This window comes from Quercus lobata, chromosome 9 (genome assembly GCF_001633185.2).
Source record: "Quercus lobata isolate SW786 chromosome 9, ValleyOak3.0 Primary Assembly, whole genome shotgun sequence".
In the NCBI taxonomy this organism is placed as follows: Eukaryota; Viridiplantae; Streptophyta; class Magnoliopsida; order Fagales; family Fagaceae; genus Quercus; species Quercus lobata.
In genome coordinates this window covers 41,491,762-41,556,299 of record NC_044912.1, presented here as the reverse complement: position 1 = coordinate 41,556,299, position 64,538 = coordinate 41,491,762, and the positions used below count along the sequence as shown (strand labels likewise).

At 35.5% G+C, this 64,538-nt stretch overlaps 3 protein-coding genes across 4 annotated transcripts; 2 read left to right on the top strand and 1 right to left on the bottom strand.

Annotated features, from left to right (window-relative positions):
• The first annotated feature begins 23,229 nt into the window (after positions 1-23,229).
• LOC115959738 (bifunctional TH2 protein, mitochondrial-like) lies at positions 23,230-28,417 on the top strand. The gene is made up of 6 exons (XM_031078269.1): positions 23,230-23,693; positions 23,837-23,945; positions 24,974-25,264; positions 25,402-25,816; positions 25,965-26,231; positions 27,639-28,417. The coding sequence occupies exons 1-6, from the start codon at positions 23,467-23,469 to the stop codon at positions 28,049-28,051; spliced, it is 1,722 nt and encodes a 573-aa protein (XP_030934129.1). The 5' UTR covers positions 23,230-23,466; the 3' UTR covers positions 28,052-28,417.
• A 6,800-nt stretch (positions 28,418-35,217) lies between these two features.
• LOC115960080 (MDIS1-interacting receptor like kinase 1) lies at positions 35,218-38,993 on the top strand. Its single transcript, XM_031078776.1, has 2 exons — positions 35,218-38,013; positions 38,277-38,993. The coding sequence occupies exons 1-2, from the start codon at positions 35,361-35,363 to the stop codon at positions 38,681-38,683; spliced, it is 3,060 nt and encodes a 1,019-aa protein (XP_030934636.1). The 5' UTR covers positions 35,218-35,360; the 3' UTR covers positions 38,684-38,993.
• A 1,071-nt stretch (positions 38,994-40,064) lies between these two features.
• Positions 40,065-44,939, bottom strand: LOC115960081 (auxin-responsive protein IAA11). Of its 2 annotated transcripts, none has more exons than XM_031078777.1 (5): positions 44,324-44,939; positions 42,234-42,571; positions 41,489-41,615; positions 40,588-40,649; positions 40,065-40,497 (listed from the first exon to the last, which is right to left on the bottom strand). In XM_031078777.1, the coding sequence occupies exons 1-5, from the start codon at positions 44,680-44,682 to the stop codon at positions 40,448-40,450; spliced, it is 936 nt and encodes a 311-aa protein (XP_030934637.1). In that variant the 5' UTR covers positions 44,683-44,939; the 3' UTR covers positions 40,065-40,447. The 2 variants fall into 2 exon arrangements, with proteins under 2 accessions (XP_030934637.1, XP_030934638.1); XM_031078778.1 differs by having other exon boundaries at positions 42,234-42,568.
• Positions 44,940-64,538: the final 19,599 nt, after the last annotated feature.

The following is a 64,538-nucleotide window of genomic DNA, read 5'->3' as shown; positions in this document are numbered from 1 at the left end:
TATAGTGACCATATAATTTTACAAAATTTTGTGTGATGGTAAATTTTGAACTTTTTTTTTTTTTAGAGAGTTCTAACTTATGGCGTCCGTTTCTAATGATAGCTTTTTATCATTAGACCAAGACACCAATTGGTTTTCGGTGTAGGTGGGGATTGAACCCCAGATCTCTTATTCAACCATCAGAGACTTTACTAGTTGAGCTAACTAAAACCCACAGTAAATGATTGGCTAAAATGAATTAGAGCATACATTAATTGGACCCTTATATAATGAGTTTTACTACTTTTTATGAGAAAATAAAAAAAATAATTAATTTTTTTGACAGTTTTTTCAATTTTTAATAAAAAAATTTTCTAAATGAGATGATTAATAAGCGGAAACTTATACAATAACTAGTATGAATGCTCAAAGACTAACACAGCAAATTCACAACATTTTTTAAATTGTTGAGATGATTTAGTTTACACGGATTCACATTTATAAGAATTTGCTGATTTATTTTATATGAATGTTAGTCCTCAAAGGCAGGCTATTAATGGCGTGGCAATTTATTCTTGACCATAACTAAAAAGAGATTAAATTTAATAAGGATGGGGTGTAAACCCTTTAATTTACACCAGCCAATAAGTAAATGCCACATCAAATTTTTACTTAAACTTATTGTAAAATCAATACATCCTAATGCACCTAATAACATCTCAACAAACAAATAATTAAAACCTATTTCACGTTTCCCTAGAATCTCATATCACTTTTCAGCTCATGCGTCTCCAGCCCATCCTCACCGGACTGACGTTTGCCGCCGCACTACCGCACCGAACCTCTGTTTGCCACTGCACTATCTTGCCAGACCTCCATCTACCGCCGCACTACCTCGCCAGACCTAGGTGATTTGTTCTTATTCTCAATTTTTTTTGGGTTTTGCTATATTTTGATTGATTTGGCCGTTGCTATATTTTGATATCTTTGTGGTTTGGGTATGTTGCTCTTTTGAAATAAGGACAGATATGGGTTTGATCCTAGTAAGGACGATTTTTTTTTTTTTTTTTTTTTTGCTGTTTTGGTTCATCCTATATTTGAGTTCTTCCATTCTTTGGCTGTGTTAAGGCATATATGGAAATTCAAATTGATAGACATAGGTTAAGGATTGACCTCTTGAGAAACTACTTACAAGCTATTTGTCAAAATGTTTGACAGAAATATTTTTGTGACACGAAGACTGTATTTTTGGGATTAAACCTGCAATATATTTTTTGGTTTAATATCAGTGAAAAAAAATAGGCTAGTAAAGAAGCCAAATTTCTTAAATTGTTGAGATGACAAGGAGCATGCCTCTTACCAAACTTGTCTAGCTAGTTGTGCAACTTATCCTATTGTGAGTCTTATATGGAGCTTAGATTTAGAGTATTTAAGACCATAGTTTTAAAAATCGGATCAGACCGGTCGGTCTGACCGGTTCAACCAAGAACCGGTCTCTAATCCGGTCCGGTTATGATATAAAACCGGAAATAACTTAAAAACCGACAAACAGTAAAAACCGTCCAATTCAACCTGAGAACCGGAAAAACCGGAAGTTGAACCGGTTAATGACCGGTTGGGATTTTTTTGACTTTTCTGGGAAAGCTACATCGTTTTGGTCTTTAGAATTTCCACTAAAGTCCTAAAAACTAACCCTAAGCCTAAAGTCCTCACCCTCAGACTCTCTCATCTCACTCACGATCACTCAGCCTCAGCCTCACGAATCACTATCCAAGCTCTCAAATCTCAACTCTCTCATCTCACAATCAGTCAAGCTCTCTCTGCGTCACGCACAGCGGCACTGGCACACTCTCTTTCAGATCAGTCAAGCTGAGGTTTTTTTTTTTTTTTTTCTTTTTTCCAAGCTCGCCCTCGCCCTCACTCTCTACTTCACGCACAACGGCACCGGCACCGACACCGGCACACTCTCCCTCAGATTGATCAAGCTAAGGTTTTTTTCTTCTTTTTTCCAACCCCGCCCTCGCCCTCACACTCACTCTTTGCACTCTCTACTTCACGCACAGCAGCACCAACACACTCTCCCTCAGATTGGTCAAGCTGAGTTTTTTTTTTCTTTTTTCCAACCCCGCCCTCGCCCTCACTCTCTACACTCTCTGCATCATGCACAGCGGCACCAGCACTAGCACCAGCACACTCTCCCTCAGATCGGTCAAGCTGAGTTTTTTTTTTCTTTTTTCCAACCCCACCCTCGCCCTCACTCTCTGCACTCTCTGCATCACGCACAGCGGCACCAGCACCAGCACCGGCACACTCTCTGAGTTTGTTTGGATGTCCTACATTTTTGTGGTTGGGGTTGGATGGTAACTTGGGTGGATTTGAAGCAAAGCTGGGAGAATGATAAGCCAAGTCACCTTTTTGTATAAATTGTTGAGTTTATTGAATAGAATATGTGTATTTGCTTTTCAAAGGCTTGACTGTTCTGGTGGGAGTTCTGTTATTTAACAATAAGGAACACTGTTGCTAACTTCCCATTGGATATTTGTTTTACTTGACTGTTTTAGTGTTTTTCCCTGTAATTGGAGGAGGATTTTATGATGGGCTTTCAGTGACCTGTTAATAAATGTTGTAAATGTGTGTGGCAATGAACTCTCTGTGATGGGCTAGTCATGAGCCTAATCATGTTTTTAGTAAATTAAAAAATTATTAATTATTTATATAATTTAAATAAATTAAATAAATATTAATTAAATTATTTATGACATCACCGGTTCGACCATCGGTCGGATCCCGTCCGACCATAAAACCGGTAATTAACTCATTTTCCGGTTCTTTGACCGTACCAATTTTTAAAACCATGTTTAGGACAAGGACTCCATGACATGGACCCATCCTTATTTTATTCTCTTTTTGTTATTTATCTCTTTAACTTAGAAAGTATCTGATGAAGTGACAAATGCTTCAACATCATTTAATTGTCCAACTTCATCAATATGAATTTCCAATGTGTAATTGAATAGGCTTAATGATGTAATTCAATTAGTATCAGTTTGTACCAAGAAATAGTATTAGCTACAACCATGTAAAATAACAAATTAATCAGAAACAAGTGTCCAATAGCATTAATCAGTTTGTAAGGGATTAAGTCAGTTTTGATATGTACATTAAATAAGAGTGCCTCCTGTAAGGGACCAAGTCAGCTTTGATAATTTTATTATGTTTTAGATTTTCATTTTGTAATTGAACAAATCTTGAATGTCTCTTCAACTATTCTTATGAATTTTTCTTATCTTTTATTTTTTCTAGGTTACATTGAAAATAAATATTTACTCAAATTGCAAATATGAGTGTGAGCAATGAAGAACCTGAAATAATCTCTCTTTGTGATGATTTGGTAGAAGACTTGGTGCATGTTGAGCCGGAAATAGTAGAAAATCAAAATGATGTAGACTTGTCTATGAATGATATGAATCAATCTTTTGCATCTAAATGGCCTTTGGAACCATGTCTTGATATGGTATTCAATGACTCAGAAGATGCTCATGCATGTTATAAAGCATATGCAAGGCGAAAGGGTTTTAGCATTCGAATAAATCATAAACGGTCATCCAAAGAAGATAAATCATTGGTTGGAGTGGAATAAGTTTGTTGGAGGGAAGGGTTTCGTCATAAAAATTATGAAAATAAAGAAAGAAAAGGTTCAAAACCTGCAAAAACTAGAGTGGGATGCAAAGCAATGATGAGTTTAAAGAAAAAAGAAGAAGCATGGATTGTAACTAAGTTTGTGGACAATCATAATCATGAACTTCTTACTCCTAAGAGTACAAGTTTGCTTCGAGGGCATAAAGTGATATCACGTGCCCAAAAAAATCTTATAGATACACTCAATGAGTCAGGTGTACCTACAAGGAAGATAATATCAGTGTTGAATAACGAATCTGGTGGTGACTATAATGTTGGTTGTGTTGCGGTTGATGTTCAAAATTATTTAGGTAGTAAAAGAAGAAAATTACTTCAAGATGGAGATGCACAAAGAATTTATAGCTATTTTACTGAGTGTCAATTAAAAAATCCAGGTTTTGTATATGCAATTCAAGTTGGTGAACAAGGGCGCATGGGAAATTGCTTTTGGGAAGATGCTAGGTCAAGAACTGCATACCAACATTTTGGAGATGTCATTACTTTTGACACTACTTACTTAACAAATTGCTATGGGATGCCTTTTGTTCCTTTTACTGAGGTTAACCACCATCACCAATCTGTCATGTTTGGATGTGCCCTTCTTGTGAATGAAACAGAAGAATCTTATACATGGTTGTTGAAGACTTGGCTTGAGGCAATGCTTGGACGTGCTCCTTCTACAATTATCACAGATGATGACAAGGCTATGGTAAGGCAATTGCAGAGATATTACCGAATACAATTCATAGATTATGTATGTGGCATATTTTACAGAAAGTTCCAAAAAAATTGGCTCATATCTATAATAAATATCCACTTTTTCAAGGAGAATTTCATCATTGCATTCATGATACAATCACTATTGAAGAGTTTGAGTTAGAATGGAGTGAGCTTGTAGAGAAGTATGGGTTGGGAGATAATGATTGGCTGATAAATCATTATATGCGACGTGAAAAATGGATTCCAGCTTATTTACGTAGGAGCTTTTGTGCTGGGATGTCTACAACTCAAAGGAGTGAAAGCATGAATAAATTCTTTAAAAGTTATGTTCGTTCAAGTACAATGATAAGTGACTTTGTGCATCAATATGAGAAAGCCTTAAATGCGCGTTATCTGAAAGAAAAACAGCAAGATGTAAAGACAAAAACTTCAGTGCCAATTTTGAAAACATGTTACAAGATGGAAGGAGAGGCGGCAAAAGTTTATACAAGAAAGATGTTTATAAAATTTCAAGAAGAGTTATTTTGTAGTAAAAAATACAAGGCATCCAAATATCGTGAAGAAGGAGTGAAGAAAATATATAAAGTGGCACCTCATGGGAAAGAAAGTCCAATTTATGAAGTGTTATTTGAAATTTCTGAGAAAAAAGCTATTTGTACATGCCATATGTTTGAATTTGTTGGAATTCTTTGTAGGCACATCCTAACCGTTTTTGTGAAAAAATCTCTTGCAAACTTTCTTCCTCCATATTATATTTTAGAAAGATGGACAATCAAGGCCAAGAATAATATTATACATGACATATCTGGTGATGTCATAAAGGTGGAGCCACAAATTTCTTCCACTTTGATGAGAAATAGTTTATTGCTTCATATTTTGGAAGTTGTAGAAGTAGGGTCACAGTCATTGAAGAAATATGAACATCTTGACCTAGCTCTACAAAAGGTTCATGTGGAGCTTCTAGCCATGCATGATGTTGATGATTTAGTAAGTTCTGATAATACTATACTAAACAGCCAAGTATTATCAAGTATTATTAAATTTAATCTCAACTAAAAATCAGTCAATGAATAACAATTAGGTGCGTTTCCCTCCAATTTATGACTTGGAATTTCTCATATACCAATGTAAGTTTTGAATTTCAGGTTCGGTGTACTCCGAATTCATGCATATATTTATACAAAATATTTTGGCTAAACTATACGGATCAGAATCAGGAGCGGCTCTACATGTATCTCAGGTGGTCAGATTTGCCACACAAAAATATATATATATATATATACACTTGCAAAAAATATATATATACACTAAACTAATTTATTTTGACTACCAGAATTGAAAATTACAAGAATTTTGATTTAATAAAAATAAAAATTATGCTACATTCACAATATTGACATCACTTTTTAAACTATTTCACAACATACTTTTATAACAAATCTTACATGATAAGCGAAAATCAGTTACTAATTTTAATTTAGGTCCAATATTGACATCACTTTTTAAACTATTAATAACAAATTGTTGTGTAAGATTTGTTTTAGAAATGTAGTAAATGTAACATTATTCCAAAAATAATTTTGGCCTGTTAAGAAAAATATTGTAGTCAAGAGTTCTCATTGACAATGCCAACAGTTATGCTCTTTTTGATTTTGCGGTGGTAATAATTTTGCTTTCCTTAGCTACTCAGCTCACAGTTATAGCAAACATCACCCGTTTTTCTTTCTATTCTTTATTATTATTTCAATTCTTTTACTTTATTATTCTCATCTCAGCATTCTCAATTCTAACTTTGTCTCTTATCAATCCTTTTTTTTTTTTTCTCTCTCTCTCTCTCTTTGTTAGTAGAAAAAAATGGTAACACTTCATGTATATTTATGTTTTTTTTTTTTTATATTTCTTTATTATTTTTGTATAATTTAAGATTCTTAGTGACACCCAAAAATAATTCCTAAAACCGCCATTTATCTGGATCGTCTTATCTCCCAAACAACCACACCAAAAAAAAAAAAAAAAAAAGACATATTCAACAGATATAATATGTGCTTAATAATTTTTTTTTTTTTTTTAACATCTCACATTTGATAGCATTCAGGGTCCGCTTATGGCCTAGGCCTAACTCCTAAGTTCCCTATGCCCCCAAAATTTTATAAAACGACTCTAACACCGCCCATTGAAGAAAAAAAAAAGTCTTAAAATAGTAGGGTGGAATTTAATTTTTTTTTAAGGAAAAAAAAAAAGAAGTGCAGCCGACTTTCCTCCACTTCCAAGTTCCAACAAGGCCCCAAAATATTGGGTAAATAAAAATTCAACCCAGAAACCCAAAATTATTTCATTAAAAGAAAATTGTTATGAGTGTGTTGCTTAAGTGGATAAGATTTTTTTTAAAAGGATTAAGTGGATAAGCTATTAGCAATTATAAAAGAAATGTTAATAGAACCTAAATACAAAAACTTATTTAGTAATTTTGAATCTCAAAAGGCAAGAAAATTATTATTTTTAAATGCATATATAATATAGAAAGTTAAATAAAAAATTATTTCATTTATATTAAATATTAAAAAAATTTCACTTAAAATTATTGCTTTAAGCCTAAAATTATATTAGGGTGAACCTCATAGCATTTATGTGCAATAGCAACTAGTGTGTGTACATAAGATAATTCCAAAACAATATATTTGTATTAATTGGTATCAAAATATTTCTTCGATTTACTTAACTGAAATGACTTTTGATATAATATTGAAAACTTTAGTTATATATAACCTAAAAGTTTGAAGTTTAAAAGAATGGCCAAAAATAAATATTAAAATACTAAATCCAATATCCTGTTGTTTATGGAGAAAATGAGTCTCAACTCTCAATCCTTTTTTTTTTTTTTTTTTTGGGAGAAACAAACTCTCAATCCATGTCTAATAATATTAGAGAAAGTCTAGGATACCTTTAATGTAATGGTTACTCTATAAGTTTAAATTCTTGTAGGGTGAAGGGTATGGACTGGGGTTCAAGTCTATAAAAAGGAGTTTCACACACATACATTTGGATTAAGGCTAAAGTGAGATTTTTATCTCAAGATTAAAAAAAAAATTAAGTTGTCGTGAGCCTCAACCTAATATTTTATTATTTTTTTAATTTTATTTTGACCTATGAGAGACTGACACTTTAATATTATGACAATTTGTTATGTCGTCCAAACAACTAATTATAAGATGGTCATAAACTTGAGGAGACCATAGAATAGCATACCGGAGGCAAACCTAAACCGGGTTCAACCTTATAGTTTTTTATTTTTATTAAGGGTTGACTTTATTTTTTTAAGAAGAAATTAAGGGTTGACCTATGTCCCAATTAAGTTTAATACGTGTAATCATAATCAAACAAGATTTCAATTTTTTTGATTACGTACATATTTCGTGTAAATTAAGAATATCTTGCTTGACAATGTAAACCATGCAATAATGAGGTGTCAATATTTTTTTTTTTCTTTCTTTTAAGAATCAAGATGTTAATATTCACTCTAATTGTTAGACTATGTTTTGTCTCATAAAGTAATTGTTATTTCCCTATAATTGTGTTACACCTCTGACTTAATTTTGGAAATATATATAGCAAGAATTAGGGTGAATAAAATCTAAGATTTTGTATTAATAATGCAATTATTATGGCAGATCTCTGAGAATAAAGATCAGTAATTTGAAAATTAGGTTGATCTCCTTCTCCTTTTTATATATAACAAGCCCGTGGAAAACTCCATCATTATTTGTGCGTACGTTACATCTTCAGAAAGAGCTCTGAGAAGCCATTAAAATTAGGTACGTTTTTCTTTTATTATACTCTTCTGTATTAGTAAAACCTATATGTAATTCATTGTTCTTTTTTTTTTTTGGTTATTAAATATTGAAAGTTGCACTTTGTGTTTGCCTTACTACATTTAGGTCTCCCTCTAAATTGGTAGAAACCGTTATATTTTCTCTTTCTAAAAGAGTTGATTTTTTTTCCGGTTTTAAGTTAAATAATTTGTTGAGTTCTTAGGCTTATGTATGCCAGAATAAGACTTTTATTTAACAATATATAATAAAACTGTGGCATGAAAAGAGTCTGGAAGGATTTGTGTGGTGTGGAAAGAGAGAGAGAAAACTAGCTGTGAGTTTGGTATTTGGGAGAGTTTTCCTTAGTTTATTCTTGGATTTTGACTTGGTTTTGGTTTTTATTTTTAATGTTATCTGTATTCTCAAAAAAATTGTCTGCTAAACTAATTAAGTTGAACTTGGACTTTCTTCTTAAATAGAAAAGATGTACCACTCAACCATAAAACTTTGTTTGATTTTTCTTGAATAAAATTTTATGCAAAGTTTTTTAAGTTCAAATTTGCAATTTATGACTATTGAAGTAAAATCAGCAAAAACCACCAATACATATTTGGACTAAAAACAAAAACACAGAGAAAATAAAACAAAATAAATTTCCCGGCTGCTAATTTGAATTGAATGCTTTAAGCCAATTATATAAATTTTATTCTTTCACTTAAATTTACAATTTTAAACTATTAATGCTTTAACTTGATCATTTTTAACTCTTTAATGTCCAAAATTAAGAACCGTACTAAATTCTAAATACACTAATCTTTGTTTGTTAGTTCAGAAAATGGGACGTGGAAAACTACCAATGGAACTCATTAAGAGTGAGAAATCTCGTAACATGACTTTTCAAAAGAGAAAGAAGGGTCTAATGAAGAAGGCTTATGAGTTCTCCACCCTTTGTGGAGTTCAAACTTGTATGATTATCTATGGTCCTAAATTTCAAGAACGGCCAATGGAGCTTGAGACTTGGCCCCAAAATCATGACGAAGTTGTCGAAAGGATCAAAAGGTACAATGAAAATTTAGTGCATAAACGTCCTAGGGGAAGCACTACTTTGTCCGATTTTTTCATAGAGAGGAACAAGAAGGTTGAAATTGAGATTTTAAGACTACGCAAGAACATTTTCAAGGCCAAGTACCCAACATGTGATGACCGCATTGAAACATTGCCTGAGGATCAACTAGCTGTTGCTCTTGATGTTTTGGATGCAAAGTTTGAAGCTGTGACAAGGGCGATGAAAATGTTGCAAGGAAAGCACCTTATGATTGAGAAATCATCAACATCAGGGAATATGTTAGGTGGTCATGTTCCTCATCACCCTGAATTAATGAGAAACCATTATGATAGTCTGCAAATGCAAGCTTTACAGTGTCAAGACTCTTCAATAAAGCCACTTGATATTCAGTTTCCAACTCAGTTCCAAAGTCCCCAAGGATCTCAAATGTTACCAATTAATACGAGTCATTATGGTGATCATATGGACAATTCTTTCATGAATCTTTTGTATGCTGCTGAATGGACTCAGTTCAATACAGTTTCTTCTAATAATATTGTTCCATATGCTCCACTGAATGATACGTCTAATTACAATATCATGCCTGGGATGTTGGAGAACACAGTCTTGAACAATCCTAGTGCCTCCATGAATTACTATGACCTAACCAAACGATTCAGTATTCCACAACATGTGCCATATCCGATGCTGCCAAGTATTTCATCTCAAACACCTAGCTTTCAAGTGAATGAGTTATATGATATCAGCCAGTTTGATATGAAGAACAAGAATGCCATGATTTAGATTTGCTAATCTCGAAGGTTAGGACTCTAGACTAGTTAGTTTAATATTGGCTTTTATGTACTTTGTTGTTAACCTTAGTTCTTATTTTAGTTCCTTGTTAAGGATTTGAATTTATCCTTGGTTTTTTTTTTTTTTTTTGAATTCTGGGGCTTGTCTCAAAAATTTATGACTCCATAATCCTATTGGATCTTCTACCTTTTATATATTATAGTTGTATGAATGAATGTTATTTATTCTAGTTGTATGATCACTTAAAACATATTCCGGATCCAGGTTCAATAACCTTCTTATTTATTTCTTGGTTTGGATATGATAAAAGTAAGAAGCAAAATTCATATATAAAATGGCTATTATATGATGGGAAACTATAATGCTGATTTATGGTAACAGAGGCAGTGATAACTGAAAAGTAATTTGCTCGTTACCTTCTTTCTTTTCTTTTCTTTTTTCCTTTTCAATTTCTGCTTTATACACCCAAAAAAGTAAACTTTTCTTTCTTTACATGAAGTTCTTTATATATATAAACAATTCTATAAAAGTAAAACCATTGCTATTTTCTTTACTGAAGTCTGTAGTTATTTATTTGACCATCCATTGTGACATCAATGCCCAACCTGACTTGAGATTGCCATGTGAATGAGTCTCTTTTGAGGTGGCAAGAGCTGGGTGAATACTACATTGATCATATGTATAGGTTAGGTGGCCAATGGGCATTTTTCTTTTGGAACCAGTGACACCACTTTTGGACTGCAAATTAATATGCATGGATTCTTATTCTTTGACTCTTAGTGATTAAGTTAAACCTAGTTTCATCTATGAATCTTCCAACCAACGGTCCATAAATTTTATGTTATCCAGAAACTTTTCCTACACCAAATTATTTTCACAACTATTTCCTATATAAACCAGTCCAATTCTTGACCTTAGGTCTTCACAACCTGACGTTATGCACACCATGTTACTAACATGCACACACTTCAGCTGGAACTCTGTTTTTGGACACAGTTTTCCTAGAAAGAAATTTTCCTCCAATTTATTATGTGGCAACTTAAACGTGTATCTACATATAATTTTAATTACATAAAATATTTTAATATTCATATAACTTATTTAAATAATTTAATGAATCATGTGATTTTATACAAGACTTTATGAAGTGTCTTGTTTTGAAAAAAAAAAACTTAATCGGTAAATGTTTGAATGAGAAGTGAGGTTGAACTCTTAATAGTAATGGAAAAGGAAAGAACAAATTTAGGTCATCTTTGGACTTCAATCATGAACCCATATCTTGAAAGTAACCGTGTGGTACCAAATCTATGTAAGTACGTAACTGGGGGTATAACCTTTCCACATTTCACTACCCCATACGATATATATTTGTTCATTGACGTATACAATTTTGTTGAGTAAGAAGAAGTATGTGATCTTGTTGCCAAATTTTGCTTATGGGTACCAAATCTATGTAAGTACGTAACTGGGGGCATAACCTTTCCACATTTCACTACCCCATACGATATATATTTGTTCATTGACGTATACAATTTTGTTGAGTAAGGAGAAGTATGTGATCTTGTTGCCAAATTTTGCTTATGGCTAAACCATAAGCAATAACTAAAATATATTTTATAATTATAAAAAGTAACTAAAATATAATAAAAATATGTCATTAATGAAAATTATAACCAAAAATATTTTAAAAAAAAACCTCAAATATATATATATATATATGTGGGGCCAATAATCTATGGGCCAGGCCCATTTGCTCGTGGAGAGTCCGAAGGCCCAAGCCGAGGAGAGCTATGGCCCAAGCCCGATAACATAGAGCACAAGACTGTTTTGGAATACAGCCGAGGACAGTTCAGTCCTCGGCAGATCCCAAAATCCCACCGGAATAGAGGGGTAAAACTGGTATTGGACTAAACTTGAAAAGAGACCCAAAATATCTTGGGAAAATTACCCTTATGACCCTTCCCAGATAAGACTCTGCACCTAGCAGAGCCGTATTCTTCAGCCTTACCAATCATCCCCAACAATTCTGGGATTAGACTGATGGGATAAATATCAGTCTTGTAAAGGTTGACTCTACACGTGGACGAAGGACAGTTAACGCAAACGAGTATAAAAGAAGAAAGCAAGTAAATCTATAGGAGGCCATTCCACCTCCAAAAAATAAAGACTCCATGAGGGAAAACATCAGGAGAACACCTGCACATCACAGAAAAACCCACTGTCGGGTAACCGGGGTAAGACCTTAATGACCCTCAGATCAAGTCCGAGGAGTCCAACCCCATAAGATGCGACCCTGCAGAGCTTAAATATTCAAACCCAACTCCTCTTGCTATATGAATTCCTCTAAAATCAAGACCGGAGCATCGCCCTGTGACCAACGGCTAGCTTTTCAAGCCCACTCTCTACAAATCATATTGTGAGGGATCTTTCATGCGCGAGCCCAACATCCTTATTGGGCCGCCAAAGAATCGTGTCCTTACAATATATATTAGTTCCTAAGACCTTATGATATTCATGAGATTCTGAGTTCGAAATCTCTTACCAAAATCTTGGGGCCACTCCCAAGAAATTTCTCTTTGTAATATATAACTTGAACTATATTTTTTTCTTCTCAAAAAATAAAATATATCAATCACAAAAAATTAAAAATAATTATGTTGAATAGTTTATTTTAATAATCCTAAAAGCGTATTAGTTTGTTGGATGCCTAAAAGCAATGTAATTATGCTTCTCACTCTCTAGCTAGATGATCTTTAAGTAGTAATTTTTTTTGGTTCCTAGCTTTAATGTCAATAGCCCCCTTGTTTTGTTTATGTTGTGAGGCGTGAGGCAGGCCGGTCTCTGTAGTTTGGTTTCTCTTAGCTTATTAATAAAATTTTATGTTTATCCAAAAAAATAAAAATAAAAAACTTGCACTTGAATAGGTAGTACGTACTACGTAGTGGTTGAATGGTTTGAATAGTGACAATATAAAATACTAGTTAAGAGAGATTTTTTCATGCGCGCAGCAACGAGTGAATGAATAAAGTGAATATGATTCTCTAATTTTGAAGTGATTGACTAATGGAGAAGGTAAGTGGGGCAGTAATTTCTGAATGGGTATTAGAACAAAAATAGTAATTTTTATTAAATAAAAAATGTTGTAATGAAATAATTAAATATATTTAATTTGGTTGTAAGCTGTAATATTAAAATAAAACTTAAATTTTATATTTATGAAATATCTTACTTAAACAATTATATTATTAATATATTTTTTTTAAATCAAGAGAGAGGTTATTTTTTTATGGTTTTTTATTTTTATAATTGTTATTTACATATGGAAATTTTGTATATTTGTAAGGGTTTTACTAATGAATACCCTTAGGACATCAATTAATACATCATTTTAAAAAACTTTTTATGAGAAAAAAAAATATCTAACTTTTTTTTAAAATTTTTTTTCAATTTTCCATATAAAGTTCTCTAAAATAAATTATTAACAAGGGTGGCGTTACTAATGCTTTAGGGGTTCAAATGAATCTCTTTACTTGATTAAAAAAATTTATATGTATAGAATATTATTTTATTATTTTAATTTACCTTTAAAAATATTTTTGGCACATCCTAACTTAAATCTTGCACACTTTGACATAGATTAGTTTAGCCCAAAACTAAACAACACAAATCAATCCATTCCAAAACCAAACAATAACATAAATCATAGATCTCTCTTTCTCATGAATCTCTTTCCTCTATCTAACTATTGATATAGTAAATAGTAAGTATTTGTGAGTTATAAGTGTGTCTCTTTTTATTATAAATTTATATATTATTTGTATGAGTGTATTTCTGATATTGATTGTGTGCATTATTTATTTATTTTTGTTATAATGTTATATATGTGAATGTGTGCGTGTATAGTATACATATAATATAACTTTATGTGGGGCCCAATAATTTATGGGTCAGGCCCATTCGCCCTTAGAGAGTCCGAAGGCCCGAGCCAAGGCAAACTACGGCCCAAGCTCTACAATACAGAGCACCTAACGGTTTTGTGATGTAGCCGAGGACAACTCAGTCCTCGGCAGATCCAAAACCCCACCAGAAGAAGAAGGGTAAAACTGGTATAGGGCCAGACTTAAAAGAGAATCTAAGAATATCCAGGACAGCTGCTCTCATTGCCATTCAATGCGCTGCCCCTGACAGAGCCGTACTCTGCAGCCTTATCAACCATCCCCAACAATTCTGGGATTAGACTGATGGGACAAATATCAGTCCTGAAAAGATTGACCCTACACGTGGACGAAGGACAGTTAACGCAGACGAGTATAAAAGAAGAAAGTAAGTAAATCGAGGGAGAGGCCCATTCCACCTCCAAAAAAGGGAGACGATCTGGGTGAGAACATCTCAACAACACCTGAGATTACAGAAAGAGCTCATCGTCAGGTAACCGGAGTAAGACCCTAATAGTCCTCGGATCAAGTCCGAGGAGGCCCATCCCATAGGATGCGATGCCGTAGGGCTTAAACGTTCAATCCCAAATCCTTTTTCTACACGAATTCCTCTAAAACCAGGACCGGGCACCGCCCCGTGACCAACGGCTAGCTTTTCAAGCCCACTCTCTACAAATCATATTGTGAGGGATCGTTCATGCGCGAGCCCAACATCCTTGTTGGGCCGCCAGAGAATTGTGGCCTTACAATTGGCGCCGTCTGTGGGAAAGTTTGCGCGTTGGCGCAGGTGGCGGTGGAGTCAGCTCTCTAGCAAGCAGAAATTCCTGGGGCTTCCTCCGACTCCGGCGACATACAGTTGTTGCTCCGGCATAAGCTTCTGCTAGGGGCTACGCCTTACAGTGCCAAGGGCGCGGGCATCTCTAGGGGCTTCCGGCCTCAAGCCAACTTTCCCCGCCCTGGTATAGGGGCTTATGGTCGAAAAGTAAACCGAATAAAAGAAATTTCACAAGTTTTGGACAGAACCAAGGCCTTGCATGGTCCTCGGACTCAAGCCTATGGGGAAACCAAGTACATAAAAAGATCATAAGTTTTGGACAGAACCAAGGCCTTGCATGGTCCACGGACTCAAGCCTACGGGGAAACCAAGTACATAAAAAGATCATAAGTTTTGGACAGAACCAAGGCCTTGCATGGTCCTCGGACTCAAGCCTATGGGGAAACCAAGTACATAAAAAGATCACAAGTTTTGGACAGAACCAAGGCCTTGCATGGTCCACGGACTCAAGCCTATGGGGAAACCAAGTAAATAAAAGGATCATAAGTTTTGGACAGAACCAAGGCCTTGCATGGTCCTCGGACTCAAGCCTATGGGGAAACCAAGTACATAAAAAGATCATAAGTTTTGGACAGAACCAAGGCCTTGCATGGTCCTTAGACTCAAGCCTATGGGGAAACCAAGTACATAAAAGGATCACGAGTTTTGGACAGAACCAAGGCCTTGCATGGTCCTCGGACTCAAGCCTATGGGGAAACCAAGTACATAAAAGGATCACGAGTTTTGGACAGAACCAAGGCCTTGCATGGTCCTCGGACTCAAGCTTATGGGGAAACCAAGTACTATGGCACATAAACCTCAAGATCCATCCGAAGAGAACTCCTCGTTAACAGTTGGGTCAATCCCTTAATTGCACGGGTTCCCCGGTCTACCCTCGGATCCCCCGTGCCAAAGGGAATGATGCGCTACGGTACAGCATATTACCCGAAAGCACAAAGTCCTTCGCTACTTGACTATCATCTCGGACGAATTGTTTAGAGTTTATCGTTCTCGGGAATTGGTCTAGCGTGCATCGCACAGCACTCAACAGCTATCTCGGTTAGTTCCATGAATTTAATGTATTGAGGATTACCATTGTTATACTTGAATAATATTTGCGAGTTTGAACTAATAAGGATTTGTGTTAAAGTATTCTTCTGCCCAGAATATTGTTAAAGGCAGGCTTAGACTTAATATTCAGGCCCAAAGTGGTTGTTGCAAAAAAAAAAAAAAAAAGTATGTATAAAGAAATAAACACATCTTTTATTAAGACAAAAGAACAGTACAGTGTACAATAAAAGCTGAAACAAGCTTACATTAGAGTTAACTGCGTAAGCAAAAGAAAAGTACAAAAGAGTGAAGATGATGCCGAGGAGATAGCTCAGAGGAGAGATTGGCTACTGTTCCAAGATGTCGTCTAAGGAAACTATTCCTCGACGCTTCTACATGCCCATAACTCAGGCAGCCAAAGAACCTGACCTCAGGCTAACACCATCTACAGAAAAGGTGCAAGGAGCCGGAAGTTGGGAAGCCCCCGCAAAAATTTGCCTGCTATAAGGCAGACGGCGCTGATGGCGGAAATTCCTTCTTCGGACATACCAAAAATCTGGCATGACCAGAACCTGCTTCGGATTTTGACTAAAAGAGGGAGAAACATCCTTTCCCCTCTCTCGAACTGGAATATTCTCTTGAGTCTATGCCTCCTTTGCTCGTACCTCACTATCTGGAGTCTCAGGAAGACACGGCGTCTTTGTGGCGGAGAGAGCTCCTTTGCCCCAACCCTCGCCTCAAACATGACGTACTAGGAGAGAAGACTGAAGGATTTGTGCGAAGGTAAAGCAACTTTCTCTCCTATTTATTTAAAAGATGAGGTGATGGCATTTAATTCACGCAGCGTCCCAAGGAACACTACAGACAAAATGTCTCCGGCTCGATTTCCAATGCCGTCTGCAACCCTGGGATTAAAGAAGCCTCGTGAAGGCAAACCTCGAACACTGGGATGCCCAAAAAGTACCGCATGACCTAAGACTACGAAAATACCCCCCAATTTATGGGCCCAGTAAATTTGCGGCCCAGGCCCGTTCAGCACAGGGGCCCATGGACAGAACCAAGGCCTTGCATGGTCCTCGGACTCAAGCCTACGGGGAAATCAAGTACAAAAGAGAAATATTATAAGTTTTGGACAGAACCAAGGCCTTGCATGGTCCTCGGACTCAAGCCTACGGGGAAACCAAGTACAAAAGAGAAATATTATAAGTTTTGGACAGAACCAATGCCTTGCATGGTCCTCGGACTCAAGCCTACGGGGAAACCAAGTACAAAAGAGAAATATTATAAGTTTTGGACAGAACCAAGGCCTTGCATGGTCCTCGGACTCAAGCCTACGGGGAAACCAAGTACAAAAGAGAAATATTATAAGTTTTGGACAGAACCAAGGCCTTGCATGGTCCTCGGACTCAAGCCTATGGGGAAACCAAGTACAAAAGAGAAATATTACAAGTTTTGGACAGAACCAAGGCCTTGCATGGTCCTCGGACTCAAGCCTATGGGGAAACCAAGTACAAAAAAGAAAAATTACAAGTGTTGGACAGTACCAAGGCCTTGCGTGGTCCTCGGACTCAAGCCTATGGGGAAACCAACTGCTCGGATAGGGAAAGTCCTCGGCTCAACTACTGTAAAGTGTTAAGGCCAATAAGAGTGTTCGGATGATGGCGGGACGCTCCGCTATTTCGGCAGCCTAAGGGGGCTGTTCACTTTTGCGGGTGATATGCCTTCAAATAATTACTTCCTACACCACATAGAACATCCAGTTCTAATCTCAGTTTTGTTTCGGGCAAGTATCGCTATTTACAGGTACGAATTGCTATGTCAAACAATTCTATTAAAGTTATGGCGACATCTTTTTATTATCAAGTATTTCGGTCTTAGTCATCATTGATTTAGATGCGATATTATTGAGCCGAGCAGCACTTGCAAATTTATAAAAACAAAGAGACAGAATATGTGAAATGAAATAACAACAAATTTTTATTAATACGAAAAATTATTACAACGTACAAAGAGGGGCTCAAACAAGCCTATACAAAATGTGAACTGCCTAAGCAACAATAACATCCGTAGTACAGATATGTAAACAGTCAGGTGTCTTTTAAACTCGTCTTCAAAGTCTCTCCAATCTCTGTCTCAATACTGCTCATATTACGATAAGAACCTTCTTTGGGAAAAAATGAAGAAGGAAATAGTAAGGAAGAAATCAATGAAGAAGATGGAGGAGATGAATGAAGAAGATGGAGGACATGAGTAAGGAAGGAGGAGAAGAAGAGAGAAGAGATGAAAAGAAAGAAAGGGAGCAAAAGAGGGAGAAGAGAAAGCACCAGAATGGATCTGGTGCTGGGAAGACTAGGGAAGGAAGGCGGAGAGGGCCACCAGTGAACGAAGAAAGGAAGAAGCAGAGACACTTGGTCCCTGCCTCGGTCCTGACTCCTAACACGCCGGGGCCATACTAGGTGAGCTCATAAGAGAGCGGTTGGTTATGATGATGGGAGTTCTCGACTCAATCACGCCGAAAGTTGGACGTGATGAGTCCCTGCTTCGGATTTTGGCTGAAAGAGAGGCGGGACATATCTTAAGTCTGCGCCATCCTTACCCTGACCGAGCCATTTCAAACTTTATCAGAACATGGTGTTTTGAGGAGGGGCATGGTTCCTTCATCATTCGTTATGGTAGATGTATAATGATATGGTGTATAACAATCGGGTTAAGCAAATGCTAAAGGAGGCTATGGGTTTCAGATCTCAGAAGGATGGAAAGGGGTCTGCACGAAAGTGACGGCCTTCTGCTTGCCTTTTTATAGAAAGGGCAAAACGAAGGGAATTAAATTCATTCAGGTTTCCAAAAGGAATCTGAAGAATAAAGATATGTCCGTTCCACTTCCCCACCCCATCAGATGAGCCGCCGAACGTGAATTAACCTCGTAAAGGGAAGCCATTAAAGGCGCACCTTGGATAGCCAAACGGCAGGAGTAGATTACGAGCGAATTAAAAGGAGTACCTGGTAAACCGGCGAATTTTCTGGACAGATGAAAACCGCCCACATTAATGCGGGGCTGAACTAAATAAGCCCTACTAAAGGCCCGGGTTTACCAAAACCCTCCTTTCCAACCCAGAAGTTGGATAGCAGGGTTTTGAGGGGCTATTGTGGGGCCCAATAATTTATGGGCCAGGCCCATTCGCCCTTAGAGAGTCCGAAGGCCCGAGCCGAGGCAAACTACGGCCCAAGCTCTATAATACAGAGCACCTAACGGTTTTGTGATGTAGCCGAGAACAACTCAGTCCTCGACAGATCCAAAACCCCACCAGAAGAAGAAGGGTAAAACTGGTATAGGACCAGACTTAAAAGAGAATCTAAGAATATCTGGGACAGCTGCTCTCATTGCCATTCAATGCGCTGCCCCTGACAGAGCCATACTCTGCAGCCTTATCAACCATCCCCAACAATTCTGGGATTAGACTGATGGGACAAATATTAGTCCTGTAAAGATTGACCCTATACGTGGACGAAGGACAGTTAACGCAGACGAGTATAAAAGAAGAAAGTAAGTAAATCGAGGGAGAGGCCCATTCCACCTCCAAAAAAGGGAGACGATCTGGGTGAGAACATCTCAACAACACCTGAGATTACAGAAAGAGCCCATCGTCAGGTAATCGAGGTAAGACTCTAATGGTCCTCGGATCAAGTCCGAGGAGGCCCATCCCATAGGATGCGATGCCGTAGGGCTTAAACGTTCAAGCCCAAATCCTTTTTCTACACGAATTCCTCTAAAACCAGGACCGGGCACCGCCCCGTGACCAATGGCTAGCTTTTCAAGCCCACTCTCTACAAATCATATTGTGAGGGATCGTTCATGCGCGAGCCCAACATCCTTGTTGGGCCGCCAGAGAATTGTGGCCTTACACTTTATATAATTCAATAATTATGAAATATAGAGGGTGTTATGATAATATTTTGTTATAAAGTTAGTGATTAAAAAAAAATATAAAAGTTAGTGATTTTTCAAACATTTGATTGAATAAGTAGTAGACACATAGTATATTATTTATATACGTATGGATGAGTGTGGCTCTTTGGTTCAATAATTAATACAATGCATGTGGGTTGAGTTTTGTTATTTAGTTTAAAATATTTTTATAAAAACAATGACAAATAGATAATGACAGTTGCATAAAAATACTAAATGTTATACAAACTTTACAAAATAAAATAATTACACCTCTTACAAAATATCTATTGCATTCATCTTAGAGAGAAATATATATTCATCCAATTTACCAAACATGCCCTTAATATTAGAAGGGTTGAGTGTTTGGTGAATTTACTTAAAATTATTTTATGTGATTACAATTTTTTTTTTTTTGGGAGAAACTGTGGATTACAGTTAGGTAAAATATCTTTTCGTCAATTCTCTTTTATTGTGTTTTGTCCACAGTCAACAAGTGAATCGGTACTTTTTGCTGTTTTTCACCGTCTAAAACCAAATAATTGCATAACAGTACAAAACTCGAAACCGTTCCATATTTTGTTCCAAAACAAGGTTTATGCGATTTAACTGGTGGCACAGTACATTGGTCTATTGTTGAGAGAAATTTGGATAAGTTTCGGATAGTTGGGATAAATTAGATTACGAATACTTCAAGAAAAAGAAAATTAGATTTAGGAAACTTGAAACTGCAGCACGAAGAAAAGGTTGTGAAGTTGTTTCATTATTTTGTTGATTATCCTTAAACATTGATCTTAAGGAACTCTAGAGTCTAGACTTCAATGTCCTGAAACACTCAATACTTTGATCATTTAAGACTTTTAACTATCTCTAACCTTTTCCTGACCCAAAAAAGTTTGATATATACTATTATTTATGTATATGAGAACTCAAAATTAAATATTATTAATCTCATGGGATAACTCAATTGATAAAGAACTACTACATCTATTGAAGTAAAGATTACTAGTCTTAAATCCTCAGTCCCTGTGTTCTTGGGGCTAAATTTACTCATGGAAAAAAAAATATACAAAGTTACATATTTTTCTCAAACTAAAAACATGAAAGTAATTTCTATTATTAAATTTTTATTATTTTTAACAAAAGCTATTGATAATGCTAACTTGTTACGAAGTGGGGCATTAAAGTGATTGAATATGTATAAAATTGCTTAGGTTAGATGCAGGTCCCCAAAACCCTCACCCGTGGATAGCCATCATCTTTGACGTCAAATAATAATAATAAAATTATTAATTATTTTTGTATAGCAATTACAGTCTCTCTAATAGGTGGATAGATCCAAAGGTTCAACCCAACACAAAAGTTGGTTTGTCATTTTCTTTTTGGTTAAATGTGATTTGTAATTAATAGATGGTTGTCTGCAGTTTAGATAGTGATGTTGTGGGTTTATCCCTGCGTCTTCTATTATCTTTTGAAAGATACAAATCACATTTTTTTTCCTTCTACTCTATTGTGTTTTTAGTTTAGATATTCAGTTCTGTTTTATTCCGCCAACTTCTCTTTTTTGAAGTATTTTGTATATGGCATATAGTTTGCCGGATGAAGATCTTTTTAGGATAATTTCACCATTAAAATTTTTAAATCGTATTAATCTATTTTTTGGGTCATGAAATGTTGAATATATAGCTGGTAGAGATTGAAAAAGCTCAATCGATTATTATTATTATTATTATTATTATTATTATTATTATTATTGATAGAAGTTTTGATCTTTTTGGATGTTAGAGGTTCTGGAATGGGTTTTGTTTGTGGATATACAACATCCAAAAATATAAAAGAAGGAAACTTTGTTTTTTTATATGTCAAGTCAAACATTGAAAAAATGATTATCAAAATATTTTTATGAACACAACTAAACACTAAAAAACAAAATAATTTTAACATATATTGTTGCAAAATATTTTACAATGAAACAACAGAACCTATAAAAGGGAAAAATATTTGTTTTAAGTTTTCATATATATAAAAAAAAAAAATTCTGACAATATATATACTATAATTTTTTTAATAGAAGTATTTTTTTTTTTTTTTTTGAGAAACATTTTAATAGAATTAGGAAGTACAAATTCTTGGTTCAAATAATTAATTAAGCTGAACACACTTTTTTTTGTTGGGAGTTGAGTTGTATGATTTGGAAAAGCACTGAGAATTGAATTGAATATGAATCAATCAATCGTGGTGGCCACGTAAGGCGCGTTGACAAAGCGCACCCCTGGCGTACGCACTTTATCCAAGCCAGCAGTCGCGCCCAGTCATCCTACGTGGCCTCTAACATCCCTGTCTTTGTACAATGCATATTTTACATACATAAATACCCTCACCCTTTTTGTATAATACCGAATTTAGCCCTGCCCCTCAATGCCCTTGTACTTTTTTGGGAGAGTAATTCCACTGTTGTAACAGATTTGAACTTTGATGTTTACTTTGAAAATATAACAAGGTATCAAATAATTGAGTTATCAATCAGTTAAGTTATAAAATTCTTAATAAAACAATAATTATTTTGAATTAATTTTGTAGACATTATGATGGGATTCAAATCATCTATACAATTTTTTTTATTTCATTTTATATTCTACCAATCATAACTTGTCATATGTTTATTTATTTTTTTATTTTAAACATTGGCTATTTTATAAGGAAAGTTAAACAAATATATGACAAATTGTGATCGGTGGAGCATAAAATGAAACACAATAAATGATACAGAAGATTTGTATTAATTTATAATGTGCTAACTACTTGAGCTATATGAGCAGTTAGTATCAACTTACCAGAATATGTGTCTTCTTATTTTAAGATAAAAACTTACAGTACTTTTCCCATTCAACCATATCAAATTTCTTAACTTGAATCTTATTTCATTTAAACATTCATTTTTATTCTTTTTTTTTTTTTTAATTCTCACTTTGTAAAGTACCTACTTATTTCATCATAGTTACTAAGACACAAGAACAACAAAATACTAATTTGGGAAATGAACAATGCAACCCCAAATATAGGGAGCACTATTGCTAAATTCAAAAATAGGAACAGATTAGTAATCTAATGTGGGTTATTTTTTGGGTTTTATTTTATTTTATTTTATTTGCTTACCCTATTTCACGGAAGCTGCTGTCAATACTAGATTAAAAATGGTAGAACTTGTAGTACTTGTTACACTACACTTAAAAATACTAAGAAGTATCTTTGCAAAAAAAAATACTAAGAAGTATACGTTAACCATGTCCTCACTCTATTCCAAAAAGAGTCCAGTCATTTGTCAATTACTCAATACACATTTTAGCTGTGTTGACCGCCGGCTCTCTCTCTTTCCGTATATATTAAAAATACATATTTCCCGCAAAATTGGACTGGTATAAAAGCACATAAAAAGAAAAGAAAAAATATATATAAAAAAACGTGAATAACAATCCAATTCACCAAACTTTGAGTCTCTTTCTGTTTCAGTTTTTTGTTGCAGTTGTTTTTAGTTTTATTTTTTTTCTCTCTAAAACAGTGTGCTAGTGTGTGAGAGCCCAGTCAGTTAACAAGTCCATTTTCTCTTTCTTTTTCTTGAATCTCTTGGAGATCGCAGCGAAGCCATCGCTGCGATCGCCGATACGACGTCGTCGTCGATGGTAGGAGGAGTCGTAGTCGGAGTCGGAGTCGGAGTGGGACCAGTCGTGGCGATGGTTGACGAAGGAGGATTGGGAAAGCGGTTCTGGATCAAGGTCCGAAACGACACAGCTGCGGTTCTCTACTCGCCGTTCTTCGTTTCTTTGGCCTCCGGTCACTTGCTCCCGGAAACGTTTCGCCATTGCATCTCTCAGGACGTCCATTTCCTTAGAGCCTACGCTCAAGCGTGAGTACAAAACCGAAACGTTTTCGCTCTCTCTCTCTCTCGCTCGCTCTATATGTAATATAAGCGTGTTTTTTCTTGAATCTGGAAATCTGAGGGTTTGTGAATTGGTTTTTTTGTTTGTTTGTTTTGTTTTGTTTTGGTAGATATGAAATGGCGGAGAATTGTGCAGACGATGATGAAGACAAGAGCGCAATACGGCGCTTGAGGAAACGCGTGCTTGAGAAGCTTAAAGCGCATCCTACTCTTGTCCAAGTAAGCTAAGCAAAGTTCTTTACTTTACTTTTTCATTAGGTCCTGTTTGTCTCCTGAGAAAAATAATTATTTCACAATTAAAGTTTTTTTTTTTTTTTTTTTTTGGATGATTCGAAAAGCGATCGGTGATTTCAATTTTTCTTGTGTCTTTCTTGATGCTTAATCTTTAGTGAATTATATCAAATTGATCTTCTTCTTTTTTAATTATATATATATATATATATATATATATTTGGTTCTTGGATGTTACTGATTGCGTGAAAGATAAGCAACGTTATGTATTAAAAAAATAATTAATATTAGTGTTGATCTTTGTTACTGAAATCATGGATGTGACTGAATTATTGTTATCATCATTGTATTCATGTTCAGATTAATAAATAATAATAAAGAATTATCTTGAGTCTTGACATCTAAGTACGTTTTTGAAGAATTAAATCAATGGTTTATTGCATTGATTAGACAAGTTTCATTCTTTTTCTTTTTCTATTTGTTGATCATGTAAAGTATCGGATTGATCTTTTACTCGAGTAATTTTTATTTTATAAATAAAATCAATCTTTTACTTATCACTAAAAAAAACTAATCAATGGATGGAAGTGTAACTTTGGCATTGATCTCTGCTATATTGATTGTTTTAGCTAATCAATCAACGTAAAACTAATCATTGTCCTTTATTTTCTGACTATGGTGATGGTATTGGTGAGAGAAAATTTTCCTTATGTTTGTGAGATTAGTTTTCCAGGAATCAGTGTCCCAAAAAATATATATTTATATTGGGTACGATGTTTTGTTTCTTGTAAGATTAATTCTATGTTGATTAGCCAGTTTCTATGGGCACCCTAAGAATCTGAGACCCCGCCCCTCCCTTTTTTCACATTTGTAACATGGATATTCAGGAGATTGTTTTTTTCTTTTAGACAAGTTATTAGTATTTACTATTTAGTAGGGTTTATTAATTTATGCCTATATTTTGTACTCTTGTTGGCTTTTATCATCAATATAATACTTACAGGATTATCATACAGGAATGGGGTTTTGAACTCCCAGATGAGAGCATTCCCATCAGTGCAACAGTCAAATACACTGATTTCTTACTGGCAGCGGCCTCGGGGAGAATTGAAGGAGAAAAAGTTCCTGGTAAAATTGCAACTCCTTTTGAGAGGACAAAAATTGCTGCTTATACTCTTGCTGCTTTGGGACCTTGTATGAGGCTCTATGCCTATATTAGTAGTGAGATCCAGGCTCTTCTAAAACCAGATGATAGCAATCACCTGTACAAAAAATGGATTGACAGCTATTCTTCTCAAAATTTTGAGGTCCGTCATATTTTCAGTTGCATTTACTATACACTTTTGTTCAAACCTTTTGTGTGTTAAAGTGTTAAAAAAAATGTGTTGAAGTTTTAGGGGAAATATGTGTCGTTAGTACTCAATAATCTTCTTTCTGAATTCAGGCATCAGCTTTGCAAATCGAAGAAATGCTGGATAAACTAAGCATTTCTTTAACAGGTGAAGAGCTTGAGGTCATAGAAAAGCTTTACCATCAAGCTATGAAACTTGAAGTTGATTTTTTCAGTACTCTACCAATTTCTCAGAAAACAGTGGTCCCTTTGGCTCGCGTGCATGACCCTGCAGAGCATCATCTTACCATATTTTGTGACTTCGACTTAACATGCACTGCGTTTGATTCCTCTGCGATATTAGCAGAGATGGCAATTATAACAGCACCAAAGGCCGACTCAGATGTATCTGAAACCCAACTTGCTCGGATGTCATCAGCCGACTTGAGGAACTCATGGGGTGCTCTTTCCGCCCAGTATACTGAAGAGTTTGAACAATGCGTAGATAGCATGATGGATAGCAAAAGAGGTTTACTAACTGACTGGATTGCCTCTCTCTTTATACTTATCAAAGAATAATAAATTTATGCTTGTACTTTGAGTTTAATATCCTGAAAAGTTTAGAAGTTATTCAGATGAGAATTTTCTGTATAATGACTACACTTGTGTTGTTCCAGCGGAAAAATTCGATTATGAAGGTCTGCATAAAGCCCTTGAACAAGTTGCAGAGTTTGAGAAAAGAGCAAATACACGGGTGATTGAGTCAGGAGTACTCAAGGGTTTAAATCTAGAGGATATGAAACGGGCTGGCCAGCGTCTCATTCTTCAAGATGGTTGTAGAAGTTTCTTTCAAAAGATTGTGAAAAATGATACCCTGAACACTGATGTTCATGTGCTTTCATACTGCTGGTGTGGTGATCTCATTAGGTCAGCTTTTTCATCAGGTATAATTTTCATACATACACACACACACATGGGGGAGTGGTGTTTCTGTAAAATTATCACTATGTAGAGAAATCTCTATGTAAGTTAAGAAAAATATTTCAAACAAATGTCAAAAAGAAAATATTTACTAATCTTCTTGATTCACTCTTCTAGATTCATTTGTATATGAGGGCTGTCAATCAGCCTATGTTGCTTCTATCAATAATGTGCTGTTTAACATACTCGAGATTGATAACAAGAAAATATATTTAGGTATCAAAATGATAAAATCTAGATTTATCAACATTGAGGTTTAGAGAAGGAATGGTGATGATGATGGTAGTGGTTTTGTATTTGAGCACTTTTTGCTGATTGACAAACATGTGCTGAGTCGAAGAAGAGTGTGATATTTGATAGATAAAAGAAGAGGAATATGATATTTGATAGATAATGTGTTTGTGATTAATCACCAATTGATCAACTGTAAAGCACAAAATATTTCCTGGATATTAAAGTTAAAAAATGATAGAAGGAATGCAGATATATGAAGCCCTGACCTGGTTTGAAGCGAAGCATAGACAGTGGTCAATTAACTAAAATACAGAAAAATGAGGGCTATCTGAGGGAAACCAGGTAGGGATATGAAGTTCAGTTTGGTTACGATCTAGTCAAAATGTTATCTCAGACCTTGTGAAGCTTTCTGATTGGGGGCTGAACTTAAATAAGTAATTGATTCATTAGTTGTTGCTACACACACATTCATACCATTGGCAATATCGATTTTCTACAAGTTTGTTTAACACATCATCTGGTTGATAAGGAGATGGAGATGCTTCAAGCTTGATTTGAAAGATGGTTCTTGAATCGTTACTCAGCACTAGATTAGATTGGCATGCTTCGGAACTCCAATTTTGTAGCTAGAGAATAATTGGCAGTCTCAGTTGCTTTCATTAATCTAAATGCGCGGCTTTGCTGCTTTCTTTCTAGTTTGTGGATGGCTCTGGAATGCAGATTCATGCAGTAAATCTGCAAATTCTGAAGTTTGGTCCACTGTCTTATGGTGGAATTACATTCTTGAACTTGATAGCCACTCTTTTTTTCTTTCTACTTTTTTTGCTACAATAAAGACAGGACACACACCCAGAGGGACACAACTCAGACTCTTCCCCTTGGGAGAGAAACGGAGGTACCACCTGGACTAGAGGTTGGGTGGTGATACCCACTCCCTTGTAAATTAGATTAATTTGACATCATAATACTTATAATGATGGGGTTTCATGTTGAATGAGATGTCTTTTTACATTTTTTAAGAGTATGCGTGAAACAATATTAGAGGTGATGGGAATGAATGTACCTTTCCTCTTTTTCCTTGTCTTCTTTAATGTTGGCATAGATGATTTAAGTTTCTTTTCTATTTTACTAAGCAGGGGACTTAGATGAGTTAAAAGTGCATTCGAATGAGCTTACTTATGAAGAATCTGTCACTACGGGTGGCATTGATAAGAAGGTGGAGTCTCCCATGGAAAAGCTTCAAGGCTTCAATGAAATTCTAAACAACTGCAACAGCAAAGGCAAGCAGTTGACTGTCTACATTGGAGGCGCAGTGGGTGACTTGCTTTGTATGCTTCAAGCAGATGTAGGCATTGTATTTGGTTCAAGTTCAAGCCTAAGGAAACTGGGAGATCACTTTGGTGTTTCTTTTGTCCCGTTGTTCTCTGGTTTAGTGAAGAAGCAGAGAGAACTTGTTGAAGATGGCTCCGGTAATTGGAAAGGGCTCTCTGGTACTCTCTATACAGTCTCTAGTTGGGCAGAGATACATGCATTCATTTTGGGGTCATAAGTACCTCGCTCTTTCTCTCTCGTGTCTTCTCGTTAGAAAAACTCTCAAGTGAAAATACATTACACAGTAGGATATATAGAGTACAAATGGTGGCTATTTTTAACTAAGGGCCACGGGTCAGCCCTCATTCTTTTTTTCTTAGGGTCTGCCGTCCAGAAATATATAGAAATTTTACTAGAGTAAAAAAATGTTAGTTAGAGTCAGATACAGTCTATTCTTTTGATTGATCTCCTGTATTCAGCTTCAGTTTTTCTTCAATGTTTGTCATTTGATATGTGAATTTGAAGTTTCAAACGTGTTCATCACGATAAAGATTTCAGTGGCAACTTAAATTCGAGGCAGAGATCTATCAATTTGTTTGTCTAATGTGTTTTTATGTCAATAGATGCTTTATTTATGAAAATTGTTGCTAGTAAATTATAATATTTTTGAAGCTCCTCTACAGCCTAATAATTGCATATACATGCACAAACTGGCTTGAATGTTCGCTAGTATAAGTTACAGGTATTATTTATGTAATTGAGTTTGGAGTTATCAGTGGGAACTCGTTCCTTCAGGACACTTGGGTGGTGGGATGAAATAGACTTAAAGAACATGTAAATTTGGAGTTCTCAAGTTCCTAGTGCGTTATTTTTTAGCCTGAATGGAAAATAGAATTAAAGCTCAATCTTTGAACTCCTTCGCTAATGAGAGGAGAGTTTGTAGTCTGTATTTGGTGGTCAATTTGTAAGAGTTGATGAGGAGTTGACTTGACACCGTTCAATGACAAAAGGTCAAGTTAATTGGCTTGTGAGTTGTAATGACTCCCCAGGTTCCCAGGAGACAAAGCAATCTAACGTTGTAGTCATAACAGGTGAGACTAGTTGATTGGCTTGTGATGACTCCCCAGCTTACTAGGAGCCAAAGTAAAAGTAAATCCAACCTAGAACTTGTCACGTGTAAAGACTTGTTCCATCAATGAGTTCTGAATTTCATCCAGTCCCATCCATAAAAAGAGGTGGAGGATAATAGTCTTCAAAATGCCACTAATATGTCAACTTACCAATAAAAATGGCTATATCTCAAAATTGATTGGAACGGAACACTTTGTCATCTAACCCACTACAAGGTAGTCTTTCACAAATCTCTTGCATTAACCCAAAAAAAACAACAATTCCAATAGGACTACAAAAGACATAATAATAATAAGTCAAAATGAAAATGAAATTTCTTTGTATAAATTCAAGAATAGTTATAATGACTAGATGGTAATGATAAGGCTGAAAGAGACAGAAATCAAAACTAGGTCCTCCTAGTGTCGGTATTGTTTTTGATGAATCCAGTGTCGGTATTGCTCCAGCGATTAAGAGCGTACATTGTTTTCTTAGCCACCCTAAGCTAAATAAAGGCTGTCTAGGACATTGCATGATTAATGGTTCACAATCTCTATCCCCTTTACTTTTTATTTTATGGTTTAGGGAGGATTTTATAACAATTTCTGAATTTTAAAAGTTTCTATTAAAATTTTTAACTTTCTAAGCTGTCTATTCTCATTTTCAACGAGTCACTTTTAATAAGTAATGGAAACTGAAAAAAATTGAACTTACATTTCTAGACACTTAAACATTTGTTGCAAAAACACTATATCGTATTTTAGTGCCAAAAAAAAAAAAACTCACAAATTGATTGTATTCTCATTAAAATGTGTTTAGTTATTAGGATTTTTCAAGTCGTTTTGTAGATTTACTGTAGTACCAAAATACTATAAGAGACTATATGAAATGTTTTCGGTGGTCAAATAAGTAGGGTTTATGTGGAGTTTTGTTATTTTTAGTTCAAAGAGCCTTATAAAGTATTTAATTGTGATAATTTTAATACCATAAAGTTGAGATTGATGAGTTTAAAAATTCAGAGTTTAATTTATAAATAAATAAGGTCAAAGTTGAGGTTTCTTATGTAATTAACCCTTTGTTTATTTGTGGGTTCTAATTAGTTTAACTGATAAAGTTTCTTGTCTTCAAATAAGAGATAGGGTTTGAATCATGTCTACAACAAAAACCAATTGGTGTCTTGATCTAATGATAAAGAACAATCATTACTAAATGAATGTTATAGGCTTGAAATTCCATCTTATCTAAATTTTTTTTCTTAAGAAAAACCCTTTTATTCATTGTTATTGTTATTATTACTTTAAAAAAAATAGTATTTTCATCCATAAAATACAGATCATGTTCCTTTTTTGTGCTTCAAATTTAAAAATCCCATTTTTTCGCCTGAAATTTTAAAATTTTCTATTTCCTCTTTAAGTCCACTCTTGTTAAGTTTTAAAGACAAACAAAACTCATTAGATGAGTTGAGCTGGATGGTGCCTCCCTAGACATGGGGGAACATGGGAGCCTCGGTTTGAACCCAAGGAGGAAGGGGTGGGGTATTTAAGTAGTCAATGGCCTAGTTAGAATTTTTTGTTTGGGAAGGCCAAATTTTGGTATAAATATGTTAGTCAAGAGTAAAGACAAACCCCCCACACACATGCATAAACATAGGTCATAATTTATAAATATATTGTATACAAAATGATTAACTTTGACATATGTATATTCACGAGATAATTTTTTAGGAAAACTTATCATCTTTTAAACCCCAATGTTTATAAAAAATATATCTTGTATGATATTAGACATGTACGAAAAATATCAACAAAAAGAACTTAGTATCTCCTATAAAAATTATGTTCAATGGTGATTTTTTTTTTTTTTTAGAATAAAATTCATCTTTTTATTGTGAAATTTATAACATTTTTACTTTCAATATAAATTACAAAATTATCTATCAAAATGAATAAAAAAGATTAATGGGACCACTGAAGTTTCCAAAGGCATGAATGATCCAAATTTTACAAAAACTAAATTTAGAAAACAAAAACTACATTGTCTCTATAACTACTAGACTAATTGGCAATTTTTTTTTTTAAGTGTATCATTGGACTAACTCAAATATATGGGTGCCAATTCCTATTTCGGTAGCTAAATCTTTGATGTTTTCAATAATTATAAGCAATAAAAAATAAATTTTTTTTTTTTTGGTGGCGGGCATTGCCCCAAGCACAAGTTTAGCTCTGCCCCTGTATGTAATAATATTTCTAACCAATTAAAAAATTAAAAAAAAAAAAAAAAACCCAAATAATATTTAATGGAAAAAAAAATAAATAAGAACGTAAACTATATCCTTATTGTCCAAAAAATATAATTTAGGTTCTATTTTCGTTCCTAAAATATGTATCCTAATAGAACACTGACAAGAAAGTAATGAAAGTAGATAGAACTCATAGAAGGACAAACAAAAAATAAAAAAAATTTAGGACCGGAAATAGAATATATACTATACTTTAAGAATGAAATTAGAACATATATTATACTTCAAGAACATTGAAATTGTGTAGTTCCAATTTCTAGTGTGCCTCCTTTCTAATTCTTAAAAATAATAATAATAATTTGATAATTAGAGGAGGGTTTTGAATCTTGAAAATAGCAGAAAACGTCAGTTGAGTTTTTTTTTTTTTGGTAAAAAAAATGGGAGGATTTATGATTATATGACACCCTCGAGCAAGGCGCCACCTGAATTAACCGACGTGCGGGAGGGTCAACTCCCACTTAGGATGCCCACCAACAGAAACCTGCGGACAGCAAGACTCGAACCTAGGTGTGGTGCACGAACGCCCGAGCCTTGTTGGCAACATCGGTTGAGTTATAAAACTCTTAGTTTTTAGTGTGACGTTTAAATAATAAAAAAAGTATTACAGATTGTCTCTTAATTATGAAAACTAACAATTTACATCAATTGTTTTTTAGGAAACAATTTACATCATCAAGTACTATAACAATATTAATGTGCCTCTTCTGTTAACATCTGTTAAAATCTTGTTGTGACTTGTGAGCCCACCCAAAAAAATGGTCCTACATATATAAAAACAATCTCGGTTTTTAGGCAGTTTAACCAAAATAATATAACAGACCATAAAGGAATAAATACATTGAAATTATTAAAATAATTATGGGTGTAAATTGTAAATTTTGAAAGTGGAGGAACTGATTTCCCAAATTTAGAAGGTGTAATGTGCATTTCATAATAATAATAATGAAATTGCTTAGCATCACATTCCACCATTCCAGGCTCGAGATCCCCTTGTGACACTAACTAATTGATTCTAAAGTCTAGTTTCTCTGCCCCAATAATCTTGAGATAATGAGCCCAGAAAATTATCGTCCATTGGGCCCAAGCCCATGGCCCAAGAATCAACCCGACCAAATGATCAAAAAATAAAATAAAATAATGAAAAGAAAAGTATTGTAGATCAGATTTGTCTCAATAATGTGAGTGCCCAATGATGGCCCAAACTTCATCCATGTGGGACATGTGCAATCACTACCACCATGATCCCATTTTCACTATTTCTCTCTCCCAATCTTCTTATAATTTTGAAAGAGTGATTATAGGTGTGGCCTGGCATAAAACCATGTGGACGCACATAAAATTTCTTCCCCTCTCAATGCATGAATGGATTCCCATATTATAAATTAAAATAGATGATCTCTAACCATTATATTTAAATAAAATAATATATCTTCCTGTTTTCAATTAAAATTATTTCAAATCTTTTTTTTACTTTTTTGGTAAAATTGAATTGTATTAACTAACGCAAACAACTATAGCAACATTCAGAAGACAAGGCCTCTCATGGTATAGCAACATTCAGAAGACAAGGCCTCTCATGATACAAGCCCAAATTATTATTAAAAAATATATTAACATTGATAACTCTATAAACAGACTATCAAAAAATATCATATCTTGATCAAAAGTTGAGTCTCTTCTAATCAAAATATGAACACACTTGTTCGTTTTACAAAAACAGTAACTTATTTTCATTTGAAAATTTTGGCTGATGAAAGTAATGTAATCCATAATAAGAGAAGTATGATGTAAACTATTATTATACTCGCTGGTTATCCATCCAAGCAGTAGTTTAGCATCTATTTTAAATCCATTTTTCCACTTAAAAAGAAATTTTATTAAAAATCTCTCTCTCTCTCAAATAATAGGGCAGGGAAGGAGGTAACTCCCAAGGAAGCTACTGTTTCACATGGCTTCCCATTCTAATTCCACATTAGCACTATTCTAGTTTCTAATATTAATTTAAAAGTGCATCAATTACTCTCTCTTTTTTTAAACATTTAATCCAGCAGGTCCACATGTGTGCATGTGTAAGTACAAAGGAGAGGAAAAAAGTAGAATTGTAAGTGAGAGAAATGGCGGTTGTTGGGCTCAGACCATGATTTATTATGTGAATCACTTTCTAACCATTTGCTTCTCTTTGCTGCTACTCAGGCCTGCCTTTATTTTATTTTGCATTTGATTTGTGCACTTCCTTTTTGTCTGCCCCTCTTTTCTCTCTCTCTCTCTCTCTCTCTCTCTCTCTCTCTCTCTCTCTCTCTCTTTTTATTCTTTTTTTTTTTTTTTTTTTTGAGTCGCATTCCCCTCAATTAAAAGGTCAAGTTTGTCACTTTATTTTTCTCCTTTCTTGTAATGGTTCTCAATAGTGAAAAGAAATTTGCAAGAGCGTTGATATAAGTAAATGAAATCTTTCATTTAATTGGAAAACCAAAACCAAAACCCAAAAAAAAAAAAAAAAAAGAAGGAAAAGGAATATAGAACTTCTTTCATGGCTAATATTAGAATTTTAAGGATACCTCTCAAATCAACATTTGGTGTGTGGCCAATATCAAATTATCCTCTTTTTCTTCTTCTTTTTTCTTTTGACAAAATAGGATTTAAATAAGAGAGGTTTGTTTTTATGTTTGCTTCATCCCATAACATGGAAAGATTCCTTCACACTTAATCATTGTGAATAGCTAACCTGCTGATTGAACTATCAAGGCTAATTAAACATTAAAGGCTAAGTGGGTAATGTGTAAGATCTGGTGGTGCTCTTAAAATATTTCCAAAACCTTATGTACTTTTCCAACTAACATGTTTACAAAATTTTATTTTATTTTTTTCTTTTCCCCCTTTAATTGTGTAATATAAATTTGAGTTATATGGTTTCTTTTGGCTAATTTAGGAAAAATAATTCCCAAAATCACATGGGTTCGTTTTTTATGCCAGGTTTGATCACATGTACATCAATGTCCTTTGTTGGGGATTCCCCACCTTTAATTTATATTCTCTATGCTTATATGGGTCCATGTTATGCATCATTCTGAATCTTTGTCATACTTAGAAGTTACCCTATACCTGTGGAAAAGTCTTAAGATGAAATCTAAATGATTTGAGCTTCAGGCTTTGGGTTCCACTTGCACACTCGTGTAAAGCCCCTAAAGATTGTAAAAATAATCTAAGCTTTTATCTATAATCTATTCCGTGTACTAGCCATAAGGTTTTTTTACATAGAAATTATATTATATCTTCCCACCAAATAAGAGCTGAAAAGTGAAAACCAACAACACTCTAGCTAGATAGAACCAGGTTATATTCAAGACATGACTAACACCACATTTTTTTATAACTGTTAATGTAACTTATTGTGATTGATGCATAATAAAAATGATTTCTGTAAAGACTGATAAAAATGATGTTTCCAATCATAACCCATATTAGCAGTGATGAAAAATATTGTGACTCTAACATTAGTCATAAGTTAATCCATTGCCAAAAGAAACTTTATTTTCTTTTGATCAGCAAATGGAGTGGAATGGCACATGAAACTCAACTTACTCTATGAGACACCACATATATACAGTATACTTAATACTCTATAATTGTTTAATCTATATTGGTAATAATTTTCTGAAACTAATAAGTGTTAAACTGAAATTATTAGTGGAAGAAAATAGTAAGAAAAACCAGTAAGCACATTATGACGACTCACTCAAGTTGACTATCATAGCAGAAACAGTTAAAAGAAGAAACAATGCATGAATTGTAAGAACACATTCCTTCCCCATGTTTAGTGTCGGAGAAGGTTCCAATAAGTCCAAACCTTCCCCGTCATTACTTGCTGATTAACAGCTGTTACAGTACCCAAGACCTCACGAGTCACTCAAAAAATAAAAATGGAAACTAATCATTCAAATATATTAATATTTATATACCAGCACATATGATATTAGTCAATCTTCTTTGCACTACTACTTCATAAAACAAACACAAACACTCACTCTCTAACTCAGTTTTTTTTCCCAAATCATCCATCTTTCATTCTAGCTGTTTCAGTCAGCTAGTGGAAAATGGTGGTAAACTGAGACATTAAGAAAGAAAAATAAGGAATAACAAGATGCAACTGAAAACCCAGTTGTTTTCATTGTTCTTTTTGTACTGTTACATTGGTTGTTATGTTATTGGCCTTGCTGCTGCAATTGATGATGAAGTAAATGTTCTACTTTCAATAAAAGCGGGTTTTATTGATCCATTAGATAGCCTCCAGAATTGGAAATTGCCGGACAATGCAGCAGGAGGGAATGCAACTCATTGTAACTGGACTGGAGTTTGGTGCAACTCCAATGGAGCTGTTGAAAAGCTAGATCTCTCTCACTTGAATCTCAGTGGTAGTATCTCAGATGACTTGCAATGGCTAAAAAGTCTCACTTCTCTCAACTTGAGCTTCAATGACTTCTCGTCATTCCCAAATTCAATTTCCAATCTCACAGCACTGAAGAGCCTTGATGTCAGCCAGAATTCCTTTATAGGAAACTTTCCAGGAGGCCTAGGAAGGTTGGCTGGCCTAATAACCTTAAATGCTTCGAGCAACAATTTCTCAGGTTTTCTACCTGAGGATCTTGGAAATGCTACTACCTTGGAGATCCTGGATCTCAGAGGGAATTTCTTCCAAGGCTCCATTCCCAAGTCCTACAAGAACATGGACAAGTTGAAGTTTCTTGGCCTCTCTGGTAATAATCTCACAGGGAAAATACCAGGGGAGCTTGGGCAGCTTTCATCACTAGAAAAAATTATTCTTGGTTATAATCAATTCGAAGGTGGAATCCCAGCGGAGTTTGGAAATCTCAGCAATCTCAAGTATCTTGATTTAGCAATTGGCAATCTTGGTGGTGAGATTCCAGCTGAATTGGGAAGGCTAAAGCTACTAGAGACAGTATACTTGTACAAGAACAATTTTCGAGGCAGAATTCCAAGTTCCATTGGCAACATCACTGCATTAATTTGTCTGGATCTCTCTGTTAACATGTTGTCAGGAGAAATTCCAGCTGAGATAGCTGAGCTGAAGAACTTGCAGCTCTTGAATCTTATGAGCAACAAGTTGTCAGGTTCAGTTCCTACTGGACTAGGAGGGTTGACTCAGTTACTGGTTCTTGAGCTGTGGAATAATTCTTTATCAGGCTCATTGCCCAGTGATCTTGGCAAGAATTCACCATTGCAGTGGTTGGACGTGTCATCCAATGCATTCTCTGGTGAGATTCCACCGAGTGTGTGCAATGGGGGCAATCTCACAAAGCTCATTCTTTTCAACAATGCCTTTTTGGGGCCAATTCCAGGTAGCTTATCAACATGTCTCTCACTTGCCCGTGTTCGAATGCAGAATAATTTTATTTCTGGGACAATTCCTGTGGGGCTTGGCAAACTTGGGAAGCTTGACAGGTTAGAATTGGCAAATAATAGTCTTACTGGTCAGATCCCAGATGATATTTCTATTTCTACATCGCTTTCTTTTATTGATTTCTCTCATAACCACCTCCAATCTTCTCTGCCTTCCACCATTCTTTCCATTCCAAATCTGCAAACCTTCCTGGCCTCAAACAATAACTTAGAAGATGAAATCTCTGGCCAATTCCAAGACTGTCCTTCACTTTCTGTGCTTGATCTCTCATCGAACCATTTCTATGGAAGCATTACAGCAAGCATTGCTTCATGTCAGAAATTGGTATCTTTGAATCTCAGGAACAACCAACTGACCGGAGAAATCCCCAAGGAAGTTACAATGATGCCCACTTTGGCCACTCTTGATCTATCCAACAACTCTTTGACTGGTGTAATACCAGACAACTTTGGAATTTCTCCAGCCTTAGAAATGCTCAATGTTTCATACAACAAACTAGAAGGACCTGTTCCAACAAATGGTGTGCTAAGAACTATTAACCCGGATGATCTTGTGGGAAACCCTGGTCTATGTGGTGGTGTTCTCCCTCCCTGTGGTGGAATTTTGGCATTCACATCAGGACAGGGGAGATTGCATGCTAAGCACGTCATTGCTGGATGGATCATTGGAATTTCATCCTTTTTAGCAATTTTAATTGCTCTTTTTGGTGCTCGGACCCTATATAAAAGGTGGTATTCGAATGGAAGTTGCTTCGAAGAAAGATTTGAAACAGGCAATGGTGAGTGGCCATGGCGATTGATGGCATTCCAGAGGCTTGGTTTCACCTCTGCTGACATTTTGGCTTGCATTAAGGAATCAAATGTAATTGGAATGGGGGCTACTGGGACTGTGTATAAGGCTGAGATGCCTCAACTAAATGCAGTTGTAGCAGTCAAAAAGCTATGGAGATCATCAGCCGACATTGAAACTGGAAGCAGCAATGACCTTGTTGGAGAGGTGCATGTCCTTGGAAGGTTAAGGCATCGAAATATTGTTCGGTTATTAGGATGTCTTCATAATGACACCAATGTAATGATAATTTATGAGTTTATGCAAAATGGCAACCTTGGGGAAGCCTTGCATGGCAAGCTAGCAGGAAGATTGCTTGTAGACTGGGTTTCAAGGTATAACATAGCACTAGGAGTCGCGCAAGGGCTTGCTTATCTCCACCATGATTGTCACCCACCTGTTATCCATCGAGACATCAAATCAAATAACATACTACTTGATGCAAATCTGGAGGCAAGGATTGCAGATTTTGGGTTGGCAAGGATGATGATCCGGAAGAATGAGACAGTTTCAATGGTGGCTGGATCCTATGGATACATAGCTCCAGGTCAGTTACTATGATTTTATTTGCAATAGCTAGCAAATGATTAATTAGTCAGGCTGTTAGAGATCTGAAAACTGGTTAGAATAAATACATACTACTCGAAAATAGTTCAGGGCTTTAATCAATTTAGGAACTCTATTGACCCATGAATTTGTCTGTACTTAAGATGATGGAGTAGATTAACGATTAGGGTGGATTGCAAAGAAACTTGTATATACTATATATGCAGTGCTGACAATTTTGTAATTTTTACAATTCCTTTGCAGAATATGGATACACCTTGAAGGTAGACGAAAAGATTGACATATACAGCTATGGAGTGGTGCTTCTGGAGCTTCTCACAGGAAAGCAGCCATTAGATCGCGAGTTTGGAGAATCAGTCGACATTGTTGAGTGGATACGAAGGAAAGTTAGAGACAATAAAGCATTAGAAGAAGCACTAGACCCCAGTGTAGGAAATTGCAAGTTTGTTCAGGAAGAGATGCTATTAGTCCTTAGACTAGCACTTCTTTGCACTGCCAAGTTCCCAAAGGATAGACCCTCCATGAGGGATGTAATCACAATGCTAGGAGAGGCAAAGCCTAGGAGAAAAAGCAGTAGCAACAATGAAGGAAGTGCAACTAACAAAGACAAGCCTGTCTTTACCACATCACCTGTAAATGGCCTTCTGTAGGAACAAAATTGAGTTCCCCCTCTGGCCGTGTCATTGTTACATTTGTTCTTTTGTACCTAGAATTGCCTTTCTTTGATGTTCGTAATCACTGTTTGATATTTGTGTCTATAGGATATTAACGGGTATATGAAATTAGATTTTTTCTTGCAAATAAAGCCATCCTTTTTGTGTAATAGCAGAGATTGTATTCAAGAATAGACAGGCCTATTTGTATTCATTCTTAGAGTAACATAAATAAATTGTCTCATGTGAAGGAGGAACGCTCAAAAACTTGGCTACCATGCCATTCATTGACCCATGAAGTACAAGATTGAACCGTAGAATTTACTTCAACTCATTAGACAAATATTCTTTCCTTCATTTATTAGTCAAGATGTTCCCCAGTTTTCTTCACAGTACTCAACAATTTGGGGTACACCATTAATTGATAAGTTACACATGAAGCCTAACTCAACAAGCATGAAGCCTATACATTTCTTAATTGATAAATTACACACATCCAAATGAATCTTCATCCTTCACCCTATTCTTATAGGAAAAGCTGTCATTTGACCCAAACCTATTGCGGAAAATTTAATGTTAATAATCTTTTAGAAGCTGCTTAGCTAACCTTTTATAGGCCTTGGAAAATTTATTTACCACTTAAGAATCTCATTTGACAATATTAACCTAAACCATGGTAGCTGTTCCGTGATATCAATTATTTATACCACCAGGTCCATGACCAAACTTTTGGGGAACTCAAATTTTCCATGTAGAGAGTAAAAAAGAGAAAAACCAATCCGTAGATTTTCATGACCATGAAGTCATTTGGCTTTTCCTAGTCTTCTGCTCATTTCAAGGCAACAAAACTGGTCACTATGTCGTTATCTTATCTATGTCGGAATTATTGTAAATTGGTTGCAGACTTCTGAATGATGCTGCTACTATTATTAGCTTGTGACAAATACATGCCTCCTAATGCGATCCATCCAGCCAATGTCAGTCTTTTAGTCACAATATCTGAAAATCTAAAATTAAAAGTCCTAGATACATACCAAGCTAAAACTAGTGAATGATAGGCACATTAATTATCCCAAAGCACAAAGGATTCCAGCAAGATAACTTATGTTGGTGAACATGACAAAATAAATTGTAATTAGGTACAAGACAAAATATCAAGCGATCCTGTTACTCAATATCTTCTCAATCATCATCATTTCCAAACATGAGATTTGATTATGACAATCCGATATTGCCATCAATTTTCCACCTTTGATTTTATTTGTATTAGAGCTTCATATTAAGCAAGATCTGTTAAATTAGGCCTTCAGTAAAAGATCATAATTTTGTAGGCCGTGAAGTTTTCCCATGAAGGATTTTACCCAACACATTCAAAATCTCTCCATTAACCAATAATAATAAAAAAGACCCATTGTAGCCTGCAGAAAGCTTAAAACAAACACATTGAAACACTCACATTTACAGCATAAACAAACAATATTTACTGAACTATGCATGTGTATAGCAGTATGACATTGAAAACTAAGATGCCTGTGGCTTCCAAAAGGCAGGGATAGAACTCCCAGGAGTATAGTAACAAAAACAACTGAACAGAAAAAATATACATATATTTATTCAAGAAAATCACAACCCAAAACAAATAGAAGAGCCGTGGATCAATCATTACTTTTCAAAATGCATTGACTATGCTGTAACTTTCTCTCTTTTGTATATCACTTTCAAGCCATGTATCGTCAGTTGCTAAAGTTCTGAAAACCAGGTCTAGATGGGATTGGTTCTTTGCCTCCCATTCCTTTCTTCTGACCTTGGAGCTGCAGATTAAGAGTCATTTTACCACATGATACAAGTAGAAATGCAGCTTTCTAGAGCTGAAACCTAGTGTTGATTGCAAAGCTACTTACCAAGTCCCTTAGCTTCAGATGTCCTCATAATTTTTAGCCTCCTTACAGAGTTAATGAACATCCTGAATGCAATTTAAAGAATAAAAAAAAGAATTTAGATAATCAGACCAGATTATATGACAAAACAGAGATCAAAAGGTAGAGGATAAAATCACCAAGAGTACATAAAATTTACTAAAAAAGACAAACTCAGCTCAAAGTTCATTTCTATGATCTTGATTTATTAATTTGTGTGTTTTTTTTTACCTATTCCAAGACTCAACATTCTTTACTCTCACATTTGTCATGGAACATAAATCCTAGAATAAAACCCAGAATGTTCACACATGGAGCATGGAAGACAATTATCAAGAGAGCACTTCATTGAAGCTCTCCCCCACCTACATGACCTGAAACTTTGAACCTCAGCAGCAATAAGGTTCATAGTTCCAAGGTTATACCCCATTTAACATTATAGTGAGCTCTTCCTAGCATTTCCAACAAACATAACTCAAATTCAAAGCTAACAATTGATTCATAGTACACGTCATGACACAAAGAAATTGGAATGAAAAATAATGAAGATGAGTTTTTGATCAATTTAGGATAAATTCAATGGCCCTTTGCCAAATAAATTCAATGAGATTAATGGCTGCAAGTGTCTTGCACCAATCTTGCATATTTCTATAAAACAACTCAAGTTCATGTATTAAGAATCCAGGCAGTTATTGACACATTGCCTAACAAAACAACCACCACCTGCATTATGACTGTGGTAACCAGGCAATGCCAACACGACACCTAAGTAACAAATTAAGTACTAGGTGGACATGGCAGTGTCACAGTACTGAGAACCTTATCCTCATGAATTCCTAGGCCATTCATAACCTGATCAGATAATGATGAAACATATTATACATACCCCCAAGGAACATCCCCAACAAGCATCCAGTCTCCCTCTTTGTCTTCATATGTAAGCACAAAATCAGATGATCCACCCAGCATTTTTGATGATCTTGTTGCTTTGTCATGTTCCTCCCCACTTGATCCTAATCAATTGCCACCACCACCACTTAGTTTAAAAGACATAAAAATAAAATAAAATAAAATCCAAATCATGAATAACTATAAACACACGCTATCATCCAAGACAAAATCAATGAAGAAGGATTGGATGAAAAGCAATTCTTAGATTTGACATTTTGCTTCAATCTTAAATTATCCAACGCTTCTACTGCTTCAAAATTTAGAGAAAATATTATTGTTCCTATATGGAAATTTAAAAATTGTTGGAATACTCAATGGAAAAAGACTCAATATTAAGGAATCAGTTTTTGAATGTACAAAGGCTAACGCCAAAGTTTCAAATTTTAACTTGAAAGCTTTGCTTATATAAGAAGTAAACTAACAAATGAAACTCACATTAACTAGTGAACATAGATCTCAAATTACCCAATCTGGATTTATTAAAAGCTAATAAGATAACAAAACATCACAATATTTCATTTTTGAGTCACATTCCAAGTCAGCTTGTGCACAAAACATAGAAGTAAACAACAATTAATTGTGCAGAGAGACCTGGCTTTTTAAACCATAAAATCAGTCTTTGAAAGGGTTATTGACTCTTCATTCTGAAATTTAAAATAAATGGTATAAGAAACACTCACGTATTGAGCTAATTGTTGAAGTTGATGTGTGAAACATATCCTCCAGAGTTTGTGCCAAGGTTTCATAGCATCTGTGTGCACTCAGATCAACCTTCCTTCCAATAGGAGTTCCATCCATATTCACTTTCACAAACAGAGAACTCCTTAAGCGCCCATTTTCTTTGGCACTACCATTGTTCTTGTCACTACAATTGTTAGTTCCCTTCCCAACCACAGTATTGCTGTTTTTACTGTTCCCAATCAGTGAGTTGAATTCTTCAGTGGCTGGTAATTTTGCTTGGTTGACCAAACTATTCATTCTATATGATCTTATAGGAGGCCATCCCACAACCTGACTGCTGCAAGAATTTAATAAGAACATCAGTGGAGAAAACAAAACTAAGACAACAGGTTGCTGAAATGCAACCACCAAATTCAATAATATGTAGCACAAATAGAAAGAACCAACGTCAACAAAATCTCAATACCAGAAAAATTAAGATTTTTTATATTTTTTTCCCATTTTACAAGATTTTTCTGCATCTTCAAGACAGGTAATTAGATCCCGAACGGTAATGACAGAATTAATGGGCCATGGCATCAAGAAGCAATTTTATCTTATAGAATAGGCATGATACTGCCAACAATCTACTCTACATAAGAAACTTTCAAACAGCAAAAATCTACTTAAAACTCTTCAGAAGCCAACAAACACATGTTGGTGAACCACTCCTTATGATGTCAAAATCACCAATTTGATGGCACTTTTGGACAAGACTGTCAAGCAAAACCATTAGTTCTGCTCCATAATGGTTTTAAAACAAAAGACACAAATGCAACAACTCCAGCCAGGACAATGTTGCTGGGTAACCATACATGCTATTCCAATGTGAAAGAATGTTGAGAATAATGAAAACTTCCCATTCCAATGTGAAAGAATGTTGAGAATGATTTTTTTTTTTTTTAAATTTATTATATTGGAAAAGAAGTGACAACTTAACACAGCTTGACTCTGAAAGCATTCTCAAACATTTTATGCCTTTGAAATACTCTGTTACGCTTATTGTTGTATTACATTAGGTGGATCTACTGAAATAGAATATTGGATCAATTGAAGGATTGATTTCGATCCACGAATTTAAATTAGTAAATGCTATAGTACAGCTGATTTAGAAGTGTCAGATCCAATAACATACACACTAACACACATGCTATTCTTATTTGCATCACATCAGCAATGTATTAAGATGTATCTATTGTGGATCCATCTGTACCCATCATCGAATTTACTTGGAACTTCATAAGAGTTGTGTGAAGTGTGAACATAACTTATCATTGACTCTCCTGCAATCAACCAGGATCTAGGATGAAATCATGCCAATATTAGTCTCTTGTGTGATTTCAACAATTGCATTAAATCAATGCAATCTAAAATTTCAACTTTGTTATATTATAATCTTTAGTGTCAGCTTGTCTTAAAATCATTCATGTTAGTTGGCGTCATGTTTGAGGAAAACACGGTAACTTTATCTTCTTGAAAACTATTGATTTGAGGGATATGCTTAGATGATTCTTATTCCTTGTGGTTTTGGGTGCCAAGTGGGAGACAACTATTTATTGGATTTCTCAATTTTTTGAGACCAAACAAGAGAAAGCTTGGGTCTTCCATTAGTCAAAGGAAAAGCAGGGCACAAGTCCTATCACCAATGGTTTTGGGGTCATTAAAATTTGCAATTTATCACATGTAAGCGCGTACGATTATTTATGGGAATTAAACCTCAAAATAAAGGTAATCAAAAGCACCATACGTTTATAAGTATCAGATCTATCAAAACCCAACAATAAATATTCCAAAAAAAATCCCAAAATAAACATGTGACAGATTCAGAACAAACCCCCACACACACACACACACACACACAAAAAAAGGCATAGTAGAGAGAGATCGAAGTTATGAACTGACAACCTGAGGAAAAATATTATTATGATTAAAGGCACATAAATTAAATAGCTTGAAATTACAAAGTAACTTAAAACAGTAAGCAGAAAATAAATAAAGAAAGTAAAAACACACAATATCCTAATTCCTATAATCCTAAAGGTCTTATTACCTGGCACCATTAGCAGCAGCAACAGAATCAGCACTTCTCTTGGTCCCAGCAGTAACATTAGCTCTGCTCAATGAGGAGGAACAAGAAGAAGATGAAGATGACGAAGAAGAAGAAGCTGAAACTGAAACTGAAACTGAAGAACCCACAGAAGGAAAATCCTTGGCAGTCAAAATCCTAGCATAGTGTTGTTGGGGCTTGCAAGCAGTACCACCAAGGCTTAAGCCAAGACCCAACTCAAGCTCAGACTCATCTGGGCTAGAAGAATCCTCAGAGGACAAGACTAGGTTGTTGTCCTCCATTGACAAAGTGGATACCGACCCACTTCTTGTAGCACCTCCAAGAACAACAACACCCTGCATCAAAAATCTTTCTAGTTTTTTTTTTTTTTGGTTTTCTGTGAAAAAAATCTCTGAGACCCAGAAGTTGTTTTTGAAGAAGATGGGGGGACCAAAGGAAAGAGGTGGCGGGTTTAAGAGGGGGTTGGTTCTCAACAGAAAAAGGAAAGGAGGGGACAAATTGCAAAAGAAGAGAAACGTGTGGGGTTTGTTTGGTTTTGTTTCAGGAAGAAAAGAGGAAAGGAGTTGGGTTGGGTTGGGTTGGTGTGTGAATGGTGGTGATGAGTGAATGGTGATGGTTTTTTGTGACTAATTTATTGCACCATGGCCCCCACCTGTCTGGTTTATGCGCCTCCAATCTATTACTAATCAATCTTGTTTACTTCTTATTATTATTATAATAATAATAGTATATTTTCTCCTTTCCTCCTAGGCTCCTACCATCTTTTTTGTTCTTCTTCTAGAATGCTTCCTTCCTTGTAGATATTCTCAATTTTTCATGAAAATTTTCCAATTTTGTAATCTGGACTATTCACACTAACCTCAATGCACTTTTGGTTAAATTTTGATTAAAATCTTCACTTTTATTACTTTTAGCTAATTCGCTAGTGCATTATATTCAGATTACGTTAAGATTAAACTTATATTAAATCGTTTTTTTCTTATTTAGTTTACTTTTGTTATTATTTATGAGTTTTATTACACTTTTTGATACTATTCATGAGTTTCACTATATTATTTTAATTAATTTTTAGTTTTATATGGTTACTTGTAATACTTTAGAAAAGAAAAAACCAATTTCAACCAAATAATTTGTTTTCAAATAACCCTTAATATTATATTCCTATTTCATTTGACCAGTATATCATATTTAATATTATGTTACTATTTCATTTAATTATTTTTTTTATATTCAAATATCAACTATATTATTTCAGTTAACTTTTAGTTTTATTTGGTTATTTATAATATTTTAGAAAAAAAATTAATTTCAACTAAATAATTTGTTTCCAAACTACCCTTAATATTATATTTCTATTTCATTTGACCACTACATCATATTTAATAGTATGTTACTATTTCATTTAATTATTGTTTTTTTATATATTCAAATATCAATTTTTCTTCCCCCTATATGTCTTCTGTCCCCAACTCAACATTTTCTCAAACTTTCTAGATCGGACAAACACAACCACATCAAACCTAAATAGATCCTTGTCGACAACGCACCACCAGATTACTACCCAATGGGGAGAGCTCAAGCTTTGCGAGTCCTTTTTGTGGAGAGAGAATATAAAATGGTAAAATAAATTGGATTGTTGAGCTACAAATAGTTTCTCAATACATGTATTAAGACACTATTCAAAAAATTATTTTAGCTTACAGTTTGTTGAAGCTAATGCAGGAATGTTCTGGGGTGAGTTTAGTTATAATCTTTTTGAAATGTTATTTTGGTGAAGCTAATGTTAGTGCTGGTAATGTAACTAATAGTTATATACTTCTTTCTCAAAAAAAAAAAAAAAAAAAAGTATATACTTTTTTCTAATTTCTCCATTTTTAGGCAGGGGAGAAAGTTATAATCTAAGGTGTCTAATAATTCATAAAATAACTTATGAGATTTATGAGGTTTTTGGTTAAAAATTCTTAATCAATACTAAGAATTTTATAGATCAATTGGCATTTATTGAAGTTTTTAAAAGAGATATGCTACGTTTGAATTCAACTCTCCCCAACTATTAAATTATCATCAAAATAAAAATATCAGATCCATTAAAAACATTAAGAAATGTCAGTTATGTTACAAGACTTTTGACAGATGAATTCTCTTTTTACTAAATTCATGTGTTGGGAAAATGATCAAACCTGTCACCCCATTTTTTTCAATTCAATTAAAAATCAAAATATAAGAAGACCACAAAAACGAAGTATAAGTTCACTAGCTTCGTGCCTAGTAGGACCACACCACACCAGGAGGATTATGCCAAATTTTGCTTATAGTAGTTGAGTTAACTAAAATTGAGCCTAATCTGCCGAATATTGCCCAATATAAGAGCATCCACAGCAGTGAAGCTAAAAATTTAGCTTTTTAACTCCACCAAAAGTTACGTTATCTATTTTACCTATACACATGCTACAGCAGTGGATCTATTTTAGTTTTCAACACAATAAAATAATATAAACATCACAATAAAATAATATATCCTCTACACTAAAATAATATATCATCTACAATAAAATAATATATCCTATAATAAAAAAAAAAATCCACAGCACCATCCACAACCACCTATATCATCAACCACAATCATAACCACCACCACCACCATCACCGGCTACAACCACCACTCTACTTTGGCAACCACAACACAACATAGAAAAAAAACAAAAAAACAAAACAAAACCACAATCACAGCGGCTGGGACGACGTGGGGTGAGGCGATCGACGGCTGGGAAGGCGTAGGGTGAGGCGATCGGCGGCTGGGAAGGCATGGGGTGAGGCGATCGATGGCTGGGACGGCGTGGAGTGAGGCGATCGATGGCTGGGACGACATGGGCTAAGGCGGCGGTAAACTGAGAGATGAGAGATGAGAGCTTGAGAAATTCAAATGGGAGCTTGAGAGTGACTGAGAGAGAGGACGGTGAGATAAAAGAAATGAAAAAAAATAACCAAAGCAGTATTATTTTAATCCCGGGGGTGAATAAAAAATTAATTTCTTTTTTAGATGTTTGCTACAGTGCACATCTATAGATAGATGTGCACTGTAGCAGTTCAGCTAAAATTTATACCTATGCCTCCACTGCTGCTTGGCCGTTTTTGGTATAATGGTGTGAGAGCTTCGAATGGGAGCTTGAGAGTGACTGAGGGAGAGGACAGTGAGATAAAAGAAATGAAAAAAATAACTAAAGCAGTATTATTTTAATCCCGAGGGTGAATGAAAAATTAAAATTTTTTTTTAGATGTCTGCTACAGTGCACATCTATCTATAGATATGCACTGTAGAAGTTTAGCTAAAATTTATCAGCTCATGTAAAGTCCTCTAAAATAGAAAAATGTGCAAGTTTTACACATTTTAGGCAAAAAAACACCCACATCAGTGGATGTAAAGATGTGTAAAATATATACCCGGATGTGTATATGAACAGTAACCGTGCATATATGCATGATTACTGTTCAATGTGTAAATAATTTTTTATTCTTTTTTTCTCTCTCCTTTATCAAACTGAAACAAACTAGCATGGCAAGGAAGAAGAATATCCAAGCGCTAGCACCAGCGCCACCACCAAACTACAACAAACCCAACCACCAAACCTAGCGGCACCACCAAACACCGCAACCTAGCACAGAAAAATATCCCAAAATCAACAGAAACTCAAAAATCAACCCAACCCAAAATCAACAGAAACCCAAAAATCAACCCAACCCAAAATCAACAGAAACCCAAAAATCAACCCAACCCAAAATCAACAAAAACCCAAAAATCAACCCAACTCAAAATCAATTAAAACTCACCAGGAAACCCAACCCAAAAACATTACACACCCACTGGAAAACCCAGCCCAATGGAGCCGGATCTGCTGCTCGATCTGCCGTCGGGTCTTCCATTACTGCTACTGGATCTTCCATTGTTGTCGTCGGTTGGAGGTGGGGGGTTAAAGGTCGGTTGTGGAGGAGAGAAGGAGGGCGAAAGCGAAAGGGAGGCCGAATCGACTGGTGGCTGAGGCAGCGGCAGCGACGAGCTGGGAGTGAACTGGATCGGCTGGGTCGGCGAGCTAGGAATGGGTGAGGGAAAGAGAGAAACGGGTGAGCTGAAAGAGAGAATGGGTGAGGAAAGAGAGAAACGGGTAGGGAAAGAGAGAAAAACGGTTTTAATAACTAATAATAAAAAAAAAATAATAATAATATTATTTAATTAGAATAGATTTATAAAATAGATGAACTGATATGGGTGTTTTAGAAATGTGATAGTGTAAAATAAAAAAAGTAGCTTTTTCCATATAAAATAGATGATAAATTTACACGAGCTAGTGTGGATGCTCTTAGCTCAACCGCTACAAATACTCTAACAATACAATCTCAAACGTCAGTCTCCAATTATAATATTTTATTATGCAAAACAAAAATTCTGACATGGAAACCAACCATCTTTTTTGTTCTTCTTCTAGAATGCTTCCTTCCTTGTAGATATTCTCAGTTTTTCATGAAAATTTTCCAATTTTGTAATCTGGACTATTCACACTCACCTCAATGCACTTTTGGTTAAATTTTGATTAAAATCTTCACTTTTATTATTTTTAGCTAATTTGCTAGTGCATCATATTTAGATTACGTTCAGTTTAAACTTATATTAAACCCTTTTTTTTACTATTTAACTTATTTTTACTATCATTTATAAGTTTTATTACATTTTTTGATACTATTCATGAGTTTTATTATACTATTTTAACTAACTTTTAGTTTTATTTGGTTATTTGCAATACTTTAGAAAAGAAAAAAACAATTTCAACCAAATCACCTGTTTTCAAATAACCCTTAATATTATATTCCTATTTCATTTGACCAGTATATCATATTTAATATTATGTTACTATTTCATTTAATTATTTTTTTACATTCAAATATCAACTATACTATTTCAACTAACTTTTAATTTTATTTGACTATCTGCAATATTTTAGAAGAAAAAAAAAATCAATTTCAATTAAATAATCTGTTTCCAAACAACCCTTAATATTATATTCCTAGTTCATTTGACCAGTACATCATATTTAATATTATGTTACTATTTCATTTAATTATTGTTTTTTTAACATTCAAATGTCAATTTTCCTTACCCCTTTCTGTCTTCTGTCCCCAACTCAACATTTTCTCAAACTTTCTAGATCAGACAAACACAACCACATCAAACCCAAATAGATCCTTGTCGACAACGCACCACCAGATTACTACCCAATGGGGACAGCTCAAGCTTTGCGAGTCCTTTTTGTGGAGAGAGAGTATAAAATGGTAAAATAAATTAGATTGTTGAGCTACAAATAGTTTCTCGATACATGTATTAAGACACTATTCAAAAAAAATATTTTAGCTTACAGTTTGTTGAAGCTAATGCAGGAATGTTCTGGGTGATTTTAGTTATAATCTTTTTGAAATGTTATTTTGGTGAAGCTAATGTTAGTGCTCGTAATGTAACTAACTTGTTATATACTTCTTTCTCAAAAAAAAAAAAAAAAAGTTATATACTTCTTTCTTTTCTTTTTTTTGAAAAGATATACTTCTTTCTCACACAAAAAAAAAAAATAATAATAATAATAAAATAGTTATATACTTTTTTCTAATTTCTCAATTTTTGGGCAGGGGAGAAGTTATAATCTAAGGTTTCTAATAATTCATAAAATAACTTATAAGATTTATGAGGTTTTTGGTTAAAAATTCTTAATCAATACTAAGAATTTTATAGTTCAATTGGCATTTATTGAAGTTTTCAAAAGAGACATGCAGCGTTTGAAGCCATCTCTCCTCCAACTATTAAATTATCACCAAAATAAAAATATCGAATCAATTAGAAACATTAAGAAGTGTCAATTATGTTGCAAGACTTTTGACAAATGAATTCTCTTTTTAGTTACTTCATATGTTGGGAAAATGATCAAACCTATCACCCCATTTTTTTCAATTAAATTAAAAATCAAAATATAAGAAGACCACAAAAACGAAATATAGGGGGTGTTTGGTTTGTATTTCCAAACAACCATTTTTAGTTTTTAAACAACATTTCACACATTTTCACACACTTTTTCATCCACACGTATTTCCATAAATATTTTCAAACAACAATTTTCAATTTTTAAACATATATACCAAATGGGCCCATAAGTTCGCTAGTTTCATGCCTAGTAGGACCACACCACATCAGGAGGATTATACCTAATTTTGCTTATGGTAGTTGAGTTAACTAAAATTGAGCCTCATCTGCCGAATATTGCCCAACATTACATAACAATACAATCTCAAACGTCAGTCTCCAATTATAATATTTTATTATGCAAAACAAAAATTTTGAAATGGAAACAACTTATGTCCATAGTTTACTCAACCAAGACCGTGGGCTAATCATAGTTTTTTTGTAAAAATCTAATCATCATGCCTAACTGCAACATCACATTTCAACTACATCAATCATAATAGACAGTTTTTTTGAGTTTTTTTTTTTTTTTTTTACTCAACAGTTATTTTGAGTTTTGACAACTTGAATTGATCAACAAATTAGTTTGATATAAATTCCTACATGTGAAAGTAACATTATAACCATTATTTTTTTCCTAAAAGAAAGTAAACAAATATTATAAAGAAATTCTTATAATTTTTTTTTTTCTGAATAATTCTTATAATATTATATATATATATACACACACCCCCACAAGAAACAAGAGCTAAAATTAATTGTAAGTTTTTATTTTTAATTTTTTTGGATGGACAGTCGTAACATGTGACCTAGCCTCTGAAAAACATCAAATCAAATTAAATAGAGCAAAAAATAGTAGTAATAAAATCTGAAGTAGGACCCACAAAACGATGTGCTCGCAAGTTTCAACGACAAGCCGACAAGGCAAGGTCCCACGTAGTAGAGTGTGAGAGAGAGAGAGTATAGTACATATGTATATCACACGGCTCGACGACACCACGTAGGAGATAGGACTATTATAGTATAAATTGAAGAGTGGGGTCCCACATAGTAATCACGAAAATGTGTGACACGTGGGGGACCACACAGCATCGGATTCATCAATGTAGACAGCTCAACAATCAAGCTGTGCATATATATCATATGTGAACCCAACAAACAAACGTACGATTTAGCACACAAACACGTTTTCAAAGAAGTCCCGTGAAAATTATCAATTTCCATTAACATAAAAAGTAAAACGCTTCAAAGTTTGGGAAATTTGATGTGTGTGTGCCACGTGGATTGCCGAGCTCGACGGCAATACGGTAATGTCATGAACATAGGGGACAGATTTCACCACTGCCTCACACATTTTTGTGCACGTGTGGGCCCACTTGAAGGGGATGTGAAACCTTTTCTTCTTTTCGTTTCTTTTTTTCTTTTTTAATTTTTTTTAATGAGAACCACTTGAGGATGTGAACCTGCATAGCAATAATCACATAGATCCTGTTATCCGTTACTTACACTATCTGTTTTAATTAACCATCATTTCAATAAAGTTTGAAGGGAAGAGATAAGGGATACTGTTGGTTTAGTAAATATTTTTAAAAAAATTTAAGAAATAAGAGAAAAGTAACTAACATTTTTAAAGATAATTACAATAAACTCATCTGTAATATAGCTTAAAATCACTTTGTTTATCCATAATTTGAAAATGTCGTTTTACCTACTTGAAGCAAGTTTTGTTAATCTCTCGTAACCCATCTCCATTAAAAATAAGGATAAATGTGTATTTCTGCGACCTTTTTATGTCTCTTTCTTCCCAAAACAAAAAACAAAAAAAGACATAAAAATTCTTGAGAAACAAGATCAAAAACTGCCCCGAGAGGGGTGGCCTAGTGGTTGGGATCCATGAATCAAATTTGTAATCCCTAGTTCGAGCCTGGGCGAGTACCTGGGGAGGAATTTGGGTATCCCTGCTGAGGAGCCCTTGATTACCAGCCCTCTCGAGGTGTTAGGGTGAGGTTTGTGGTAACCCCAGACCATAGTAACTATGACTCAATCTAACATTTCCTAACGGGAGTGCCCCTATGGTCACATCCAAGAGGGTGAGTTACAATGGTCGCCCCGCCCCCCTTGAAAAGAAAATGAAAAGTCAAAAGAAAGAAATAGGAGTGAAAAAGAAGAAGAAAACATAACCGACAGTGTTGAAGCATAAAGATTAATTGAAGAGGAAAGAGAGATAAGATTGACCACAACCAAGAACCAAATCGCAAAACGGTGTGCTCCTCCTTAAACCCTAAACCCAACTGAATATAGCCATACTTCTTCTCAAAACCTAGACCCAACCCAACACAAGCTCCTCCTCAAAAACCAGACCCAACCCAATGTCGTGCTCCTCCTAAAAACCCATACCCAACCCAACACAACCACCTCGTGCTCCTCCATAGTTACCACTAAAGCCACCGTGACCCAAAGCTACCATTGATTTGAGAGAGAGAGAGAGAGAGAGAGAGAGAGAGAGAGAGAGAGAGAGAGAGAGAGAGAGAGAGAGAAATTTTGCCTTTTGTGTTCTTTTTCTCATTAAGTTAAAGCTGCAAGTAAATTTTGTCTTTTAGTTTTGTTTTATTTTGAGTGTGTTACAAAAATATATTTTGTGATTTATTGGAGTTCTTAAGCCAAGTTTCTAAATTTTTACAAATAGCATCTTCTGATCTAATTTTCTTTTGTTTTTGTGTCTTTTTTGTTTTGGGAGGAGAAAGACATAAAAGGAAAGTAAAAATACTTATTTACTCCTGTTTTTAACGGAGGTGGATTATAAGAGACTAACGAAACTTACCACAAGTAAGTAAGGTGATATTTTTCAAACCATGGGTAGACAAAATGATTTTAGGTCAAACCACAAGTAGGTTTATTATAATTATCCCAACATTTTCATAGATTTTTATGAAAATTAAAATTTGGGTCTTATAATTGGTGCTCTTGGGAAATCCGTTAACTTTTTTTTCATTTTTATTTAGGAGTATGCATATGGCATAGGCTAGGTTGAAGGATTTTTTTAGACTTAGCAAAATTGGACCTTGCCCAGTAACTTGACCCAAATCCCAAAGAAAATATCCAATTCGAACACGAGATTTTTGTTTATATCCAAAATAAAAACGGGTTGACCCATGATTCTACCTGATTTTCCCATGTTAAGTCAACCCATATGACTTGTTGAACCTTTTTAAAATAATTTTATTTATTTATTTATTTTTGGGATGATGGGATATGTAGGGCTAAGTGTAAATAGGGTGAGAAAATATATGGCAAATAACAATTCTCAAGTATGAAGATTTCTAGTATTGAATATGCTACTAACATTGAGTAGATTGGGGGGCAATTCATATTAAATATTTACTTATTTTTTTTTATCTAACATGTTTTTTTTTTTTTTTTTGTAAAGATGTTTTTTTTTTTAATTATCTTTTTAGGAAATATAACTTTTTTATTATTTTACATGCAACAAGAAAAATTGTACATGAGAAGGCTCATAATTTGACATGGTCCATGACATTTAGTTTTTTTTTTTTTTTTGGTTCTTTTATGGTGATAAGAATTGTAAGGACACGATTTGTAACGACCCAAAACGATACTGGGTTCGCACGTAAAAATGTCCAAACAATATCATTTATAGAGCGTGGGTTTGAAAGGCTAAGCCTTGATCACAAGTCAGTGGTATTCCGTGGTGTTCATACATAAATAAATCGTGTTCACTCTAGGAGTCTTTCTCTTGGAGGCGGGCTGGGAGGCTCTGGTTTTGGTCATTTTTCCCAGCCCCTTTTTGGTGCATTAACCTTCATATTATATAGTCCTTCTTGGTTGATCTTAGCCCTCCACTTGTTAGTCAGGCAGGTGCTTGCTTCTGTACCCGTCCCATCAGCTGTCCCTCTTTGCTTTCTGTTAGTTGCGATGATCGAAGTCGCCCTGTCCAGACGTCTTTTCTCATTAACATAGTCAGGATGCTGGCTGGTGCATTTAATGTGGAGGGGACGTGTCTACCCTGAACCAGTTTTGCACCATACCCCCATGTGGGTCCCATTCCACTCGTATCTCCTTTAGGGGGCTTTTTGGGGGCGGCTTTCGTCGAGAAGTTGCTCTTCTCCTTGAAGTCCTGGAGTGCCGAGGAAAGGGTCATCCTCGGCTGTTCCCCTAGACACTTCGGCCATTCCCATTCGTTCTCGGCACACACCCTCCTCGGCATGGGCCCCGAGCCCTAATAGAGCGTGGGCCGGATACTAAGTTCCCTGGCCCCACAATAGCCCCTCAAAATCCTGCTATCCGACTCCTCGGACGGATAGGAGGAGATGACATCAGATATCTGTCAATGTCTGTCAACCCTTGTCACTTATCGGTTCCCAAGACTTTTCATCTGCCCGAGACACGTTCCTGGTGCCCTTGGAAGGTGAAACGTGGCCTCATTAAATACGGGCGACTCTGTATTTCCCACGTTCTACGGCATGATGAAGATCAAACGGTGGTAATTCCTTGGTCTTTATGGGCGGGAAAATTTGTGCAGTTACCCTAGAAAGTATAAAAGATTTTTTGGAACGGATCCGCCTCTTCAGTTTTGCACTTAAGAGTTTTAACGCGTATACCCTAGGTTCATCCTAACTTTCGCCCAAACTCAAGTCTATCTCCAGCACAAAAAGTCTGTCCGAAGCGTCTTTCCTCTTTTATGTAAGTTCCCTGCCTTCATTAACTCTTTTTTTCTTTTTTCTGGGTTTATTTTTTCTTTGGTTCCTTTCCTTCTCCCGTTGCTGGTTGAGTTTGTTTAGTAAATCATAGAAATGGTTAAATCGAGACTAAGGAAATTAGTCGACATTGAATAGGCGATGAACGATTACAGAATTCCTCCCAACGTAAGTCTGAGGCATTGTAAGATGGGGGAGTGACACTATAAGAGGGAAACGGGTGAGGTAGTAATTCCCGTCCTCGCCTTTGTTGAGGGGGGTATGAGAATCCCTATGGGGCCGGTAACGAGGGGTTACCTCAGGCACTTCCGATTAGCCCCCACCCAGTGCGCCGGCAACATGTTTAGGATTCTGAGTTGCGTGGATACTTTAAACGAAAAGATGGGGTTAAGACTGACTCACCATGACGTGAATTGGTGCTATTACCTCCAAAATTTGAAGGGGAAATCATACTACATGAAGACGAGAGACGAAAGGGTTCGACTAATCCAGTGCCTTCCCGATTCCAACAAGGAATTAAACAAGGATTTCCTTATCGTCTCTGGTGAATGGCATGATGGCAATCCGTGCCCCATGGTAGAAGGAGAACCAGGTGGGGTATAAGGAATGGAAGGGCGCTGACCCTTTGCGCCATTTCTAATCTGATGTGGCTCGGTAACTAACCATGCATATGTTTTTTTTTTTTCTTTTGTAGATCCACACACTTATTAACGGCATTTTCACTTAGTTAACCGGGTGGACTTGGAGACTGTTCTACAAGCGGCGGTTTTCGTAAATGACGGAGATGGTCAAGTCCGAGCCGCTCACAAAATATTAGGGTACCCTCCCGTTCAGAAGTCATTTGTCGACCCTAGGCACGTGATCAGCGCCAACCGTCCTCAGCTTCCAAAAATCACCGTGGTCGAGACAGGATTTCTAATCTCCAAAATACCATCTGTCCCAGAGAGCATCCCACCGGTGGGCCCCTCCTTGTCTCATTAAGTAGCGGAGGACGAAGGCAAGTTAGATCGGTCCGAGGAAGGGTTTAGGGTATTTGACCTAGTCGACCAATCCGAGGACCCTCCTAGTGATATAGGTAACCCAGCCTTGTCTGAGGTGGAATTGTCATTAGTAGGCACATCTTCTCAAGCCGAGATGAGACTCAAGAGAAAGCCCCCGACCACCCTACTCGAACTCCTCGAGGGTCAACCAGGGAAGGGTGCGCAGGGAACGCCACAACCCAATGCTCCTTCCCCACCACCTCCGCCCCAGGCTACCCAGACTAGGTCATCCTCCTCAAAGTCACAGCCACAATCCCCTCGCCCCAAACTTCCTGCTTCTCCCCCACCAGCTTTGCCTCCTCGGCCGGAGAGCACTGATTCAAAGAGGAAGAGGAGTCCCAAGGGTAGGAAACCGTGGATGGAGGCAAGTCCCAACCTTCTAAGGAGAGGGAGGAAGCCCCACGTGCAAAGCAATTAAAGATTGGGCACCAAAGTAAGGGTAAGGAGACCGAAGTCCAACCTTCCTAAGGCAAGGGAAAGGGGACTGAGGCCCAATCCTCTCCAAGCGCCTGGCTTCCCGCCCCAATGCTCCACGGGGGTCCACTGCTGGAAACTGCGTCCATGAGGGACCTTGGAGATGGCGAGGGTGGTTACGTGGCAGATGCACTAGGGAGGACCATGCTACTTCCCATCGACGTGGATGGGTTGAAGAAAATGAGGATGCAGGAGGTCTTCCTCAGTACGAAGAGGTACCTGGGCATGGTAAGGCTTTTAAAACCTAAAACTTTATTAACTCTAACTCTCAGTTTGTCATTCACGATGTTTTTATCTCCCTTGTCAGGCTCTCCAGGCCACCTATAGGATGGAGGAAGAGGTGAACAATCAGAGTAAGGCGGCCGAGAATGAACGCTCCAAGCGCTTACTAGCCGCGCGGACACTTAAAGCTTCCGAGGACGACCTCGCCAAGACCAAGATTGCTCTAACAGACGCTATCCGAGAAAGGGATAGCGCCTCGGCGGGTTTAGCCAGCGCCCAAAAACAGGTTGAGGACCAAAAAAAACGTCTGCTAGAAGCCGAGGATCAGTTGCAAATAGCTAAAGAGCTATTCAAGGACTTAAATAAAAGACTGGCCATGGCAGAGCACGAAAAAGGTGTGGCAGAGTATGCTCGTGACGAAGCCATTAGGGCCAAGCAGGAGGCCGAGTTTGCTAGAAACGAGACTGAGGCTGCAAAAGAAACGACCGAGGATAATGGTTATAATGCGGGGGTAGCTGAAACCCAAGCCATCCTTAAAGCCCAGATTCCTGGAGTATGCAGGCTTTACTGCTCCCAGGTTTGGGAAGAGGCCTTGAAGCGAGCTGGGGTGAATGCTTCATCTGACTTGTGGAAAGCAGAGAATATATTCTACCTTACAGCCATCCGTGAGGCCACCTCCACTAGCTCCGTGGCTGTAAGCGACCAACCCGAGGAAGGGGTCACTCAGTCGGAAACCGTACAGGTCGGCGCCTCTCCTGGCGAGACGCTCAAAGAGGGAGAACTTTAGGATGTGATAGAAACATCTCAACGTACGGATCCCGAGGTACCCAAAGAGGTTGCGGAGCCCGTGGTTGGCACTCAAATGCCTAATGCTGAGGAGCCAGCTATACTTGCCCAGCCCCTTCAAGCAATTCCCCTTGCTGTGGTTCCCAAGAGTACTGACCCTGTTCAGCCTTCCCCAGAAGGGACTATCCTCCAGGGCATCGAAGCTGATCCCGTTCCGCCTTCCCAGGACGTGGCCGACACAAAATTAAAGAAGCAGAAACCCTAGCCAGGCTTCATACTTGTTTTTAGTTTGTCGATTAATTTGTTTCTTTTCCATTTCGAAAACTTTGTAATCTACTAGTAGTTTGAACCTGTTGAACATGTATGTATGAAATCCTTTTCTTCCTTTTTCCCTTTGGCTACTTGTTAGTTGCCTTTTTCGATACTTAATATTGTTTATGAACTTTGAACTAATTACCTTATCACGTATGAATAGTTATGCATGCGATAAATTTAGAATCCTGTTTCAGAACGTTAGTTTACCTGCACTTGTAGAGCCTTGAACTCATTTCTAACCTTCATTCAATGGAGACACAGGCATCATCCGAGATGTCACGTGTAGTTGTTAGGTCCTGCTTAGTATCCAGGTTTCTTTAAAGTAGTTGGCTTCCCCATAGGTTTGAGTCCGAGGACCACGCAATACCTTGATTCTGTCCAAAACTTGATATTTAAGTAGTTTGGGAAATTAACCTCTCGGTTATGGCACGGAACCTCGGTTTACGGGGAATTAGCTCCTCGGCCAAGCCCCTAGAACCATCCGTGCTATTGACGCTAAGAAGCGCAGCCCCTAATAAAGAAACATAGCCCCTAGTGGAATTTTACGCTAAAACAATACAACTGGCTGTTTAGAAATGACAAGGGGATTGTCTCGACCTACCGCCTGTGCCAACACACAAGCCTTCCCACAGACGGCGCCAATTGTAAGGACACGATTTGTAACGACCCAAAACGATACTGGGTTTGCACGTAAAAAGGCCCAAACAATATTATTTATAGAGCGTGGGTTTGAAAGGTTAGGCCTTGATCACAAGTTAGTGGTATTCCGTGGTGTTCATACATAAATAAATCGTGTTCGCTCTAGGAGTCTTTCTCCTGGAGGCGGGTTGGGAGGCTCTAGTTTTGGCCATTTTTCCCAGCCCCTTTTTGGTACATTAACCTTCATATTATATAGCCCTTTTTGGTTGATCTTAGCCCTCCACTTGTTAGTCAGGCAAGTACCTGCTTCTGTACCCGTCCCATCAACTGTCCCTCTTTGCTTTCTGTTAGTTGCGATGATCAAAGTCGCCCTGTCCAGGCGTCTTTTCTCATTAACATAGTCAGGACGCTGGCTGGTGCATTTAATGCGGAGGGGACGTGTCTACCCTGAACCAGTTTTGCACCGTACCCCCATGTGGGTCCCATTCCACTCGTATCTCCTTCAGGGGGCTTTTTGGGGGCGGCCTTCGTTGAGAAGTTGCTCTTCTCCTTGAAGTCCTGGAGTGCCGAGGAAAGGGTCGTCCTCGGCTGTTCCCCTAGACACTTCGGCCATTCCCATTCGTCCTCGGCACACACCCTCCTCGGCATGGGCCTCGAGCCCTAATAGAGCGTGGGCCAGATACTAAGTTCCCTGGCCCCACAAGAATTTTTTTGGTTCTTTTATTTTAATTGAGAATTTGTTATTTTTTAAATCTAGTTTTTATTTATTTATTTATTTTTTATGTGATAAAATACAATGGACCTATAACCCAATTGACCTATTCCGCCTGCAATCCAGTTAGGATTACTCTTTTTTTTTTTTTTTGGGCTGCCAAATCTAAGTTTTTTCAACCTAACTCAAGTTTGTCGAGTTGAGGAATTTTCAATCCACATGGTCGAGTCAAGTCAGATTAGGTTGGTGGGTTGTGCTTACATGTTTTATTTCATGTAACAATTTGGATTTTCATTAATTATTTAATTACCTTTTTTAATATTATTAAAATTCACATAATATGTTAAATTATATTCCAAATTTTCAAAACTAAATATTTAATGCCAAAATAAATAAAACTAGAAAAATTAAAATAAGGGCAATAATATAAATAATAAATATGTGTGTGTGTGGTGGGTCAGGTTAGATCAAATGAGTTGAAAAACTATCAGGCTGAACCTAACCCAACCTGAGACTTGAAATAAAATTCCAACCTAACCCCACATACCAGTCCAAGGAACAAAACTCAAGGTGTTAGATTGGGTTATATTTAGTCAATTTCTTTTGGTCAATGGGTTGGATGCGCACCCTTATTACCTACTGGCAATTTTTTAAAATCTACTAGTACTTTATCTTTTTAGGTTTTGCCATTTTGGTTTATATTAAATTCAATATTGAGGTTCCCCTTGTCATAACTTATAGCACAAGAAATATTTTTGCATTTACTATAACTCTGTGATTCACTTAAGATAGTAATGATGTGTGATTTTTTGTTGTTATTTTGTTGGGAGTTTTTTTTTTTTTTTTTTTTTTTTTTTGAGAATTCAATTGTTGGGAGATTAATTACAAATTGTAAGTGCAACATTTGATTTGATATTCAATTTAGTATTTTTAGAGCTAATCAGTTTGGAGTTATCTACGCTAACTCACTATGTGACAATTTATTAGACTATACCCGTGTATCATTTAAACAAGCCAAATAACTCATTAAAAAGGGTATATAACTAAAATTATACATGAATGGTTTGTTCAATTACCATATAATGGGTTGGAGGAAGATAGCTCCAAACTAGTTTAGAGCTAAACCTTTTTCCAATTAAATTTAAGAATATGTTTATGTTTTTTGCTTCCATCATTAAGTAAACTTACTAATATTAATTTTAATACTTCCTTAGAAAATGATTTATGATATGATTCTTCACATTTTAAAAATTCATTGCTATCCATTCATGTATCTTGCTATATTTTTCAAAAGTATTTGAATTAGGTAAAACTTTATGTGATGCTTGTGTCTTCTCCATTTAGCTATAGTAAATTTGTGAGTCCTTAAAATTTTTTTGATTATGTGCAATAATAGATGATTGTATTATTATTTTCTCTTTAAAAAAAAAAGATGATTGTATTATTGTTTTCAAGAATCCATTGCATCTCATGGGTTTATGAAAAGAAAAAAGTTTAGCAACAAAATTGGTTATAACTTTAGGCTACAAAATTGGTTGTAGCCTTAGGTTACAACCCTACTCAATATCATTAACATTATTACATATTTTGAAAATCTAACCATCAGATTGCATGTTCTTGTTGCTCTTAATACACATGTCAAATTTTGTGTCAATCAAATATTATTTACTATATGATCTATAAGATTATATGTTATGCATAATTTTAAACTACAAAAACTTTCAATATAAACAATTTATTGATGACATAACTATTGATCTTTAATTTACTAGAAATTTTGCAATCACGAAGGATGTAAGAAAAAAAATATAATCTAATGGTGGATTTGTCAAAATTTACCTCCAATAAAAAGATATTGAGTAAAGTTGTTGTTTTAAGTTATAACCAATTTTGTAGACAAACTTTGTTTGAATGAATATTTAGCTTATAATATATGATGCACTATAGTGTAAAAGACGTGTAGGGCAAAACTCTTAATAACATTTTTATATTAATAATTTAGATATTTTTTATTTAACGCTCATTTAGATTATTCAAAAAGATTTTCCTACAGTTAAAACTTAAAAGTATGCCAATACCATACAAAGATCCGTAAGAATATAGTGTAAAGGGAAAAAAAAAATAGAAAATATTGAAGGTACTTCAAATTTACTACATAAATCTTATAAATTGATGTGACAACAAATGTGATTGTTGGGTTTCAATCATCTAATAGTTGGATTTTAAATTGCCTCTTTTTAATTTGTGACACGTCGTTCATAAGACTGATATAATAAAAGTTGTAATATATGTAACATTACAATAAATAAATAATGGAACTGCTTAAGAAAAAGTAGATAATGAATAAAACTAACATGAGCCACGTAATTAAAGGATAAAATGGAATTTTAATAATTACCTACGTACATAATGAAAGTTAAAATGTAATCATACTTTAAAAACAAAAACAAAAACAAAAAAACACAACAAATACTAAAACAAAACAAACAATTAGTTTGGAGCTTGACCCAATGTAAGCTTTAGGTCATGAATCACCCGTTCAATCAATGAGCCATTGGTCGAAGCGCTCAAACACGTAGGAGGCACTAGACTACAAAAGGGGAAAACTTGTGAAAATTTTGTATGACGAGTGATTCTCTCGTGATATTGAACTTGAGAAGAAACAATTTTTGTATGGCACTATTCTTTTTTTTTTTTCTCTCTTTTTTTTAGATTGAGTATGGCACTATTCCTAATAGATGGACAAGTGGGAGCAAATTAATTAAGGAGGATTGATTTGGGTTAAAACAAGTTGAGTGGATAGTTGCCAAAATCAATTTTAAGGCTAGAGATTCTTGGTATTGGGAACAATCAGATCAATGATACTTTCCCCTTTTCATTAGGAAATTTCCGTGAGTTGAAGATTCTCATTTTGCACTCCAATGAATTTTGTGGTGCAATAGTGGGTTCTAATTTCAATTTTACGTTTTATGAGCTGCGCATCTTTGACATTACTTGCAATAATCTTACTGGTTTCTTCCAAAATTTGACTGACATGAAACTTTTTTTTTTTTTTTTTGAGAAATAATTATAACATGCTGATAACCACGCAACTCGAACATTTTCTCATCTAGATCCCCAAACACTTTGTGCATGGGGAGGTGCCAATTCAATTACAAGGCCTTTGACAACTGACATGAAACTTGTTGATATAGATTACTTATGTTACATCCAAGTGTAGGTGCGTACTTTCATTAGGGAATTTCTTGATTGTTATGATTATTCAATGACAGTGACAAACAAGGGCTTAAGAATAAAATATGATAAAATAATATGATTCCTGACAATCATTGATTTCTTAAGCAATATATTTGAAGGAGTGATTCCAGAATTTTTTGGAACTCTCAAGGGGTTTAACATGCTTAAGTTATCCAACAGCATGTTTATTGGTCATATACCATCATCTATGGGAAAACTACCACAACTTGAATTATTGGACATTTCTCAAAACAAGTTTTCAAGAGAGATCCCTCAACAACTAGCACAACTCACTTTTATCGAATCTTTTAATATGTCTTACAACAACCTTATGGGATCTATACCACAGGAAAGCTAATTTGATGCATTTCTAAATATTTCATTTGATGAGAATCCAGAATTGTGTGGTAACCTATTCTTAAGAAAAGGTGAAGGATCACCACCTTTAACCTCCAAACAAAATCAAGAGTGCCCTAGATCTTCAATTGAAAGTGATTGGAAATTTGTTGTGATTGGGCATGGAAGTCGTTTTGTTATTGGACACGTAATGAACAGTCGAAAACATGATTGGTTTGTGATTTTTTTGGAATAAGGCAGCAGAATGGCGAAGACAAAAGAGGAGGGGACATTGCAACTCAATTTGTTTAGTCAAAATATCCTCCACATGCATGCAAATTTGTTTATGCATCTCTCATTAATATATTTTAATTTCTTTATTTTATTTTATTTCATTTATAGCGAGTGGGTTGAGGCATAGTCTATCATCAAGAACTATTTTAAAAAACCAAAGAGTTATTCCATATAATTATATATGAACAAGATCCCTTAGAGCTGCTTAACATAATGTGAGGTGGTAATGCCTTGGTTGTTGATCAAACCATTGTGCCTAAGAACCATGATCTCACTTACCACTCGCATACTAAATTGGGGATAAGAGCTACTATTTCCGTTGAAAAGATGTATACTCACAAGATTGAACTGTGATCTTAACAAACAATCGAACACATTGCCTATAAATTCAATCCTACTAGTTGAAATTCAATTATCAATAAAAAAAAAAAAAGAAAAAAAAAGTGAAAGGTAAAATAACTAACGAATGTTTGACATAAGTGATTTTTTTTTTTTTTTTTTGCTTAGTTTGTTTTGATGAAAATATTTTCTAGAAAATGATTGATTTTCTAGAAACATAATATGGAAAATTGACTCATTTTTTTATGTTTGGTTGCAACCCTAAAAATGAGTTGAAAAACGTCTTTTGATATTTGGTATATGCATAAAATTAGTAATATTTCTTATAATTCAAAACAATTATACGAAAAAAAAAAACTTTTATGCATGACATATATATTTAGTAAATAAACTACCCAATCAATCTAAAATAGTTCACAAACATTTAAGGAAAAAAAAAAAAAAAAAAAAAAAAAAAAAAAAAGAGACCCTACAAAATTTGCATTGAGAAATGCATGGGGAATTCAATCAATTCTTAGAAGCTTAGTGAGTTAGCTCAAAAACTATGGCTAGGGCTGTCCAGCCACTCATTGGACCCAACCCACTCGTTGCCGCAAACTGAACCGACTTCTCTAGCGGTTGATGACAGTTTTCTTCCTCCAAAACCTGACTTTGACGGGTCAAATGTCAGTTCTCATCCTCCAAAGTTCAAGCAACCAAAACCGGCTTAGATCTCACTAAATCTAGCAAGATCTCAAAGGATTTTGGTTGATTTTTCATCGTTTTCTTGTCGGAATCTCACCGTTTTCTAGATCCTAACTCGACCAACCTATCCGCCACCCTTTGAAGTTCCAACCCACCTGACCTGATCATCCTCTCGGTTGGCGGCAGGTTGAGAATTTGTCCACCCGATCTAGTCGGGTTGGATGTAGGTTGAGCTTAAACCTGATTCGACCCAACCTGTGAACAGCCCTAACCATGGCTAAAGAGACAGGCCTGAAGTCTCCTAATAAATAATAAATAAAAATGAAATTAAGGAGTCTATACTCTAAATAACAAAATGGGCATCTCCTAAAAAATGTTTATCAACAAAGCACAAAAATACCAGACA

Bases quoted from the DNA above. Each gene is read 5' to 3' on its own strand.
- LOC115959738 (XM_031078269.1), top strand. From the start codon at position 23,467: ATGGTAGGAGGAGTCGTAGTCGGAGTCGGAGTCGGAGTGGGACCAGTC. The intron at 23,946-24,973 runs GTAAGCTAAGCA...ATTATCATACAG, and splicing joins CGCATCCTACTCTTGTCCAA to GAATGGGGTTTTGAACTCCC. The intron at 25,817-25,964 runs GTTTACTAACTG...GTGTTGTTCCAG, and splicing joins CATGATGGATAGCAAAAGAG to CGGAAAAATTCGATTATGAA.
- LOC115960080 (XM_031078776.1), top strand. From the start codon at position 35,361: ATGCAACTGAAAACCCAGTTGTTTTCATTGTTCTTTTTGTACTGTTAC. The intron at 38,014-38,276 runs GTCAGTTACTAT...ATTCCTTTGCAG, and splicing joins CTATGGATACATAGCTCCAG to AATATGGATACACCTTGAAG.
- LOC115960081 (XM_031078777.1), bottom strand. From the start codon at position 44,682: ATGCAGGGTGTTGTTGTTCTTGGAGGTGCTACAAGAAGTGGGTCGGTA. The intron at 41,616-42,233 runs GTGAGTGTTTCT...GCAATTGATTAG, and splicing joins TTCAACAATTAGCTCAATAC to GATCAAGTGGGGAGGAACAT. The intron at 40,650-41,488 runs GTATGTATAATA...AATTGCATTCAG, and splicing joins GTTGGGGATGTTCCTTGGGG to GATGTTCATTAACTCTGTAA.